This window comes from Rosa chinensis, chromosome 6 (assembly GCF_002994745.2).
Source record: "Rosa chinensis cultivar Old Blush chromosome 6, RchiOBHm-V2, whole genome shotgun sequence".
Taxonomy (NCBI): Eukaryota; Viridiplantae; Streptophyta; class Magnoliopsida; order Rosales; family Rosaceae; genus Rosa; species Rosa chinensis.
Window position 1 is genome coordinate 54,704,510 of NC_037093.1, and position 70,513 is coordinate 54,775,022.

Sequence of the window (70,513 nt, forward strand, 5' to 3'; positions counted from 1 at the left end):
AAGGGATCTCTCACTAGAAGGGCCCTATATATATATACAGATCCTATCCAGAGCGAGGTTAGGGTTTAGGGTCACTTTTCGGTCGCATATCCACATCTCAACCTTTCAGTTTTTAGTACTAATGTATAGATTATCTCTACAAAATTTCAGCCAAATTGATGGTCGTTAAGACATTGATAACTGCCTTAAAGCTAGTACGGTTCAGGTTAAACAGATTCAGTTCGTCCATTGGTTTAAGCGAGTTAGAGACCTTAAAATTTGGCTGAAATTTTGCAGAGATGATCTATACATTAGTACCTAAAAATTGAACGGTTGATGTATAAATATACGATCGAAAAGTGATTCTAAACTCTAACCTCACTGTGGATATATATATATATATATATATATATATATATATATATATATCCCACTAAGGGATCCCTTTTTTGGTCTTTTATAGGGATAGGGCATTAGACAACTTTTATGTGATCGTTTGGCATTCAACCGTTCAGTTTTTAGGTCATAATGTGTAGATCATTTCTGCAAATTTTTAACCAAATCGGTGATCGTTAAGGTATTAAACTAGATTAAATCAATAGATGAACCAAATCTGTCAAACTTGAACCGTTCATACTTATAATTATAAATCACTGTTTTGAGCTAAAATGCCGTTCCAAAATGCCAAGAAATTTTGGGCTAAAAAATCTCCTAGGTCCCAGATTCAAACCCTAACAGAATTGGGCTCATGCACCTGTTGAAAAGCCCTAAGAAGGAAGGCCCAAAAGGCTCACAAACTTCTCCCCTGGGCACCCAGACCGTCCCTGACTTCGACCCTGACCTCTGCTCCACCGCCCTTGGCAGGAGAAAGATCATCCCGGTCACACCAACACAACACCCCTGGCTGCCATCGGCAGGAATGCATAGCCCGTCCAGACCTAAAGCACTGGTTGCTCTATTATCAGATCATCCCCTCGATCTGATAGAAGGAATCCGGACAACAGTCGCTCCCACACACCGAAAAAATGGGCTGAACTCCGACTCCTCTTAAACCTCAACCTCAGCCACACCGCCACCAAACCAAAGCCGCACACCGATGACTTGAGCAGTGCCCGAATTGGCCGAAGACGCTTAACTCTGGGTGCAAACCTGATTTGGGAAAGCAACACAACCATAGCTTCTTCCCATTACACAAAACACGATCAGAATGGATCTGAACAGGAGAACTTACCACAAGCCGAGATGTGAACCACAACCCGATACAGGGCACGACGGGAGCCGTGTAGGAAAAAACCGACACTGAGGGCGGCACCGGAACAGTACTCTCAACCCTAGCAAAGCAAGCCCGTTAGGTATTTTCATGCAAAAGTTATCTCTATTATATCGTATAAGACTATGCATCCCCTATTCTCTCTTCTCATCACCTTCACAAACATGGCTCAAAATGGTGAGCTCGATCAGCAAACTCGTCCTGTAACAAACCCAGATCACCGGATGTCACATTATCGGATCAAGCTCTGGCGTTGGAAGCTCCCAATAGCCCTCCTAGGAGGCAAGAAGTCTCGGCAAGCCGCATGGTAGTTAGGACGTTAAGAAAAATCAGACTGAGTTGGCTGAAGAAGCTCAAGCAATCTTACAAGAACATAGTGAAGGACCTCATGGAAGCTGGAGCGAGCTTCGAAACGTTTCAGCAGAGGCTCTTGAAGGAGACTTCATTTGCAATTCCGATGGGAGTTTTCTCTTTCTAGCTACCCCACTATTCCCGGATTGGATTTTACATCTAGAACTATATTTCATCATGTTCATCAAGTTGATGATCAAGTTAAAATATCATGTTGTAGAAATTAAAAAAAAGTTATTACAGACTTATAGTAAAACTCCTATAAATTAATACTGTTCGGACTAAAAAATTATTATTTTAAAAAATCCATTATATGAGTAAATAAATAATTTATTGTTTTAGGGAATTAGAAATTGAGAGATAATCGCTGTGTATTCTCATTGATAATAGGGGCCTCTTTATATAGAGGATTACAATGCATAGAATCTCAATCATACAAGGAAAGTAATTCTACATTGATTAGGATTCTAGATCCTGCTAATTAAATCATATTACCACTAGGTCAAGTAACCTAGAGTTTGGGCTAAACACAAATTAGGTTTTTCTTGAACACTCCCCCTTGTGTTGCCCAAACACGGTGCTTCTCTCGTTGCCTCGTTAAAAACCTTGCCGAGTAACAAAAACCCAGTGGGACAAAAATAACCTCGGTCGAAGGGGAAAAAAAGCACAACACACCCTTCACGTTTCGAGGTGAACATGTAGACATCTCCCCCTGATGTCTACGCCTCCCCCTGATGACTACGATCATGGGAGTTCAGATAATTTCCGCAAGCCAATTTTTGCCACATGTTTCTCGAACGTGGATTTGGGCAATGACTTAGTAAACAAGTCTGCCTCACTGTCCTCAAATTGAATCTAGCTCACTTTGATCTCGAGGAGAGTCTGTTGTTGCTGATTGTGCTTGGTGTTATCGCTTTTGATGTAGCCTTGCCTCATTTGTTCAAAACAAGCAGCATTATCCTAAATGCTCGTAGGCTCATCTGTGGTAGACTTCAAACCACAATTGTTCGAACATGCGTAATTATGAATCCAATCCATATTCATTCACGAACCACTTCATGAAGAGCAATGACCTCTGCATTATTCGAAGATATAGCGACTAGGGTCTATTCTGTAGACCTCCAAGATGTCACAGTCTTTTCCCATGGTGAACACTTAACCGGATTAGGAATGACCTTTGTGTGGGTCAGAGAGATACCCAACATCAGCAAAACCTTCTAAAACACATGTCGTTTTGGGATGGGGATAATGGACGCAAGCCAGGGTTGGCAGCGTACCTGGTGTGTGATGGGTCCGAATCCATCATCTCTTCGTAAGGATAGAACAAGCCCATATCACTCATACATCTCAAGTATCGAAAGATATCTTTTACACCAATCCAATGGCGTCGCGTTGGCGCAGAGCTATATCTAGCTAACAAATTCACAACATATGAGATGTCCAGTCTTGTGCATTGGGATAAGTACAATAATGCGCCTATTGTACTAAGTAAGGCACTTCTGCCTCTAGCACATCTTCGTCATCATCCTTTCGACGAAGAGGATCCTTTTCAGGATCAAGACTACGGACGATCATGGGTGTGCTTGAAGGCTTGACCTTGTCAAAATGCCTAAGCATCTATCGACACGATGCTCAAGTTCCAAACTGAGACATAATCGTGTTTTCCCAAAATCCTTCATCTCAAACTCGGATTTCAAGTGTTCAGCGGTTTCCCTTAACTCTTTAAGGGCTTCTAATGAAGATCATGTCCAACATGAACAGCGATAGAATCCGAAACTTGTTATAGAAACGCGTGGGCATATCCCTTCCCAATCAAGTAGTCACTTTAGTGAGCATTTCAACCTCTTTGTAAACGCGCTCCATGGTCTAGAGCCACCTGACTTGGATAAATGAAGTTCGCCATGAACCTTCATGTATATTCCGTATCTAGATCCCTATAGAGATACGTAGTGACCATATTTGTAAGCTGCATGTTCAGTTATTCGGAAACTACCAAACTGACAGGGTAGTGCAATGCAATGACATCCATTACGAGAGAATATGTCTCATCGTAGTCGATTCCATGGCGTTTTGTGAGAAGCCTTACGCCATAAGGCGAGATTACCATCTCTTTTTCTCACTACGCTTTCTAACGAAGACCCATTAGTCAACAGGTTCGATGTTAGGAGGTGTTAGCATCTCTAGCTCGAAAACCATCCTCTTCGTTAGAGAATCCATCTTAACCTGGATCGCATCTTTCCATTTAGGCCAAAAACTCTCTACGTTGGCATTCATTCATCAACGGAGCGTGGTTCGATATCATCTAACTCAAAAACTCATGCGCAACAAAATATGCAACTACATCATCAATTCTGATGGAGTTTCTATCTCACGTCTCATGTACACTAGTGTAATTTTCATAGAGCTCTATATTCTCAGGAATAGGTTCTGACGTTGAGGCGTCCCCCAACGATAACCATAACCTGGAAGATACTCATGAGATGGATTTTGAGTGTCGATGATCAAAGGATTGGAATGTGCCAAAGTATCCTTCGAACCCACGGGCCTCCCACGCATCCTAGCTGGGGCCATGGCCTGTAAAGCCAGAGTGCCACTCTCTTTGGCGTTGGCGCCATGCCTACCTCCGTGTAGGGTGGCGCTACGTCCTCTCGTAGGGACGTCCTTCCTTGCAGACATGTTTACAGCATATTTTTGTGATCTCGTCACTTTAATAGGGATCGAGATGAGACATAGTGGGGACAGGCCACGACAATTTCTATCGTTCCTGTTGAACATTCGTGTTCTTATCTCCCCCGAACGACGGGAAGACTGTCTCATCAAAGTGACATCCGCAAATCTAGCAGTAAGGAGATCGCCTAGCAAGGGCATTAAGTGGCGGATGATGGTTGGAGTCTCAAATCCAACGTAGTTGCCCATTCATCTGTAAGGACCTATCATAGCGCGCTGTGGCGGCGCAATGGGCACATAAATAGCTCACTCAAATGTGCGTAAGTACAAAATACGTGTACCCAGTCACTAGCTGTAACGCATAGGTACATTGAGTGGCGGTAGGTCATAGACGAATTAGCATAGCTGCATGCGATATTGCATCACCCCAAGCAGATGTAAGAAGATTGGTGCGCATTACCAATGTTCGGACTACCATTGTAGTCGTTTCCGCGAGACCAATTGGGTGTGTACATGGGAATGTGATGTCCAACATCAAGCCCATTGCAATATCCATCGAAAGTCTTTCGATGTAAACTCTCTAGCATAGTCAAACCCAATTGACCAAATAGGATGATTCGGGGAGTGAGCCCGTTGTCATATGATATGTGCAAGGAGTGTAGCGTAAGCAGCATTTATAGGTGGACAATGGCACAACACATGACCAGCGTGTTTGCGTGTCAACCAACATCATGAAATATTTAAGCGTCCGCAAGTTGGTTGAATCAATCCACAAAATCCCTACGGATTCTTTGTAAGAACAGAATGAGTATTGTCATATCCTTTGCAGAGGACGGTCTCAGTCCTAATTTCCTTAAAGAACGGGCTTTGTAAAGATGTCCGTGTGAAGTCTTTGTAGACGAATCATCATATCATGACTAGGATGATCTATCCTGTCGTGACAAAGCCAATATGTGTCTAAATCCAAGAGATCTTCTCTCATAACTTTATTGGATTTAATAGCTCGAATAGTGACATAAAGTCCACTAGAGAGACACATAAACTTCTCTAAGATGCATCTTTGTTCGCAATCATTAGAGGTAATGCAAAGGAACTCATTTCCGTTCTCTACATGCATTTTCGCATGGAATTCGTTGGCTATTCATAGGTGTGATTTTCCCTATGAGCGTAGAGAGCTTTTGCGACAATAATCAAGGTGCCTTTTGGCAAGGGGAACTTGGGCTATTCCATGTCCTTGAATTAATATTGATGGCCTAGCCATCGTAGTCACAAAGTAATATGCTTAGAATCAAAATTGAGTCATAATGAAAAGAACTCGAAATTTTATTCATAAGCCAACGGAGTACATCATTGTTTCTATGATCAAAGAAAATCTAATCCAATAAAAAGTAATATGGCAATCGCCTACATCTCTTGGAAAATAAAAAGACTTAATCAAAATCGTCAGTTTCTGGGTCTTGATCCTTGTAGTCTTCCACCCTTAGATCTAGATCGCCATCTTGATCTTCTTGTGCCATGTAATTTTCTTCCCTTGCTTCACGATACGTCTTGTATGCGTTTGCAACATTCTGGGGTGCGGTACATGATTTGGCCCAATGTTCAGTTGATCCACATCGAAAACAAACATCATTATGGTCAGGCTCCCTTGATTGAGGCGCCATTGGGGCGCGATTTGGACGACCTATCCTCTTGGTGGCGTTACCACCATGGTCGAAGGCTCCGCCTCTCTCTCTCTTCACACGTTGACCTCCACGGTTCCGTGCACGCCTCTCTTGGCGATTTCCTTCCTCTTTAGGGCGAACATATGGACCAGAATGTCCATAATTGTCCCTATCCTTAGGGTTTCGCTCCTTGCATCCTCTATTGGGGGCGCGACTATAGTTAGACTCCGGAATAGGCTTAGTTCCCATGGGTCTAGCATTATAGTTCTTCACAAGGATATTATCGTGCTTTTCAGCTACGTTCATGGCTCCAATGAGCTCATGAAACCTTGTGATACGTCCTGCATTGACATCAATCCGATAATTCTTTGAAATCATTAGTGCAGAGACGGGGAAGGTAGAGAGAGTCTTCTCGATCAACATCGTATCAGTTATGGCTTGGCCACAAAACTCCATCAGAGACTTGATACGAAGAGCTTCCGAGTTATAATCAAGCACATACTTGAAATCACAAAAGCGGAGGCTATGCCATCGCACTTCTAAATCAGGAAGCAGGGAGTCACGAACGTTGCCAAATCGCTGCTCAAGTTCTACCCATAGCTTTCTTGGGTCTTCCTCATTGAGGTATTCATTTTGGAGCGCGTCATTCATGTGCCTTGTCATGAGAATTATGGCTTTAGCTTGTTTTGCTTCGAAAGCAGTAGCTTGCTCAATGGAGAGCACGTTCTGACCAGGCTCTTGGATGGCTCCCAGAAGTCCATCAGCCTTAAGATGTTGGCGCACATCTCGGACCCACCTATGGTATCCTGCGCCAGTTGTTTCTAGTGGAACGAAGTTCAACTTGTTCAGGTTACTCATCCTGAAAAACAACACAAGATTAGGGTTAGTTTCGGAGCGAAAAAGCTACCATGAAAAACTATTAAATTTTTGAGCGTAGTCGCTTCCAAGAAATTAGGGATTTTCTGAGCGTAGTCGCTTCCAAGAAAATCCGATTCCAAGAGGGGTTTTGGATTAGATCGAAACAACGATGTATGTGGTCGATCGTTTTCTTCTCAACAAACTTTAAGTTTGGAGGACTTTACAAGCTCCAAGCTTGGAGTGAGCACGAACCCTCACAGTTCGGCTTTTGGTCTCCCCTATAAAGAAGAAAGGGGGGTAGAAGAAGGGATGTTGGAAGTCCCCGAGAAAAGAAGAAGAAATTGAAAAACTTCAAAAACGGGAACTTTTAGAAAAATTACCTTAAAAAGATGGTCGGAAAAGTCGTCGTCGGGAAGTTACTGTAGCTGACCGGAAAAGTCGCCGGAAGTTGGCCGGAAAAGTCACCGGCGGTCGTTGACCGGCTTTGACTGTGGTTGACCGGATAGCTGACGTGGCTGCTGACTGGGCTATGACGTGGCAGTGCTGATGTGGACGGGCCGAGGGCAGCGACTGTGGGTCGAGTGCCTGCTTCTGGGCCTAGGGCTGATCTGCTGCCTCTTTTTTTTTTTTTCTTTTCTTTCTTTCTGCCGGTTCGGATGAATTTTGGCCGGTTCCGGTGGTGCAGTTTCCGGTTCCGAGTTTCTGGGCTGTGGATGCTGCAGGTGGCCGAGTATGGAAGCAAGAGGTGGTGAGGAAGGCTTTGAACCGGGCAGGGGGATTTTCGCTACTTCCGGTGGCCGGTTCGGTGGTTTTCCGGCCGGTTCTGGGGGTGGGGCCGCCGGTTCTGGACTCCTGGAGTTGGGATCTTCAAGGTGGGCGGCGGTGGTTTCTGGGATTTGTAGGCTACGAATTTAAGATTTCAGGGTTAGGGCTTCGTGCTGATAACGTGTTTTAGGGAATCAGAAATTGAGAGATAATCGCTGTGTATTCTCATTGATAATAGGGGCCTCTTTATATAGAGGATTACAATGCATAGAATCTCAATCATACAAGGAAAGTAATTCTACATTGATTAGGATTCTAGATCCTTCTAATTAAATCATATTACCACTAGGTCAAGTAACCTAGAGTTTGGGCTAAACACAAATTAGGTTTTCCTTGAACATTTATTAAATTTTCAATAAATGAATATTTATTAGTTCATAGTATTTTACTAGGGGTTCCAAACTACCGGCCTTGATTAGTCTTATCAAGTTTTGGCAATTAATGGAGTTCTATGGCTTGATATAAGCAAAAATGCGTAGATGAAAAGTTCCATATTAGAAATGAGATACAACAATATAATAAACATAAGTGGTTAGGAGAGGGCCACACGGTTTCCCTTGCCTACCAAGTAGTATCAAATTTGAAGATTCGGTTGTGACACCTCATCAGCTTTAAGAAAATTCCTATCAGGGAGCTGAGTAGTAGTCTCAAGTAGAATGATTTGGATGATAGGTGAAAATTCTTCGTAGCCTTAATGGGTTCGGGTTGGAAACTCAAGACAAATTTTGATGAAAGTGAGTTGATAGGTGTTGATGAGATGTCGAGAGCCGCTATCTACAGAGTTACGAGGGTCTGAGCACTCTATTTGATACCTACCAGCACAGAAATCAGTTAGGGGGAGGCCGGGGTTGCCGGCCTATAACCTCCCGATACCTAAGCCCGTATCTGCTTATAAGATAAAGACAGAAAAATGTATAGTGTAATAGTGAACTTACTTGACTGGGGAAGATTTCCCTTTTTTATAGGAGATGCTAGGCAGTGTGTTTGCTCACTCTTCGATGTGGGAGTGCTTTCCCTTGTATGTCAAGGACTAGGTGACTAATGTTTGGCGCATACCTTATAACCTTTGTTTACTATTTCATGTCTTTTAGTAGCTATCGAACCGTATATTTCCGGTGTTTGCACTTTTGCACACATGTGGTATAACAATAGGTGCCTAGGCGGAGTGAAGTACTCCAAGGCTAGGTAGCGCAAGCGCTCAAGTAAAATTCTAATCAATGGTGGAGTTGCAAAGGTCCATGGTAGAAAATGACGGTTTAGGGTTACAGAGACCCATTTTTATTCAAATTGTCATGTTTTCTTCTTATGGGTTCATCCAAAGCCACATTTCTATTCAAACCGTCATGCTTTTCTTGTTATGAGGGCATCCAAAACCCCTTTCTATTCAAATTGTCATGTTTTTTAATCTCACTATTGTTAAAGCATGATCTTTAAAATGTGTTACAATGACGAATACCGAAATCTCTATTTTTTTTTTCCTTCAATATTTCAAAATTGATGCATGGATGCACCTAGAGGCTACAGCACTAAAGCCGTTCTCCTAATTCATGCCCAAATACATTGCAGGAAGCATACAAAATGCATACATTCTTCATACTTTGCCTGCTCACCATTCTTTATTGAGAACTGATTCTACGGTAAGTTGCAGCAGTAATTTGTAAACATACATATGATGGTGAGCATCTCATATTCTCATAACCACAAGATGTACTTAGTAAACCAATCCAACATATCTTGATGAGCTTCATTAGCAAGTTTGACAGCAGTCTCATCCTCATCTTTATACCTCACTGCCCATCCATGCGGAACACCAGGAAATATTTTCACATAGCCACTCACCTGTGGAAAGAAAGCATCGATTATTGTCAAAAACGTTATGTGAATTTGTCATATGAGGACTTATCTTGAATTGCATTAACATTTCTGATGAGTTTCACATCCAATGAGAGGTGGAGATGTATGCTTACCTCAGGCTTCGTTGACAAAACCTCCTCAAACTGTTTCAGGAGTTCAGGTGGAGAGATCTCGTCAAACTCAGCACCCAATATGGCTATTGGAGCCTTAACCTCTGGCATAGATGAACAAGAAAATTAAGGAAAACACTGAATTAGTAACTTACACTATCAAAAATGAGGGTGCTCTACTTCATTTTGTCAGAGACTAGATTGCTTGCTGCAGGAAAAACTTCCAGGACATCAGGGTTTTGGGAGCACCTGGTTTTTCAACTGTGAATTCGTGTAAGGTAATATTCGTACCTTTAATATCATCAACAGTGACACGAGAAGGGTGCAACAACACTGCAGCCTGAATGTAATCAGACTTCGATAGCTCCACAACTACCTTACCTGATGAATGAAGGTTTTGAAGTTAGATTAGTAACCAAGAGTTGATTAATTCACCAATCATGGCACAACTAATCGAGCTCAAGACATGGACTTTAGAGCTATATCTTGTACACATGAAAGTGTGAGCAAGAGATTCTCACCTCCCCAACAGAACCCTGCAGCTCCTATTGTGGAAATCCCTTTGTTCCTTAGAGCACCAATTACAAGTTTAGCATCTTCAAATCCTTTGTCCTTAAAAGAACACGGGGGTGGGGGGTGACAGTAGCAACAGTTTTAGGATATGATAAGAATCGATAGATTGAAATATACATATGTACTCATTTCTTTTCAAAAGAATAAGATTCAGAAACTAACTGTTCCATGAGACTGTAGCCACACAAGCTTCTCAGTTTTGTCAGGATTGAATGGATCTCCATAAAAGAAGTCTGGAACCACAACATGGAATCCGGAAGCGGTAGCAGTTTTGTCTGCAAGCTCCCTTTACAGTAGATAGATCCCAAAATGAGTCAGAAAGTTGAAAAACCACAAACAAAGGAAGGAATAAAAGTTTTAACTCTTAAAGAAGATCTCTTCATAAACAAGCAACAAAAATTGCTTACATGGAGTTTCATAAGTGAGTCAAATAAAGGTCTTGGAAGTGCACATCAATTCTTTTCTTTTACAAACTTAGTGCAGAAAATTCAGTTGATCTAGTGTGTTTTAACAACTGCAAAGCCCCAAGATTTTCAAGAGGTAAGACAACCAAATGACCAGGGATGTCAGAGTATCTCGTCATTAAAGAAAGAAAAGCCTACATAGGAAATGGTAGATCTCAACCTAGTTAAGTGCTAATTGACTTAACCATATGCTTTCGAAAAAACTTACTGAATAAAACAAGCTAAAATACCATATGTAGAGGGGTTTCCATCTAAGGCTTTTCAGTTTTCATTAATCCATATGCATCCCATCCTAATGCTGTTTTTTCAAAGGCTCGAAAGGTAAACACACACTCGAGCATATGGAAATAAGACGACTACGCGCATTATGGAAAATCGTGAAGCAGATGTAATCATATGACTGTAGGATTAGTTACTTTCTTTTACAAAATTTGACAAACTAAAGAGCTGCACAAACTGCTTCTTAGAGCAACCAGCTCATCATATTACTAATATAGTTTATGAAAAACTACAAATGGGATAGTTTAACAATTACTTATCATTCCAAAAGTACCTCTTACATAGCCTAGCCTATTATCTCTCAATATGAATCCAAATAGAACAAGACATAATTGACCACTAAAACTAGCAAGCTACTAAGGATGCAGAGCAGCACAGTTGAGAGAAAATGGGCATACCTGAACTTTGGTGCTTCAAATCCTTCAAAATGAACAAATAAAACTACTGTTAGAACTTCGAATTACCAAGCAACATTGAAAAAAAAACTCCTGAAACTACAATAATTTAGATATGACATTCAATTGACCAATACTTTACTAGAAGAGAAAATAAGTTTTTGAACCGAAAGAAAATACATAGAAGATTCGAAACTAATCAATACATATATTAGAAAAGAAAAGGCTTAGCAGTAAAGCACAATTTAACTACCATCTAGATAAGAAAAGTTCAAAAGTAGATGAATTGCAAGACTATAAGACCAGTATATAGTAGTTATTACCATGGATATCAGAAACCAGGAGAAGGGCAAGCTTGGAATCAGAAGGGCCAGTAACATAGGCCTTCAAGCCTCCAATTTCAGTGACTGATCCAGCTCCGCAGGTTGAGCTAAGGCTCGGTGGGTTCTCGCAGCACTGAGGACCAGACATGGCTTATTACAGATAGAGTGACACGAGCTCAATTTTGACCAAACCAATATAAACTTATGATTATGGGAGATGAATGAGCACGGTGATTACTATAAGTTTAACAATATTATATGGACGAGAGGGGTTTGGATGGGATCATGAAACAACTGCAAGATTAATGATTGCGATGATGGGGCCTTTGTTCAATTATCTAATGCTAATGATTTTCACATGGAAAGTTGGAAACCCTTTTTCTATTCAAACGTGGTTCTTTTTTGTTTGAACTGTAATCATAATCTTAGTTGGCCACAATCATGGATCAATCCAAGCACAGTCCTTCTCATATGTCAATCTCTCCATTTATGTAAATTGTCTGATTATGTCAACCCGTTAGGACCAAAACAATAAATACTCTACCCTTTCTCCTTTCACTAATTGTGGAAGTGTGAAATAGGCTTTTTACTTCGTGAATTTAATTTGGATAATGAAAAAACATCTAAGATACCATCATTGAGCGTCAATTTCATAACCAATACTTTGATTTACCCTTCATGTTATGAAATGTTTGCCAAACACATTTCTTTTCAAAAGAAGAATCGATATCGTACGTACTTGCACTTGCACTTGACATGAATGAGCAGTGATAGTTCTCCAAAACCCTATAACGTATAACCAATATCTCCCGGTCAAGAATGATATCATACAAGCCATACAGCTACAAGCCTCCTGGTGCCTGCAAGCTAGCTCAACGCATTCAAAACTAGCCCCCATAAAGAAGTTTGTCCTAACTCCTAAAAATATGAAGACCTTATCGGTCAACACTTCATATATAAGTTGAGTTTAACAATACTAAACTGACGGTCAACGGAATACCCCAAATGCACTTGACAGTACTCCTGAATTACTTTTGCAAGTTTAAAATTTTGACGGACACATTTTTGCCAACAGAAAAATCCTGCTAGCACTTTACATGGATAAGCAGCTATATTTCAAAACCTCTATAAGCTATTACCAATCTACTTGTCAAGAATGATATAATACAAGACATACAACTACAAGTCAGTCGCCTTATGATGCTTGAAAGCTCAAGGCATTCAAAACTCGCATTCAACAACTAGTTCAGCTGCTGCACCCATGGCCCCTACTCCACCAAGTCCCAGTAGTGCCAGGGCCAACTCTTCCTCATTCCAAAGTCTAAGTCCCTTGCTCAGCGTCTTCAAGACTTCAACATCAACTTCCAGCACCCATTTCTGAGTGCAAGCCACCATCAGACTAACAAACCCCGATACATATGCTCGCCACATGGCCCAGTCACAACCAAGCGAAATTTTCCCATCTAGTGCACTTGCAAGAAATTCCAAATGCGCCCCTAGAACCTTTGGTCTCCGTTTTGATGCTGGTGATGCTGAGTCTACACCCCAGGCAAATGTCCCACAAAGCACTGCAAAGTATGCAACAGTGTAACCCCCCAGCATAGCAACCATACCTCCAGATTCTCTGCCTTCCTGATCCAAACCATGGCCCGATATAAACCATGAAGGTAGAGTTTCTTTGATCAATGACTGAACTAAACTTGACCCACCTGATATCCAAACTAAAGTAGCCCCAAGTGAAGCTGCAAGCCTGACACGAGCCATTGCTGCAGTAAGAGAAACCTGTCCATATCTCATCCCATACTTGGTCTTCTTCAATTTCTCCACTCTCTCTCTGGGTAACCCACTACTTGCAATATCTCTAACGGAAAGCATTAGAATAGAGAGAATCTCTTCAGTCATGAACATTACATCTCTGACAGACCGATGCACACGCAAGTAAAGAATTCCAGGGGCAACTGGAGTGATCCCACCAGAGAAATGGGAACCAAAGCCATGGCCAAGGAGGGCACCCACACCACCATTGCTGTAAACGTGAGAGGAGCTTAGCCCAAGAGTTGATGTAAAGCAGCTCTTAAGAAGCTGGACTACAGCATCACTATTGTGGTGGAAGACGGTTTGAGAAGCAGAAAACACAAGGTAGTCACTCCAGCGCTTTGCCTTCTGGGCCCATAATGAGGCTAGGATGGGCATGCATGGCCAAGGGCAACCAGCAGCCAGAGAATTCAAGGCTGGACCGATCAGGGTGAGGGCACGTTCAGAAGCTTTATCAAGTTTATAGGTTATTGTGAGACTGATGAGAGCAGCAAAGGGTAAAGGAAGCGTAGCTGGAGCGCTCCCACCTGCAATCAAAAAATTGAAGGCCAAGAAGTGTTAAAGATGACTATCAGAAGTTTGCTATTATATTGAAAGCTAAAATTTCACTTGTCAAATTTAATGGTCATAATAATCTCAACTGAACAGTCACTTTCCATCATCAGTAGAACAGACATATTATGTGAAGACCATTCAATTTTCAACAGTAACAGAAATAAGGAATCTGGTAAACGTTCATCCACAAAGTTCTTTTCTTTTCTTTTTTTTTTTCTTTTTTTTTTTTGCGTTTTAACAAGGCTAGAAGATAGAGGCACATACCTACTGCAAGGCTAGGCACATCAACACCGGTGGCAGCTAGAATTTTCTTTATCTGCTGCTCAACAATGGATAAATTTGCGGCAGGGCTTGGCCAATCAGTTCCATTCATAAACGCTGGCTTCCATATTCCCCGTGTTACTTCAGCTGAAAAATAGCTTACCATGGTTGCCAAAGTTGCTGGCAGATAATCAGCAAGATCTTTCAGTCCTGAAATAAAGCAAGCGAGAATATTAACAACTAATTACTCATTGTCTACATGTTCAAATGAGTAATAAGAAGGCTAAAGTCAGTTTGGTCGTGTTCAGATTTCCAAATATCAGAATAGCGACCACTATAACTCTTTCATCATTCAATATTTAATAGGGGATTTTTTCTTTTCTTTTTAACATAAGATATTCCATTGCACAATTAAAGTGCCTGAACAGTAGTATGTGCAGAAAAACAAGGCACACAAAGGCACTGGTAATTAAGTACACAATATGCTACTCACTCAACATGACCATTTCAGACATTTATACTTCCTAAACTGAATGGCAGACTAAGCCTTTACAGCATACAATGGAGAGAGTGTCTAAAATATGACCGGTATTTAGATAACAAGGCATGTGTTTAACAGAATACACACACATGTAAGGCCCTTCTAGTGAGGGATCTCTTTTGTTGGCCATTTTAAGGGATTGATTATTTGACCAACTTTTCAATTACTTATCAACATCTCCACCGTTCGGTTGTTAGGTCTATATGAGTACATCAATTCTGCAAATTTTCAGCCAAATGGATAATAGTTAAGGCATTCAAAACTGTGATTTACAACTATAAATATGAACAGTTCAAGTTTGACAGATTTGGTTCGTCCATTGATTTAATCTAGGTCGATACCTTAACGATCACCAATTTGGCTGAAAATTTGCAAAAGTGATATATTCATGGAGTCCTAAGTGATTAGTCGAGATGCCGTTATGTGATTGAAAAGTGGTCCCACAAAGAATCCCTTACAATGATCAAGAAAAGGAATCCCTTAGTGGAACTACATCACGAGGGGAAAGACAACAAAATAGCACATGGTATTTTGGCTCAATGCCCTAATCTTACTCAATGTGCATTGAGCTTAAAGTTGCTCAACTTTCATATGGAAAACTCATGATATAACTTTTTTTCATATACCTAAATCTTTTTTTCTTTCCTTTTTTCTTTTTCTTTTCTTTCTTTTCCTTTTGTGGTTGGAATACCTCAATATGTTGAAGCATGCTCAACATAACTGCTTGATTTTATATTAGTAAAGAGAATCAGCAAACCTGTAGCCAGTTCACGGGGAGAAAGTCTTCCATGGGCACACGCAGTAAGAGCAGCATCAAGCACAAATGGAGTTGCTTCAAGGATGTCCCATGCTGGCACTTTCAGTTTGATAGAGGACTCATCAGTTCCTGATGCAGAAGAATTACTGCTACCTGAAGTTGCAGGAGTCACAGGGTGACTGCTTCTGTTTATTTTTCTGAACATCATGGTAAGGAGGGCATCAACAATCTGATGAACAGGAGTCCCAGGTACAAGCCCAGAGAGGGTGGAACAAATACATTTTTGATGCTGCTGGTACCAGAGTTTCAATTTTGGAAAGGAATCCATAATAATGGGATCTGAAGAAAAGGTTATAAATTTTGAAACTCTTCTGCTTTTAATTCGATCCATTGGTGAATTACCAAAGGATGCTAATCGAGCGTTTCGAAGCACCAAGAGGTACTCTGGACCAACTTGGGAACCCACAGTTGGCAAGTCCCCCATCATGTGTTCAAGGGGTGGGTGATCGAATCTCCATAACCTCAATAGAAGTGTAAAAGCATTGGAGAAAACTGCATGACATGAGAGTTCTTCCCCTGTTGTAGGAGTCCATGAAGGACTGGGAACACTCGATCCAAACACTTCACAGATGGGCATTAGTGCAGCTGCAAGTAGTGGAACCTAGAAGTGGATAGAAAAATGCAAATAATATCAGTTCTAGGGAAATATACAGGCCATGGAAATTTCATTTTGGTATACAGAAAACCTTGTGCTATCTTCACTTTATAAATAAGGGCCCTGAACTGCTTTTTCTAGAATTCTCTTAACTGTGTTGCATGCAGAAGACAAGTGCCAAAATCACGCATGTTTATAAATGTTAGTTGATTGAAAATGCAGAACAATTTAGAAAGTTGATAAAGATGTAGTTTATTTTAATTTATATGAAATTAGACAATAGGCCTAACAAGTTTTCTAGGAGACATTAGGAAAATAATGTCCTATAATTAGTATAAATGCCTATCTAGAAACTACTAGTTGCAGATTTGGAGAATACAGTAATTGAAAAAGTTCTTCAGGTCTTTTTCTTGTCCAGAATATGGGAGATGTCATATGAAGGATAGCATCTTCCAAATTGTAGCACCCCTATGATTCATCTTGATGCAATATTTATATAGAGATACAAGGTGGTATATGTTCTTATTGAAACTTACCAATCCAAGTAAGGAGAAAATCTGAACAGTATCTATAGATGATACCCCAACCAGAAGAACATTAAAGAATGAAGCATAGCTGATCAAATGGCTATCACTCCCTGAGTAATCTGAAGGAACCGGAGGGGATAGCAGCTTTATAATGAAAAGGCAGGTGTGCTCCTGTAAAATAACTAAATAAAATGAGCATGTACTGCAGGCAAGCAGAGGAAGGGAGGAGGGAGAGAGATTTCGGACCTGTATATTCCAACCACGAACTAGAGAAGCCCCACAAAGAATGGTAGCAGCAGATATCTTCTCTTCATCCGAACCACTGACTGCAATCTCATATATTTTCTCGATCTCTGCTAAGCTTCCATCAAACCCATGAGCTTAAATTCAGTTGCCATACCACTGGGTAAATTTACAAAAAAGAGCATCTGATATACCTGGCTTCAGGAAAAAGAAGGGTGTAACTGAAGACCAGGTCATCGTGTCAAGAAAAGTTTATGGATACTAAAGTGTCATTGTTTCTACGGGGATACTTTTATCAGCTGACAGGAGTGTAAACTTAGAAATTATTCATCCTTTAATTGAATTTGGCTTAGACGTCTTCTTTATACCGTGTGAGTTTCTCACTACCAGTTTCTGTCACTCAACCTTAATCCCTTGTTAAGGCCTAGCAAAGACAGTGGAACATGGCAGAAACGGAGTTCTTGACAGTAGTATATAGGGGAGGGGACAAATAGAGAATTACTTATACCAAATAAGTATCTGCTGGGCATCCATCTAAGTCAATTTAACATACCATAGCAATGTCTTGAGCTTCCAGTTTAGTTTTTCATTCTACCATATCTTCCACTAGGATGCTAATTTCAAGATCGAGTGGCTTGGTTTTTGCATTCTACCATATCTTCAACTAGGATACGCCAAACAACAGCACTCCCCTTTTTGGAATTGAAAAAGGGGAAGAGAAGGAAGAAAGAGGAGGAGGAGCGGGGGAAAAAAAAAAAAAAAAAAAAAGCAAAGGGAAAAAAAACAAAAAAAAAGATAAACATATTGTAGTGACACGTGTAGCAGCATACCTAGAAGCTGGAGTTGTAACCAAAGCATTAACCATTGGTGGAGTTAGAGGAGACCCTTTCATTAATGAAGACCAAGCAGGCACTTGGCCAGACACATTACGCATTACTTGGTTGCTGCTGCGCACATAACCTGGCCAGAAATATGCTGATGTGTCTAGTAGGTTCCGAGCAATACAAGCCTCAACAATTAGATGACGCAGATTTCCCACTGCAAGTACAAATTATTCAAAAAGCTTGAGGATAGATTAAGCTATCTTCTAACTTCCAAATCTAAATAGCCTATATAAAACAAATTGCAAAGCTGGAAGGAAATTTAATGACTTACTACAATTTATTGGCATGTCATTCACACCAATAGATTCATAGTATCCATTACTGACTAGATGGCCTGATCTAAACATCATCGCCTTGGCCACAGCTTGATTGACCACCGAACAAACAGACTGAGGTGTCGTTAATAAGGCCTCATGATCACCCAATAGCTGTAAGCAGGTAATTAAATCCCTGCGACGCTTTCCCAGAGCCAGTTTTTCCTTCCCTTGGTTAGTAGGGTCCCGCTCAGTTTCCTTCAACAGTTCAGCTTCCTCTTCTTCAACAATATTTGTAACAGCAAGTGTTGTTATAGACAGTAGCATGCATAAGCAGGTATCAAGGCGAGGAACAGGTCCTTCCTTGGGATCCCTTTCCTATAAGACCAAATAAGAACAGAGAAATGTTAATAACTGATCAATATGTATCAATTCAACAGAACACACCATGAGAAAGACTTGAGAATAAAGCTGCTAAGATCTAAATGTATGCAATTCCTACATTTCATTACGCTGGTTGTCAAGTCAAATTATAGTCATTCCTACATATTAGACACAGGATATGTCTCATCAATGTTTCAAAATGTTGTCGTTGGCCAAAAGCAAAACTAAATGATATTCCTGGAGAGACAATAGCTCAAATTAAAAGCTTTTAAATTTCAAGGGACAAACTTGCAAGCACAGAGGACCCAAGTTCTTGGATGTCACAGCTTGCCTTGTTTAAGTAAACAAGTTTTTGATCTCAGCTTTAGTTCAAATTGAGCTTTACTTGACATGCTCAAATGTCGTACCAAATCTGACCAGCCTATTCTAACCAGAATACTATTCTTTGATACATCATATATACATATAATTCAACATCTAAATATATATATATATATATATATATATATGTATGGGACTTGGGAGTGGTGGTAGGGATGATCAAGCAATCACTGACACTTGAAGAACAGAAGAAGCACATTTAAGTTCCAGAATTTATCCAACTAGAAATGCCTCTCGGTATGTGTGTAAATTAAAGTACATACGCGCACGCGCGCATATGCTTTATGTATAAACCAGAATTAGTAATTCCATTATCAATTCTTGGGAATTCCCAGCACACAAGAAAACTTCGTTAAACTAAGAAATTTCTAGCATTAATTGGAATCAATTCTTACCCTTTGAATAAGACGCAGAGCTGCAATCCATACCCCTAAAAATGCATTGTGCCATGTAGTCCCATTAATTGCCTGTAGAGCCTTTAGTAAACCTGCAATATTAACTCAGATAAGTATCACTGCCTAGGAGAACTGGATTCTTACCAACTCCAGGTACAGATAACAAAATGATAAAAATTACAAAATTGATCCGCACCAGTAAGAGTTTCAATGGCACTAGTTCCCGCTACTTCTGATCCATCCATAGCATCTTCAAGAAAGAGGTCAATAGGAAGCCAAAAGGCAGACGAACTAGCTCCATGTGATTGACAAGCAGAAGACATCAGGGATCCAAAAGACAATACGGCATGAAATTCTTGCCTTGAAATTGTTTTGCCTTCCCGATTCAGAAGTCGACGTGAATCAGATGACAGCTGCAGAAGGGACTCTGGAGTTATATGTTTCAAAGTCCTCAAAACTGATGAGTGTGCCCCGAGCACTTGCAGCTGCTGAACGAAACCTCCCCAATGTGATGGCCTAAAAGAAGGGCAAATAATTTGGTATCTTAATTTAATTATGCTTTTGACACTCTAATATGAGCTTTAAAACTAGTCAAACTGCGTCAGACCATTGTTAAGTGAAACTGCTGTTTTCCACTTCTCCATCACAACACAACTAACATTAAGATGCACAGAATCCTTGAAAGCAAAAGGTAAATGCATAACAAAAAACTAGGTCCTTACATATTCCGACGTGCCAAGTACAAAATCCTTGAAGTTACTTTGTTTTGAAGAAACTCTACAATTATCTCAATAGCCATTGCAGTATTTGCTTTCTTCAGGCCTTCATTTTGCTCACTTCTCTTTTCATTAAAACTATCAGGACCATCTATTTCCATATCTTGTGGTCTAGTAGGCCATCTGGAGCTCTTGTCTGGAGTAAGTTCGAGCAAATGTTCATCATCTAATGATGCCTCAAGTAACTGCCATATGATTGAAAAGACAAACTCAACAAGAAGAACTCCAGGTTCACACACTGGAAGACCATATTGTTGGGAAAGTTGCAGAACATCATCAATGGATCTCATGATTCTGTAATTGCATCAATATATGTGTTAATAATTGTTGATTGAGCATAAAGCAGAAAATTATCAGAGCACATCAAATGGAAGAATCACTAAATAGACATTTCAAAATGGTATTTGAAGACTTTGATTGGTCTACTACAGATACTACATTAGGACTCTCTTTAAGATTCGGTGTTTTTCTCAATGAAGCCACCACCTGGAGGGAAAAGGAAAGGCTTTAAAGAAAAATTGTTGGTGTTAATGATTGTTGATCAACACAGAGCTTTTCTTTTATAGAGGTATGGGGAGAAACCTGAATACCCATGTGCACAGACTACTGAAAGACTTTATTTGGAAATTGCATTCTTTAAATCCAATCAACTTCCAAGAAACCAAACAAATTAAATAATGTTCATTCTCATTTTTTACTGGCAGGGGTGGAAACACCTAAAAGTAGATACAAACTTAAAGTTGTCATGAAAATATTGAACCAACAGACTACATATCATAATGAAAAGGCACTACATATCATAATGAAAAGGCACAAGGTTAAGGTAACTTTCTAGGGGAAAGTGGGCAATGATAAGTGCACTGTTGCAAGACAAGAACATAAATGAAACTTACTTCTGAAAATTTGGTCCATTCAATTGAGAAGCAAATGAAAGCGTATGCCTCTTAAGAAGTTCCATATAAAGCCTATATGCTGCAGGGTGAATGTGTCGATTTGGAACAACCCTGTATTATACATAGAAAAACTGAAGGTCAATTTATCAGTAAAAGTAAGCACTTGCAGTCTGATAACTGATGATGCAACAGCCACATTGCAGATAACAGAAAGGAAGGTGACAATTGAAAGTCTAAGATAGACTATGCTAATGCACAATGCAGATGTTAAAAGGCAAAATACTTGAGGGTTCACGTCCAACATACAATATAAGGCATCGTTTTCACGAAGCGAATAGGTTCTTCTTCTTCTTTTTTTTCACCAAGCACCACCTTAGTAACTTTGAGCCATAAGACCTTAAATGATACGGTCACTATATTCTGGGCCCATTTCTATCGTCTGCTTTTTACAGCCCTTTCCATTTCCATCTGGTAGTTATCTATATGTCCTTTACGGTACTGACAATCTCCTAGCTGTATAAACAGATCGCTATGCCAGATTTTAGGTGGCTGATGACCGAGTGAAAGTAGTCAATTTTCAATCCCTCCTTTCTGCTTGTAGCTCTCTTTCTTTATATTTTTCTCTAGTAAGGTGTATTACTAAGTGCCAAAACAATTTTTTAGTCAATACAGACCCTTAACATCGCTCAAACCCATTATCTAACACCCGATGAATCATAGTTTCTATGCCACAGTACTCTTTCCAACATTCCAAGTAACTCCCGCATTTCACACAGACCTATCCTCGAAATATACCATGAAGCTTGCCTGATTACTTAGCATCATTTCTTTCTAAATGTACTTACTCTATACCAATAACTTAAATTTCACCATTTAATCCTACAGTAGGATACCGGTAACTAGATTGTTCTATCTACTATAGTACCTCTCAAGCTCATAAGCAATCATAAACAATCAAATGCCCTAATAACAGAATCTCAATCCCTCGTGTACAAATTAACATCCAGTGAAGAAACCAGGAAACTCATACTAGTATAAAAAATTGATAACCAGACAGAAAGAAAAGGCAATGGAAGCATGGGAGTACTTGGTAGAGAGGAGAGCGAGGACGAGCATGGGAGGGACGATCTTGACGGTCAAAGCCTTCTCGAGGAACTTCCACGTGATCGGCACGTGGTTGCCCCAGCAGATGTGGGAGACGAGGAGGTGGGCGAGCTCGACGGACGGCAAGGGCACGGCGGCGGAATTGAGGCTGGAGCTGAGCTGGAGGGCCCAGAGGAGCGGGTCGCTGTTCTTGTCCTGAGCTGACTTGGTGAGTTGGAGGACCGAGTCCCATAGGTGACTCGACGGTTGATGTACGGGCACCACCGCCATCGGAATCACTTTAGAGGATGAAGAATTAGGGTTCAGTTCATTACAAGGAGGAGGGAAGGAGAGAATCTGAAGCTTTGCTTTGTTTTCGCTTTCGCTTCTGTGTGATTGCTTTGACTGAAGAGAGAAGAAAGCAGACGACGCACAAATAGGCACCTCAATTAGTTTCTTTCCGTTGACTGCACCGGTAAAAATATTTCGTGTGTCTTTGACTCTTTTCATTTCTTAAAATTGAAGAAAAAAAAAATTATCTGTATGGTCTTAAGTAGGGCTGACACGTGGTGGGGCAGTGCGGCGTTCCAATCACTACCTAATAGGGGGAGTATTTTGGATATTTTGCTTTGCAAATTGAGGACAGTTTTGGATCAAGAAATTTTTTTTTTTTGAGTTTTGATTCGTGGGCCGCACTGCCCTACCACGTGGCAGCCCCTACCTAAGACTTTCACTTCTATTTACGGTGTTCATCTAGTCATTGAGTTTTTTTTGTCTGAATCTAGTCATTGAGAATTTTATCATGTATCAAAAATTATATATATATATATATATATATATTTTAACAAAAGAGCTCAGCCAATTCATTAAGTTCAACAAGCAATACAAAAACGAAACAATCCTATAAAATCGACAGAAAGAGACGTTCTCTTCTCTCTCTAGCTTACGCGAGGGAGAGTTAGGGTCTTTGCCTCGTTGGAGTGGGGCGATTGTGTCCTTGGTGACGGCGAACTGCAGTATCCGTATGTCCTGGTTCCCTCCTTTCTTAGTCAAGGGGTGGGATCTTCTCTCTCATTTTCTATGCAAGATGGAGGAAGTGATCGGGGTCTTTGGTTAGAAATTGGCTCTCACAGAAACGGAGGTGGTCCTCCCTTAGAAGCGGCTGAAACAACAGCCAAAGAAATTCTTTCTTGTCGGTGAATTGCTCACAGACAAACAATGCCGGATGGATTCTTTAATTAGTACTCTGCGTGGCTTATGGATCCCATATGCTAATCCATCTGACCAGTCCAGATTGGTAGTCTGTCCGATCGAAGGGAGTTCTCGATTGTTATTCTCTTTTGCATATGCATCTGATCTGAAGTGGGTCGTAACGAGGGCGCCATGGTCGTTTGAGTGGGCCTGAGGGATGTCTGGTTCCCTCCAGAGGATTGCGACAAGGCGACTCCATCTCTCCATATCGGTTTTTACTATGCGCTGAAGCTTTGTCACGGTTGATTCTTAGGGCAGAAGAAAGAGGCGCTATCCACGGTATCAAAATATGCACAGGTGCTCCCTCTATTTCTCATCTTTTTTTTGCCGACAACTCTTTTATCTTTGTTAAGGCTGAAGTAGATGAATGTATAGTGTTGAAAGAGTTACTTGAGCAGTATGAGAAAGCTTCTGGGCAGCGTATTAATTATGACAAGAGCAGTGTCTCATTTAGTAAGAATGTCAAAATAGTGAAGCAGGATGATCTTGCTGCAGTTCTTGGGGTCCTTCGAGTTGATAAACATGAAAAATACTTGGGATTGCCTACGGAAATAGGATACTCTAAGACTGAAGCATTCAGTTTCCTAACCGAAAAGGTGAGGAAGCGCACCCAGGGATGGAGAGAAAAGACATTAAGTGCAGTTGGTAAGGAGATCATGATAAAAGCTATAGCCCAGTCTATACCAACTTATGTCATGAGCTGCTTTGAACTTCCGAAGCACTTATGTTCGGAGATGCATAGCCTAATGGCCAAGTTTTGGTGGGGAGACAAGTTCAATGAGAAGAAAATACACTGGATTGCGTGGGAGAGATTATGTGTTCCCAAAGTGGAGGGCGGACTTGGATTCTGGCATATAGGGCACTTCAATCAAGCGTTACTTGCAAAACAAGGGTGGCGGATCCTTCAAAATCCTCATTCTCTGATTGCACGGATGTATAAGGCAAAGTATTTCCCAAATAGCAGTTTCTTGGAAGCAAAGGCTGTGGGCGGCTCTTCTTATGCATGGAAGAGTATACTGCATGGACGTGAGTTGTTGCGGAAGGGGCTCCGATTACAGGTCGGGAATGGTAGCCAGATTGCTGTTTGGAATGACCTATGGTTGCCTTTACCACATACCTTTAGGCCTATTTCTAGGCCAATGGAGGGGTTGGAGGAACTTATGGTTGAGGATCTGATTGACCCTGATAAGCATGAATGGCAAATGACCTTGTTGGAAGAGCTCTTTGTACCAATGGAGGTGGAGATAATAGCTCGTATCCCTCTAAGTGTGAGTGAGGCAGAGGACAGATGGGTGTGGCATTATGACAAAAAAGGTCTATACTCTGTTAAAAATGGCTATCATGTAGCACAGACTTTGGATGGAGTTACAGATCGCGCATCATGCTCAAGTCGTCCAGTTGGGTCAAATGATAAATATTGGAGGTGGATTTGGCATGCACATATACCCCCTAAAGTGCGCATGTTTGCATGGAGATTATTGAAGGGCATTATCCCTACAAAACAAGCTCTGAGTAAGAGAGTTGGAATCCCAAACTTGGGATGTGTCTTTTGTCATGGTACAGAGGAGCATGGTTTGCACATCTTCAGGGATTGTAGTATTATTAATTGCTTTTGGGCTTTTAGAGCATTGGGATTAAAGGCCACTAAAGTCAGAGCCACTAGCTTGGAAGAATGGATTAAAAATGTGGTTGATGAGCTCACTGAGCATGAATGTAATTTATTTTTTATGTATCTGTGGGTGGTTTGGACATAACGTAATAACTTGGTGTGGAAGAACAGTTTTTTTAATGCACATAATGTAGCTCAGTGGGGGTTGCAATTCTTTGAAGATTATCAGAAGGTTAATCCGCCAGGCAAGACTAAGGTAAGAAGACCACAAGCAAAGTGGAAACACCCACCATCTGGGAGACTAAAAGTTAATGTCGATGGCAGCTATAGACCGGGTTTTGGTGACGGTGGTGTTGGTGCTGTGATATGTGATGAGTATGGTACTTGCCTAGCAGCTATGGCGCGTTATTTTCCCCATGTCCTCTCTGCTTTTCACATGGAGGCAGAGGCATGTAGGGCAGGCCTCCTCTTGGCGATTCACCAAGGGTGGGATGGATTCGAACTTGAAAGTGATTGCTCACTGATGGTTGCGGTGTTTTCTCAAAGTGTGGAGGACCGATCTGAGATTGGGCGCATTATCGATGATTGTAAGTCATATTTGGCACCTTTACACTCAATTCAGATTAGTCATGTCTTCCGTGAAGCAAATGGTGTAGCTCACAGGTTAGCTCACCTTGCTAAGTTAAATTATCTTAAAGATGTTTGGTTAGAGGAGGCTCCTGTTATTATTCAGGATGTACTCTATGAGGACTCATGTAACTGTCATCGAGGTCAAGGCCCTATGTCCCCCTCGATGCATGATTCTAATTTTAATATAATAAGTCAGGCGTGAGGATGAGCCTCCCAGCTTGGCTGGGTTCCAAACCCCTTCAAAAAATAAAAAATAAATAAAAAATAAAATCGATAGAAATAAACGTTTCTCAGAGCACCCTAACAACTTATTTTAACCAAGAATAAGAACTCAACATATCCCAAGACACTCACTTTTTAGAAAGTTCGCGTACCATTATTCCAAAACAACCTAGAAACTCTGAAGTTAATAAAGTAAAATGATACTCAGAGCAAATGGTCTTTGCGACTTAAAATAAAATTAAGCAATTTCTAGATGAGAAGATGATGAGTCAACTTCTAGTCCTTATTTAGTCACCAGAGCCTCCATGTGTTTAGCCACAAAGTCATCAATGTTCCCAAGCCTAGCAACCTCATCAACCTTGGTTGCAACTACAAAAGCAATATCGCCAATTTGCTCAACGTGACTCTTTGATTTTTTAGGTTTTTTTGCCTGCAGCTCCTTGTCATGAAGAGCACGAGCAACTTTAAGCTTATTCTTACTCCCATTTGGATGCCGTAGTTTCTTCTTCTTCGGCAACACAATTATCTTACCATTCTTATGTTGTAGTAACAAAGTCACATTTTCATCGACTTGCAGTTTAGACTAGGGAGAGTAAGGTACCTCTTGCCAGAATCATCAAGCTCTGTAATAGCCTTGCGTTTATGTCCAATCAAAGTAGCCTCCGAAGCAGGCATTTCCAACGCCATAACAACCTCCTCCAGTGCTACCGACAGTACCTTCAGAGCACCAGGTAATCTATAGGGTTAGAAGAAATATGGGATACCAAATTCTTAAGAAAACCTATTGTCTTAATGCAGATAAAAAGTGCTCCGAAATAACATGGCCTCCCACTATATATCTTGAAGCCAAAAGACCCATTGCCTCCCTGTGATGTATAGGCTCCCAATACCCCTCTCATGTCATCACCACTTGAGACACTGCCACTACCTGGCACTGAAACCTATCTTCCAATACCAGAAATCCTAGCTGTTCCCCTAGACATGGCCATACCAGAAACCCTAGTCGGTGTTCCTACAAAAAGAGATAGCCCGGCCAAAGTTGTAGTTAGCGGCTTGCTTTGCAGCTCCTTTTCCTTCACCAAAAACTTGTGTTCAAACAAGCCATACTCTCTGCAAAAATCTTTAACTTTCTCATAGACTAGAGTCAACTTAGGCTCGACAGAGGAGAAGAACTCAAATAGCATATAAGTCCAGATCCTGCATCAGATGTCAAATTCCATTCTGATGTGTTGCTCACCTTCTTGGTAGAGCGTCAAGTGGTTGAACCGAATCACACACACAAGAGACAATCCGACCAATGACAAGGCCGCCTTGTTCCTCAGAGCCACTTGCGGGCCTTTGACGACCCCTAGGTCTCCATAATCCTCAATGGAACTACTTCCACTAGTTTGACACTGTCGTACTCCCCCACCACCAACAATGGTATTTCGGTAGAACTATGGTCATCTGTGCAGGATCAGATTGCAATCTGCTTCGCAATAGAATTAAAACAAAAAGAGGTCTCCCACATCTTGAATGGATTGCCCCGACTTGATGTGCCAGATGGTTGGGATGGTACCCTTAAAGCTTGGAAACTTGGCTTTCGGCCCAAGTAAACGACCAAACATATGCCTATGGTTGTCTTGCAACACTTTGCCCCCGCCGGTCTAAGGGGAAACCCAAGCAAAGTAAGAGAGTTTGAAAGCCGCAGTGAGACTAGTTCGCCACTAGAGCTAGGTTAGATTTAGGAGGTTTTGTCAAATAAAATATTCACCGAGAAACCCTAGCAGAGAGAGGGGCTTAAAAATTGTAATCATATTTATCATATATCTAAGAAGGATTGACTGATTAATTCATTGCACAGGTTCTTTTATGGTTGAGCAATTGTTTAAATGGGACAATATCATCGCCATGCAAATAAATATACCTGTAACTCTATAAGGATGTTGTCTCTATCAAATGGTACCAGAGTTGATGGTACTTTAGATTGATATGTACGAGGTGTGATTGTTCATTTGAGATGGAGCAAAAAGTAGTGAATGGTAACTTAAAAGTGGAGTGACTTGTTAGAAAGAAATATCTAGCTTCTTAATCACACCAGAGTTAGGCGAAGTAGAATTAAAGGTGGAGTTGCAAACAGACCAATCGAATGCTTGATTCAAAGGTGTTATGCACTGATTTGCCAACAAGTGAATAATCGTGCTTAGAGACTATGGTCAATTCAAATTATTTGAGGTGAGAGAGAGTATATTATGGTTTGATACTTTGATTCAGAGTGGAGATTGTTAAGATGTTGAATTGTGGATGAAATACGAAACCCTATAGGACTAGAGCCCATCAGATTGGTTCACATTTGGACCGAAATCCAAACAACATCTCAAATAGCTTTGGACACCCAAAACCTTCTATGGATCCCAGATGTATTAAGCACCGAGTCTGATTTGAGCACCTCAAATGAATTGAATAATCAATTTGATGTGGACACACTAACTAAAGTAGGCACTCCACAGCCTGCATCACACGCGATCACCGGCAAAACCTGCCCGACCGCCGTACATTCCGATCGGTGCTTAGAGACTCTCGCCACCATCTCTGTAGAACAAAGCACAAATCTTCTCGCTGCCACATGTTGAGTCACAAATTACTTATGCAATTGTGCTCCATAATTGTGAAGATTCTTCCATGATATTTTACCCTTTTTAATCCATTTCCTTTTATTTGTAGGAAACCTTGCATTACAAATAAAATGACTATATGAGGTTTGAAATGCTGAGATTTGAAGCTAGGGGAAGAAGACAAGGAGATTGGAAGAAAATTGCAAATCAACTTTTCCGGCGATTTTTCCGGTAAACTTTTCCGACAAACATTCCGCCCAGCCGCCACTCATGGAAGGTCCTTTCTCCAGCAAAGGAGGACCATGGTTGTGAGAATCTCCCATCACTTGAATTCAAATATCTCCCTACACCTTGTTCTTTTGTCACCTTGCTAATTTGGGACCATTTAGAGGACAATGGTGTAAGAGCATCTCTTGCACACTTTGGGACCAAAGAGGACACACATAGCTGATCAAAGAGAGGCTAAAGACCAATTCTTCAGCATTCTTGACTCCATTCAATCATCTTCATCCTATCCAAGATCCATTTTATCTCTAGAGAAGACACCACCATTTCCACCACTACAACCTCCATTTTCCTCTACACTACAACCTCCATTTCCTCCACCACTCAACACCACAACTCACCTTAGAGATCCCAAATTTCACTATTCTTACCAATATCAAGAGCTTGGGGTAAGGAGAAGGAGAAGGAGGTGACTGCCACCACATCATGTTTTTGGAAACCCATCTCCACCACCTATTCCGGCATCATCAATAGTCACCCTTTACTCCCTATCTCTTTATGTATTTGATGTTTAATAAAATGTTGAAGCTTGTGTATCTAGCTATGTGTGAGTAGTGAACTAGTTGGGGCTAGGGTTGAAAGCCCTAGCCAAACTTGCTTGGATTGATGCTTTTGTTTATAAATTGATGCAAATTCATGTTGTCATTCTCACATACTAAGTCAATAGTTGAATGCATTACTTAGACCTAATCAATTTGAGTTATGTGTTTGCCATGACATGAAGTTTTTCCTACAAATTGATTACCTTTAGGCAAAAAGGGAGCATGAAAGCACACCATGTGTGCATGTGAGGGTAGTGAGCTAAAATCACCTAGAGATAGGATTAGTTTGCTTACTTGGTTATCTAAACCCTAAGCTTTATGTATTTAGGGGCAAATGATTGAGACCTATCCAGTAATTAAATTTGTCTCTAGGTAGTTAGCTCTAGACTTATCCGGTTAGAGTTAATAAATTGAAAGGGGTTTAAGCCTTGGTTGTCCTATCCGGATGCTAAGAGGGTAGTTGGACAATTAGCTTTGCATCATTCATATTCAATTGCTTTAATGCTTGCAAGGAAAGCAAAAGGTGAAACCCAATGCCCTAACTCCCATCCATTTGATAACAACTTGTTTAGTTTAGCTTAGTTTATATTACTTGCTTTCATTGTTTCAATTTGAATAGAAACCAATCTCAAAATCAAAATCAAATCTCTACACACCATCTTGCACATACTCACCATGAACTTTGGTTCACTTGTGAGCCTTTGTTTGTGATTGTACATTTGCATATTCTTCTAGTTTTTCCTTAAGTTTTCCCTAGCTAGGAAAAGATTTATCAATCATTGTGGGTTCGACATCCTTACTTAATCCCTTATTCTATAACTTGTACCTATTGCACTTGAGGGTGGCTTCAATGCTAACACCACATCTACCAATCGAATAGGAATCGGCCCCCAATTATGGGCACAAGAGATGAATCTAAGCCATGTGTATTCTTCCTGCTTTGCCGCCCTCAGCATCCAGCCAAAGCCAATCACCACCTTCAAACCAAGTATTGCTCTCTAGTCCCAAAGGCACCCATGCCAAGATCACACCAAACTCATACCAAAGGCGCCTTCTCGCCTACAACACACAGAGGTCGTGATCTATTTCGTTGCATCACACTCCAAAGATTGGACAAACCAAAACCGGTCTTCTGAACCCTTGAGTCTGCCCCTATGTGGTCACATCTTCCACCTCAACCTAGCAAATACACCATCCACTAGAAACTCGCCATGACAACTCCGTCTATAGCTAATTATATCTCACACACACGCACACACTATATATTTAATTGAAGAGGCTTTATTAACTAAAACAGATGTGAAAATGTAATAAAATCCTTAGACCTTATATTAATTTTAAATAATTTTTAATAATTGAGTGGCACTATCGTAAATAACAAAATAAATAATCTTGTTGGTTTCAGTCGGAATTAGGTAGAGACCGAGTTAGACGAGGCGGTTACGATACCAGTCATCTTCTTGCTTTGCAAAATTCCAGCGTTTTCTCTGTGATTTTAGTCATCTTCTTGCAATTTGAGTCATCACTATGGAGAACGATTTGATTGTCCACTGCCCTAATTGCGACCGTGAGGTGCTGAATCTCTTAAAACACACTTGATCGACGAGCACAGTTTGAAAATTGTGCAATGCATGTGAGAAGCCATTGGAGGAGAAGAGATGCTACGTGTGGACCAAAGATGGCGGAGGTCTGAAAGCCCGTTGGAGTTCCAAGCACAGAGCTGACTTCACTTTCTGCAAAATCAACAAGTGCGTGCTTCCTATGACTCCAGCTGGGGAGACTCATACGTGCGAATACAAATGATTCGGTAATTTTCTGACTGCGAATCTTGCTTTTCACTCATTCTTGGTTCTTTCTCAGTTCGAATGGAATTATGTGATGCTTAATCTTATTATGCGGCAAATAATTTGGATATGTAGGTTGTTTGAACAACAAGTTTGTGAATCAAATATAGGGAATCTCTTGTGATGAACTATGAGATGATTATCTGCTAAATCTTATTCTGTGGCAAATGATTTGTATATTTAGATTGGGCTGAAACAAGGATGAGCTTATGGAATCAGTTCGTGTTCCAAAATTGTGCTTTTCTGATATTGCTATGAAATGCCATACTAGTTTGCTCAATATGATATTTCCTAATGGTGTGAGGTTTAAAGTCGAAGAACTTTTCTAGATGTCAATATAGTTTATGCAGAAACCGCAACTGAGAGGTGTGTTGATATTGGCTAGGCACACACATGACTCTGAGCTTCAAGTATTGATTTATTGTTTTTCTCAGAGCCACACAATTTCATTTTTCGTTATTCTATGTGCTTAATGACCTGAAGTTTAATGATCGGGAATTTATTGCTTAGCTTTTTGTCTTTAGGCTTAAGTAACATTTGGTTTTCTTTGTTTGCTCGAGGGTAGGAAAATACAAGGGTGGAGGAGTAAGAGAGTGCGTTGATTATTACATTTTAATATCTCTGAGAGCCATACATTAATGCAAGGGTACGTGGATATCTAAGAGTTGTGATTTTGGGTTTAGAAGGAACTTGAGAGCCTGAAGTTGGGGAGCTTATGTGTTTATTATCTAGGTTAGAGGGTGTTGTGCTGGTACTATATATATATATATAGACTAGAAAAGAGAAAGTGGTTCTTGGAGTCATCAGGGAAGTTCTCTTGTTAGTCATTATGAGAGGCATTTGATAGACGACCCTTCCATTTCTCAATATGTTCCTTCTGAAATAGGGAAAGCTGAAGATCCTGCTAAGGTAGGGTGACGATGGAAGTAACAGAAGGATTTTCGTGGAAGTTAGGGTCAGGACGCAATCAACCATGGGATATAGGGTTCGATTTTGGGTTTCTCTTTTCTTGGGTTTAGAGATTTTTTTTCTTTCTTTCCCCAGGTGATAAAAGAAAGGGATTCTCAAAACCATGAAAGCCTTGCTGGTAAGATGGGAGGATCATTTAAAAATTTCAGTCAACCTCCCCTGAATGAAAACTTTTCTCTCAGCTTTTCTCTTTAACTTACAAATTAAGGCAGACCAAGATATTATCATGGCAAGAATCTAGTTCAGGGAGAATGTGGTCTGTGTGAGAATGCTTTACAATCCTTGTAGTATATGCACCAGATAATCCACTTCTTCAACCTGTCAATCTTTGGAACCTTCGGGAAAGTGGAAGATGAAATTCACTAAATGCTGTTACACCATCACAAACAGTCTTAGCATTGGCACTTAGCTGACTTTTCACATCAATTGACTCAACCTTCCACAAGATGTTGCTTGAAGCTATACAATCTTCCACTAGCTTCTCTTTGCAGGCCTGTGTCACAAGGTTCCAACTTTCTCCTGCTATACTTTTCGGGAAAACAAGACCAGGAGGTCTTCCAAGCCTCAATGCGGCACTGCTTGCTGCCATCACAGCATCATAAGGAACTCTGTAGAGCCAATTTGCAGGAAGACCAATACCAACACCAAGCAGAGTTAAACCCACACTGAAGCCAGCACCACAGCCAGCTCAAACATAGCCAATCACTTCAGGCCCCAAACCAGAACCCCATCCAACACCACAACCAATGCCTATTCCCAAACCCCAAAATGCTCCAGAGGTTGGGTGCACTGGGTTGCATCTTTCCCAACCAATGCCTATTAGCTCCTGAACACTCCTTTTAGAATCATTTTAGGACCTTTGATGTGAGCTCTGGTCCTGCAGAGTTCTTCCTCTTTGAAATGGTCACTACAGAAAGAAAGTGAAAAAGACCATTTCTTTTCTTTTGAGTTTAGAGATTACTCTACACTGGACATTCCTTTTGATTGGCATGCACGTGTGACTTAAGACTGTCTTAGTAATGACTCTTTATTTGTAGGTTTAGATTTTCATAACAGGAACAAATATAGTCATCCATAAGGTGTTCTGCATTTAAATGGCTTTGCTGCTAAAAAAATGTGAACCCAACATTCAATTAACTGCTCAAGCTCTTCTTCAACTGAAGTTGTAAGAAATAGGATCAGGCCCATAGAAAACATATGGATAGCTAGACATGGGTGCGTGTTATACTAGGGAAGAGTTTACCTTCCCAACCATATAAATCTATCATAACTCATTGACTCATTCATGCTATGCATTTGAATCCCATTGTATGAGACATTCTTAATTAGAATGTCAATTATAAGTGATGTCTAAAAGCCTTGGTTGACTCGGATTAAGTATCCATCTAAACAAATGTTATTTCAGGTCCTGCTTTGTTGTATTGCTTTGGAAGGGTATTTTTAGCACCTCCTCTTCTTTCAAATTCTTCAACTGCATAACACTACCCATTTCAATCACACTAATTCTGTGCATACCTAAATTCTGTGTATCTGCATGCTTTTCGCTCCCAGCATGGTGTGTCTCAACTTTCAATATAACACCTTTTTAAATCACTCTCTCCCTTCCCTGACAGAGTTTAAACTTGATTGGTTGAACTTTTTGTTGCAGGTTATTCAAAGTTTCAATATGGTGGATGTATTGATCTGGATTCTTTGTAAGCAGTTAAGATACGAGAAATTCATCCGGTGGAGGAACACATGCAGTAGGTTGTTTTTTTGAAACTTTAGACTATAATGCTTTCCCCATTTGTGCTGGGTTACATATCTTAAGGAGCAGGTAATGCTCATGACCCCAAGTAGTGATGAGTTACAAATCTTAAAGGAGCCGGTAATGCTCACCTAGTGCTGGATTACAAATCTTAAAGAGCTGGTAATGCTCACCCAATGCTGGATTATAAATGTTTACAGAGCTGGTAATGCTCACCTAGAATCTTATGGTAGTAGAGCTACAAAATGGTGGTGAATGATACAGATATGTGCTTGTTATGTGCCATTCTTGCATTCCAGCATGTAGCATGTAGGGATAGATAGATAGACTTGTATTCCAGCATATACATATATATATATATATATATATATATATAGAGAGAGAGAGAGAGAGAGGGGGGGGGAGAGTGAGGGAGAGAGAGAGAGAGAGAGAGAGAGAGAGAGAGAGAGAGGGGGGGGAGAGTGAGGGAGAGAGGGAGGAAGAGAGAGGGGAGAGGGAGGGAGAGGGAGGGGGAGAGAGAGAGGGATTGAGGGAGGGCGGGAGTGACGGGGAAGAGAGAGAGAGAACAGGAACTTTATTTCCTGGGTCTTTATTCGTTACCAGTGGCATCTATGGAATTTACTAATTTTATATAGAAGAATTAGAGTTTGTTAACTTTTTTGCGTCAATTGACAACTCAAAAGGCATGTACGTCCATACGAATTGAGGCCAATTGGAAAGGCGCGATTTCTCTATACCCTTCCTTTCTTCCCTCTTTCTTTCTACAACCTAATTTCATCGCAATCCCATCCAAACTTTCACAGAAAAGCACGTACCCATCTGCATCTCAACATTTCCCAAAGTTTGCAAATGTCAAAATTTAGATCACTGTTCTCATCCTCACCAGAATATCATCCCTAACCCATTCACTTCAACCAACCTGAGTTTTCCTCTATTCCAACGCCTTATTCTATGTTGGCTGGTCTGCATGGCAATTTGCAGGTCAGTTTTGTTGTTACAACTATATTCCATACAATTTATTTGGCAAGGTATTTCTTCTGTCTGTCCTTGTTCATCATAATTTTTGATAAGGCTATCTTTCACTATAATTCAATTTCATATATGATATTACTAGGCTGTTATCTGGAAAAGTTTGTACAACTGTGTCCAAATTTATTCCTTTAATGGGATTCCTAGGAAACTGGTAGTATTTTCTGATAATTTCTGCTGTTGTGTTTGTTGGATGTATGCATATCCTCAAATTGGTACGGTGTTAGATGATGCTTTACCTATTATATCAATAGATGACTTCATTCTTCTCCTTCATTTAAATGAAAGGTTAGGTGGCTCACACTCTTTCCACAATTCAATCTTGCTGTATCGGTCTTCTCTTTCTAGTTCAGGGTTTAATTAAGTACTTCCTAATAAGGGTAGTAATTGCACCTAGTGTAATAAAGAGAAAAGAACAATTACAAAGAGGTAGATAAGACATCCACTGAAAAAGAGCTCCTAAAACATCAACAACAAGGAAACAGAAAAAGAGAAGAATAAGAGACTAAACCAACTAACTGCAGCAACCAACCTATTAGGACCCAGCACTTTACAAGCTCTAAACACCCTATACCAGATAGCCAAAGCAATTGGACAATGCAAAAACAAACGGTTCACACTGCTTCTCCTTAGCACATAATACACCAATGAGGGGAGAGGCCAGCAAAGTGTCATCTCCTGTGAACCAAATGACAAATATTTACCTTCCCATGAGCAATAATCTAGACTGACAAGGGAACTTTAGGAGTCACTTTTGCCTTCCAAATTGCAGTCTAGAGGATGAAACCAGGGAAGAGAAGAGTTAGCCATCAGCTTCCTAGAGTAAGATTAACAGGAGAAAAACTTTTACGCCTCCAAAATCCATCCTCTCATATCTTGTTTAGATGAGACCAGTAAAATGTTCTCCAGTTCTGCGATTAAATACGAGTGCTCCACTATTTCAAAGCCATTCAAATTCCTTCTGAACCAAAAATCCCAGCCTAAAGGAAAAAGAGAAACATCAGTATAGTTATGAAACAAAGAGAACCATAAGTACTCATCCTAATTATTGTAAAATCTAAGTCCCCCATCCATCTCTCTTTCCAAAATCTCATCCTTACCCTCCACCACAAACCAGCAATAAGCTGAAAACAAATTAATTCCTAGTGATTTAGCTTTCCAAGGACTCCGGCTTGAGCCATGGATCACAATGTTGGAATCCTAATCATTTGTGTGAAGTCCATATTTACTTCTACTGACAGCGTACCAAAGGGTCTCACTTGCTTCCTGAAATCTCCGGAGCCATATACCTAAAAGGTTCATTTCTCTTCATCGAATTCCCCACCCCTAAACACCTTTCTCCTTTGTTTCAGGTACCACTTCCCAATTAACTAAATGGCCCTTTCACCTTCCTCCACCTCCTCCCACAAGAAACTTTCCTTAACCTTTCTAAATCTACCCTATTAGCAACTCCACTTGGTATTCAAAATAAAGAGAGATAATATGTAGGCAAACTTCCCAAAAAGATTGAATCAGTGCTAATCTGCTACCCCTGGATAAAAGAGGTTTTTTTTTTTTTTTTTTTGCACCCTTCTAATCTTCTTTCCGCCTTTGCCACCACTGGATCCCAGAAACTTTTACTTTTATGATACCACCAAGAGGCATTCCCAAATACTTGATTGGCCAGCTTCACATACTGCAGCCTAGAGTTGAAGCAAGATCCTCCATTCTTTTTTCCGGTAAATTAAATCCTGCTAAAGAACATTTTGCTTTATTCAGTTTTTTTTTTATGACCTTTTGCTTTATTCAGTTTCAGCCCAGAGAAAATACAAAAAGACTATATCGCCTCTAAAAGATGACTCAAACTTTCACTAGCCCTTGAAGAGAAAAGATTGTTTCATCCAAAACTGTAAATGAGAAATTTCCACTTCTTCTCTTCCTACTCAAACTTATATCAGCTGCATTTCCTTTGCTCTTTCCATCAATAATTCAATATACACCCTCTTCTACCTACATTTGGATCTGACCGTTCCATTAATATTCTCTTCCAAATCATCCTCTTCTTTCAAATCTAATCCTTTTCGATTTCAGTCCTTCTGAATGAAAGAAATTTTTTTTGTTGAAGGAATTAGTCACTAATGCTTAGAAATACAATGCTGATTTTAATCCAGTTCTTTGTTAGAAGATATATTGGATCTAACTTATGCACTTAATTTATGGAATAAAACTAAGGTTCCTAGTCTATCTCATCAGATCAAAATAACTGAATATCCTTTATCACATACTCAGCTAGCCCTTCAAAATTTTCATCTGAATCATTCTTTGTTAGTTTGTTTGCCAACTTTTCTAGTTTAATCCAGCAAGAGGAGTCCAAAAGGCTAGAAAAGTTGGTTAACTTTTGGGTGATATGATTAGAGCTACTTGGGCTACTTCCAGGTCCAAAAGGAACCTACTTCCACCCTACAGCTAATGTAAGGGGAAAATATTTTAAAAATCTGGAATCTGGTTGGAAATTCTCAGGGATATTGCTTTACAATTTGTGTATGCTTTTTTAATATAAGTTCGTAGCAGATCATATTTCCTCTACTACTCAAATTAATTCTTTCCTGACACTGGTTTAATTCTGCTGATAATGAAAGGCTGATGCCTCCATTTACAGTGTCGGGAAATTTATTAAGCTACTGCTCAAAGGTCCCTTGAAAGCTCCTAGTCCTGATGGACTAAATGCATTATCCTATCAAACCGTTGAGACATAGTCAAACAGAATATTAATAAGCATTTCAAGGGAACTTCAAATTTCCCTTCTGAGTCATACTAATATAGTATTAATTCCTAAATCTAACCTGCTGAAACTGTAAATAACTGGGGCTTATTGGTTTGTGTAATGTTCCATATAAGATACTTGCTAATTTACTTATAAATCGACTTTTGCCTTTCTATTGCATAAATGCACTTCTCAAAATTAGGCTGCTTTCGGTCCTGGAAAATTTATACTTGATAATATACTTATTTGGTCATAAATAGCTGTTTACACATGATATGATGTGGTATGATATGATATACTGGGATTATATTTCACTTTGTTACCATTTAGGTTTTGATCCTAATCAAGTTCAATTGATTCTGCACTCTATGCATTCAGTTTCTGACTGTACTTTGACATGGTGATCCACTTTCACCATGTCTATTTATTGCTTCTGTAGAGCTTTTATTAGGCATCTGAAATATAATCAAAATCAATGGCTTTCTTTTTTTTCCTAAAGGTTTAAGAATTTCTATTATGTATTTTGCAGATGATTGATTGGCATTTTCACAAGCTCCTGCTAAAGCTGCCCAAAGTTTAAGAGATCTGCTTTATAATTGTCAAATTGCATCAAGTCAGAAGGTATGTTTTCATGAATCTACTATTGAACCAAAAGACATCTTTTGCTCAATATTGTGGCAATTCCTCACAAGTGTACTCTTGCTAGATATTTAGGAATTCAGAATATAGATGGTCTGACAGGTCTGATACTCAAGGTTTACTAAACAAAATGTAGAAAAAGTTTATCAAGCCACAAATCTAAGCTATTGTCAAAAATTCAACTAATTCAACCATGTCTAATCATGTTCAGTATGCATGTCTTTCCACTAAAATTGTCTTCATCAGATTAATAAGATGACTAGAGATCTTTTTGGGGGGTAACTGTTAGTTGATTGGTCTTCTCATTGTAAAAACAAGAAAATATGGGGTTTACGTGTTAGGAATTCAGCATTATAATCAAGCTTCAATCTAAATTAGGATGGCACATGTCAACCTACCCTCATAATGTGTGGGTCAATATTCTGACAGAAAGATAGTTAAAGAACCATTCCTTTTTTGAGGTGACTGAAAAAGTGGGGAACTCAGTAGTTGGAAAACAATATTAAGAGCCAGACCTATAAAGTATTAGATATATCATAGGTAATGGCCGGCAAGTTCAGTTTTAGAATCACAATGTTAACCTGCCCTTGGAGGCTTCTTTTAGATCTGTTCATCTTTCTGAAAGGTATCTGCTTACATTTTGCATCATACTTGGAATCTGCCAAAACTGAATGCACTTCTGCCATAATTCAGTCTATTGTTGGTATTAATATTCCTTTAACAGATATGTGGGATCAATTTGTTTGGACCCTTTCCTGTAGTGGTAAGCTCAATGTTAAAGCTGCAACTAATGTGCAATTATTCAATAATTATTCATCTCATTTATCAAAAGTCTGGAAAGAAAAATTACCACCAAAAGTTCAATTGTTTGCTAGGCTCTTTTACCAAAGTAGACTTTCTGCAAGGGAAAAGCTTTCAAGATTCTCTAACTTACCAGATGCCTGTCCTATCAATGTTGAATCATAACATCATCTTATGGGATTGTTCTTATGCTAAACAAGTTTGGGAAAGTTTGGCAATTTTATTCCACTTATTCTTCCCTAATAATTGTCATATTTTGCAGTGGCTAAAGCAGTGGAAATCTAATTATGCATTTCTAATTGAGAGGTTTATTACTGTTTGTCTGTGAACTGTGGCGTTTGGAATCAGAGGAATCAATTGGTTTTTAACCTGTCAACCAAAAGAAATATTTGTTATTAATCATATAGCTCCTACTGTGTCTCAAGCCCCTTTTTATATTTTAAATTTCTTATGAGATTTCGGTTAAAAAAGTAATGTTGTTATGAATAAAATCAGGCACAGACATAAACAACCTAGTGGGTGGTCAGCTCCTGCTGAGAATTTTTATAAGCTTCATTTTGGTGGATCAGTGTTGCCAATCGTCAAGCTTCTGCTGGCTTTATTGGCAGTAATATATATGTTTGGTGAAGTTGTTGTTGTTGCAGGTTCAGCTTCTTTCGGTAATATTTCAGTAGTAGTTCAGAATTTACAACTCTTAAATTAGGTCTTATACAAGCTGTCAGACTCAATTCAGATGTTGCAAGGGAAGGTAAGTTTGAATGCTCATCAATGTGATTCACAAGAAAGCTCAAGTTCCATGGAGGATACACACTATCTACAGACATTTAGCAGCTCCCTTTCCCAATTCCCCAAATTAATTTTGCTCATATTTTGTGAGGCTAACGCACTAGCTTGCCGACACATTTGCAACTTTGGATCACACATGTGATCATTCTGGGGTTTCTACATTTTCTAATGAGGTATTGTTTGATTATCGAAGATCCATGTGGATCGTCTTTGTAATGCTGTTTTGACATAAAAAGAAAAGAAAAGATGCATACAAAATTTTGTCACCCGTTTAATGATTATTTGCAGTTGAAATCATCTTTTGGGGCTTTTCCTTCATATATTTAAATGTAGGCCATGACAGAAGTCCTAGTTTTAGATGGAGTACCAGTACGCTGTCTATATAGAAACGGGTACAGGGCTATTGAGAGCCCAAAGCCTCCAGAGCAAGTAGAAAACAGAACAGGCCCAATCGACATATATATAAGAAAACAAATATCCTAATCTGACACAAAACGTAAGACATCAGATCTCCGACGCCGTACAAGAACCAAAGCAGAAGACACTGTACTTACTTTCTGCGGCGCCTGACTTGAGTCCGAAATCGGCAGGATTCTTCTGGATGGAACCAGGTATGTTAGACCTCCGTTAGTACTATTGATTACCATAGTTTAACATCAAACAACTTTTACAAAAGTAAAATCTTTATTCCACTTTGATGCATGCAATATGTTCTGCTCTGTTTACTGACTTTTGTTAAATTTAGCTATGTGAGTTTGGTATATCTGCTTCTTTGATATAGCAAACATTTCTGGATAAAATAGAAAGATGACGTTATTGCAAATAACCTTCTGTTTTGTTTGAACTTTGAAGATCGACTTATGATTTCTGTTTCTATCAGCTCTACCATTTGGATTCGAAAATAAAAAGGGGCATTTGTTCTTACAAACTATATCTGTAGAAAATTCTTTGATGCCTATTGTTATAAATCAACAGTCAAGCTAATTTTTTTTTTTTTTTTACCTTCAGATTGGGCAAGTTTACCCAAGCACGTTTTAGATTCAGTTTTAGAGAAGTTGGTGTCACTATCAGACTACTTGCGATTCAGCATTGTTTGTAAGTCATGGTATTATGTAGCAAAAGATAATCAAATCCAACGCGCTAAGATGACAGCTCCAATGCTCTTGATCTGTGCTAACAAAAGACATTCATGGAACTTATACAGCATCGTGGATGACAAGGTCTTTGATTTGCAACTAAGTGTGCCAAATAAGCGATATTGTGGCTCTTCCTTTGGATGGTTGATAGCTGTTGAGAAGAATTTTGCAATAACCCTAATCAATCCGTTTCTTAGGGTTAAAGGTAGGAGGAAGAATGAAAACTCAATCATTCGGCTTCCTTCAATGCGGTTACCTCCAAGCAATTCTGAAAGGCGTAGATGGTCTAGACGATACCACCATTATGTTTTCAAGGCCACTATGTCAGCAGACCCCATAACAGATGCAGAGGATTGTATTGTGGTGGTCATATATAGGGAATTTTGTCAAATGGCTTTCATTAGGCTTGGTAAAGCCACAACGTGGACTTATATTGATACCGGTGTTGATAGACTGGGGACCTTAATTCTAGAAGTCACTAATGTTAAAGATAAATTTTACGCTGTTGATCAGAAGTTTCGGCTTTTATCCTTTGGTGTCACTGCTGAGTCCAACCCAAATGTAGAAGTGGTTGCATGCATGACCCGACGACCAGCTCTGAGCAAGAGATATCTCGTATATTCAATCGAGAAAGAATTATTGATGGTTATTAGGTATGTGGCATATGATGGTGGAAAACGTTCGACGGTGGGATTCTTGGTTTTCGAATTGAATTTTGACAAGCGTGAATGGGTAGCCAAAGACAACTTAGGTGATGATGTTGCGCTTTTTGTGGGTGATAGCGCTTCTGTAACTGTGCCGGCTTCAAAATCAGGATGTCTATCAAATTGCATATACTTTGTCCATGATAATGATCGTAATGGATATGATATTGGTCGACGCTATCATTTAGATTTAGGTGTTTACAATGTCGAAAGTAAAAGCATTTCACAACCTTACACCTCGCATGCCAAGAGCCTCGTGGAAATGACTGATTATGAACCAGTTTGGGTAAAACCAACTTTAAATTTGTAACAAGAAAAGAAAAAAAGGGCTTCTTGTGGTTGATATCTGTTATTCTTTTCAAGTTATTTTGTTTCTTTACGGTAAGTTTTGTTTTTGTTTTTTTTCAACATGTAATTCCGTCCTTTGAATTCTAAATTTGTTTCCCTAATAAATTGCTCTCCCTGATCAAGAACGAAATTTTCGCATAATGTTTCTGCAGATGGATTTTGCTTGCTTGCATGAAAGCTCCTATAAGAGCAAAAAGGTCCCAACGAACAATTGATTTCTGATTCAATCTTTCAAGGGTAACAGATACTGTTAAGTAGTTTATGAGCACTTATGAGTCACGACTGTCGCGCGCTATCTAAACAAGATGATGTGGCATGATTGGTGAACGAAGCCAAATGGGGGAGGGGGAAGTCGAACATGGGACCTTAAGTCAACACTTAGGTGGATTGGAATCAGGTGATTGACATAGATTAAGCTGGTTTGTTTGCTGATGTTTGATACTGTTTTAAAAAGGTATAGCTGCAGAAGCATGGCAAATTAACATGCCAGAACTGAAAATGTTGTAATGTGTACCGGAATTCTTTCACTTCAGATGATAACTACAAACAGAATATGTACAAAATATTATACGAAAGACAGACGGCAATCATACCCATAACGTTCCCCTGCATACCCATACTCTTGCTCAAAGGCTCTAATAGCTTCGTAATTATAATTGAAAGAGAAGTCTTTTCTAGACAATACTCATAATCCTAAGGTTACACTGCTTGCCTTCTATCCAGACATCAGCACTTGTAGTTTGGTTTTGACAATTCATAAAGCTCATCAGGTGTCATCTTCTCAAGTTTTTCAGTTGTCCAAGAATCAAAATTCCCATGGATGTTTGAATACTTCGTAGCAAGTGATGCAACAATGCCTTCTGTCAGATGATCTAGGGCTCGAAATCTCTTGTACAGTCTCATTACAGCCACACAATCTGCATAAGGATCATGCATACCAGACTAGATATCATACCTGTAAAGCCAAAGATTCATGATTCACTGGAGAATATACAATAAGAGATGACTCCAACAAGCAAATAACATAGACTGCAAGATGAAGATCCCTACAACTTGAGACTATTAGAACACTTCGCTCCCTTGTGGATGTGATCAAGACACACTTGGAGACTATGAAAGAAGTACTTTTGAATATATGACCATGCAACATCTACAAAAAGAGGTAAACTTGTCGCAGAGCTTATGAAAATTGAAGGTTTGAATGATTATGATGTGCTTGAGGCTGCTGCTACAATTATTGGCGATGACTCCAAAATTGAGCTCTTGTTCAGCCTTCCCGACAATTTAAAGAGCCAATGGATTTACAAGCTTCTTAACCACTAGAGAAATGGATGCTCAAGACTAATGTTGGTCTTAAAATTGCTTTTTTTTTTCTTTTGGCGTGTGGATGATCAGATTATGGCTCAACATAATGTTATATTTTGCTCAAACTTCTGCTGGAAGCTATTGTGTAATCTGAATTTTAATTATGTTGTGACATTAAAACTTATTATCTATTATGATGTTATTTCATTTCTTTATCTATTTTTATCTGATATATTGGGGTCATTTTTCTTTAATGATATTTAGTAGATGATGGGTTAAGTTGGTGACATAAAAAAATATGGATTCCTGTACTTTGTCTCTTGTTATGAAAATGTCTATTTAAGCATATGGAGAGCAGGTTATCATTCAGGAAAGGAGTGGCCAAGTAGTTTTTTTTTTTTTTTTTTAAGATGAGAAATTTTATTAATTCATAAGAATAACATCGTACACTAGGGCATCCATAATGAAATCCGGAGCATGTGTGAACCAATCCTAATGAAGGTTCGAATCAAAACTAATGCTAGCAAGTCTATGAGCTACACGATTTCTATATATCTCTTCTAACATGGTGCATAGAAATATTAGGACATTGAACTAGAAGCCCCTTGATATCAGCAACTAGAGGACTCAAAGGAGATAGATCACCAACTGAGGAGGAAATTGCCTGGACCGCAAGCAAACAATCACTTTCCAGTTCAGCTTGTAAGTAACCATGCTACTGCCTGCATGAATAGAAGACCTTGTTGTATAGCTAGTAATTCAACATGTAGAGGAGAACTGACAAAAGGCAGCAACAAAGGTGCCCATAGAATTGCTCAAGACGACCCCCCCCCCGCTCCTCCATGCTGAAGTAACATTAGATAAAAATGAGCCATCCACATTCATTTTCAGTAACTCACCACGAGGGGGAATCCATTTCTTAATCACTGTATGTTTTGGACTACTGGAATGGTCTCTAGATTGCGTAGCCCTTAGGTACTCCTCATACCAAGCCATGGCAGAAGCAATTAGCATGAAATTGTACTTCTCCTTATCATTCCACAGTTTGTCATTACGGTTCTTCCAAATGCTCCAGAGAATAATCAATAGTTTATCAAAAACATGAGAAGGAAGAGATAGTACCTGTTCCAGCAGCCATTCTTTCAAAGTAAAGGCCGGACTGACATAGATTGGAATTGAGAAAGGAGGTGACTGTAGGATAGATTTGGCAGTAGCACAATCACATAAAACATGACCAATAGACTCATAAGGACCGAACAAAGAACACAATGCAGATCACCAATGTAACCTTTAGTACTTAAAGCTGCTCGAGTCGGAAGTATGTTGTGGCAAGCCCTACAACCAAAGATAGCTACTTTACTGGGCACTTTAGCATTCCAAAGAGCCTTCCAAAGCGGCAAATAGGGATCTCCAGAAGAGGTAGAAGAATAATAGTTCCCCATAGACAGCTCCCTAGCCACTCTGTAAGCTAACTTAACTGAAAAGAAACCTTTTGGTTCTAATTTCCATGCAAAACGATCAGTGTTAAAACGTCTGCTTAGAGGAATACGCAGAACTTTAGCAGCTACATCTGCAGGGAAACATAGATGAACAGAAGCCACATTCCAATTGCATGAATTGTAATCGATCAAATCAGCAACTAACTCAAAGATAGTATCCTCAGGTTTATTCAATAAATGGTGAGGAGTATTTGGAATCCAATTATCCTCCCAAATGCTAACCTTGGTGCCAGTTCCAATTTTCCAATACAAACCAGCTTGTAAAACTGAACGAGCTTCCAAAATGCTTCTCCAAGAAAATGAGGGTCTGTCACCCATATCAGCAGTGAGAAAGGTACCATGGGGGTAGTAAACAGCTTTGAGGACTTGAGCAACTAATGAGTCCGGCTTGGATATCAACCTCCAACCCTGCTTGGCTAGCATGGAAAGATTATGGGCATGTAAATGCTTAAAGCTCATACCTCCTTCTTCCTTAGGTAGACACATTCTCTCCCTAGACCGCCAATGGATTTTTTTCTTCTGATTAGTACTCCCCCAGAAGAAATCAGTGCACAATTGTTGTAAATCATCACATAAGGATTTCGGCAACATATAGCACCTCATAGCATAGGTTGGAATTGTCTGAGCAACAGCTTTGATCAAAACTTCTTTTCCTCCAGCACTCAGTACTAATGAGTTTTTTAGTTAGAAAGTGGCTAAGTAGTTATAATGCAGCGCAATTGAGAAAATTAAGGTCATGGTATCCAGACACCCTCTGCTCAAGCATATATAATTGAGAGATTTATTACTGTTTGTCTGTGAACTGTGGCGTTTGGAATCAGAGGGATCAATTGGTTTTTAATCTGTCAACCAAAAGAAATATTTGTTATTAATCATATAGCTCCTACTGTGCCTCAAGCCCGTTTTTATATTTTAAATTTCTTATGAGATTTCGGTTAAAAAAGTAATGTTGTTATGAATAAAATCAGGCACAGACATAAACAACCTAGTGGGTGGTCAGCTTCTGCTGAGAAGTTTTATAAGCTTAATTTTGATGGATCAGTGTTGCCATTCGTCAAGCTTCTGTTGGCTTTATTGGCAGTAATATATATGTTTGGTGAAGTTGTTGTTGTTGCAGGTTCAGCTTCTTTCGGTAATATTTCAGTAGTAGTTCAAGCAGAATTTACAACTCTTAAATTAGGTCTTATACAAGCTGTCAGACTCAAATCAGATGTTGCAAGGGAAGGTGAGTTTGAATGCTCATCAATGTGATTCACAAGAAAGCTCAAGTTCCATGGAGGATACACACTGTCTACAGACATTTAGCAGCTCTCTTTCCCAATTCCCCAAATTAATTTTGCTCATATTTTGTGAGGCTAACACACTAGCTTGCCGACACATTTGCAACTTTGGATCACACATGTGATCATTCTTGGGTTTCTACATTTTCTAATGAGGTGTTGTTTGATTATCGAAGATCCATGTGGATCGTCTTTGTAATGCTGTTTTGACATAAAAAGAAAAGAAAAATGCCTACAAAATTTTGTCACCTGTTTAATGATTATTTGCAGTAGAAATCATCTTTTGGCGCTTTTCCTTCATATATTTAAATGTAGGTCATGGCAGAAGAGGCTTTTGCTTTCTCTTTGATGAAATGAAGCGTTTTGCTTTCTGTATGATAACTTGGTTGAAGTAAAGAATGAGATTTGGGTTCCTTGTCTGTAATTTGCCTATTCCCTTCAAATTGAAGCCCTTCCATTAGACATTGCCATTCTTTTTCAACCTTTTTCCTGAGTTTATTAACATCATCTTCATGCTCAGACCAAAAAATAAAATCATCTTCTGCCCATAAAAGAGATAAGGTGAAATATAATCTGAATAGAAGAAATATGAATGTTTTGGTGAGAAAATTAATTCTCACCAAAACATTCATATTTCTTCTATTCAGATTATAAACCTACAAACCGAAAACTAAACTGAAAAGGTTTCCTAGCTAATGGGAGACACGGATTTAAATCCTAGTCGTAGAAAACAGAACAGGCCCAATCCACATATATATAAGAAAACAAATATCCTAATCTGACACAAAACGTAAGACATCAGATCTCCAACGCCGTACAAGAACCAAAGCAGAAGACACTGTACTTACTTTCTGCGCCACCTGACTTGAGTCTGATTTCTGCAGGATTCTTCTGGATGGAGCCAGGTATGTTAGACCTCTGTTAGTACTATTGATTACCATAGTTTAACATCAAACAACTTTTACAAAAGATTACCCTAGTTTAATCTTTATTCCACTTTGAATCTTTGATGCATGGAATATGTTCTGCTCTGTGTACTGACTTTTGTTGAATTTAGCTATGTGAGTCTGGTATATCTGCTTCTTTGATATAGCAAAACATTTCTGGATAAAATAGAAAGATGACATTATTGCAAATAACCTTCTGTTTTGTTTGAACTTTGAAGATGGACTTATGATTTCTGTTTCTATCAGCTCTACCATTTTGATTCGAAAAAACAAAGGGGCATTTGTTCTTATAAACTATATCTGTAGAAAATTCTTTGATGCCTATTGTTATAAATTAACAGTCAAGCTAATTTTTTTTTTTTTTCCCTTCAGATTGGGCAAGTTTACCCAAGCACGTTTTAGATTCAGTTTTAGAGAAGTTAGTGTCACTATTAGACTACTTGCGATTCAGCATTGTTTGTAAGTCATGGTATTATGTAGCAAAAGATAATCAAATCCAACGTGCTAAGATGACAGCTCCAATGCTCTTGATCTGTGCTAACAAAAGACATTCATGGAACTTATACAGCATCGTGGATGACAAGGTCTTTGATTTGCAAATAAGTGTGCCAAACAAGCGATATTGTGGCTCTTCCTTTGGATGGTTGATAGCTGTTGAGAAGAATTTTGCAATAACCCTAATCAATCCGTTTCTTAGGGTTAAAGGTAGGAGGAAGAAAGAAAACTCAATCATTCGGCTTCCTTCAATGCGGTTACCTCCAAGCAATTTTGAGAGGCGTAGATGGTCTAGACAATGTAACCATTATGTTTTCAAGGCCACTATGTCAGCAGACCCCATAGCAGATGCAGAGGATTGCATTGTGGTGGTCATATATAGGGAATTTTGTCAAATGGCTTTCATTAGGCTTGGTAAAGCCGCAACATGGACTTATATTGATACCGGTGTTGATAGACTGGGGACCTTAATTCATGAAGTCACTAATGTTGAAGATAAATTTTACGCTGTTGATCAGAAGTTTCGGCTTTTATCCTTTGGTGTCACTGCTGAGTCCAACCCAAATGTAGAAGTTGTTGCATGCATGACCCGACCACCTGCTCTGAGCAAGAGATATCTCGTATATTCAATTGAGAAAGAATTATTGATGGTTATTAGGTATGTGGCATATGATGGTGGAAAACGTTCGACGGTGGGATTCTTGGTTTTCGAATTGAATTTTGACAAGCGTGAATGGGTTGCCAAAGACAACTTAGGTGATGATGTTGCGCTCTTTGTGGGTGATAGTTCTTCTGTAACTGTGCCGGCTTCAAAATCAGGATGTCTATCAAATTGCATATACTTTATCCATGATAATGATGGTCAGGGCTATGATATTGATCGACGCTATCATTTAGATTTTGGTGTTTACAATGTCAAAAGTAAAAGCATTTCACAACCTTACACCTCGCATGCCAAGAGCCTCGTGGAAATGACTGATTATGAACCAGTTTGGGTCAAACCAACTTTAAATTTGTAACAAGAAAAGAAAAAAAGGGCTTCTTGTGGTTAATATCTGTTATTCTTTTCAAGTTATTTTGTTTCTCTGTTAAGTAGTTTATGAGCACTTATGAATCACGACTGTTGCGCGCTATCTAAACAAGATGATGTGGCATGATTGGTGAACGAAACCAAATAGGGGAGGGGGAAGTCGAACATGGGACCTTAAGCCAACACTTTGGTGGATTGGAATCAGGTGATTGACATAGATTAAGCTGGTTTGTTTGCGGACGTTTGATACTGTTTGAAAAAGGTACAGCTGCAGAAGCATAGCAAATTAACATGCCAGAACTGAAAATGTTGTAATGTGTACTGGAATTCATAAACATTATCGAGGGATGGGCTTTGCAAATTTGCCCTCTTTCACGTCAGATGATGACTACAAACAGAACATGTACAACATAATATACGAAACACGACAATCATACCCATAATGACGCGCTAACAAGATCCCCTGCATCTAATACTCTTGCTCAAAGTCTCTAATAGCTGCATAATTATAATTGAAAGAGAAGTATTTTCTAGAGAATATAATTTATTCCTAAGGTTGCAGTGCTTACCTTCTATCCAGACACCAGCACTTGTAGTTTGGTTTTGACAATTCATAAAGCTCATCAGGTGTCATCTTCTCAAGTTTTTCAGTTGTCCAAGAATCAAAATTCCCATGGATGTCATTTGAATACGTTGTAGCAAGTGATGCAACAATGCCTTCTGTCTGATGATCTAGGGCTCGAAATCTCTTGTACAGTCTCATTACAGCCACACAATCTTCATAGGGATCATGCATACCAGACTGGATATCATACCTGTAAAGCCAAAGCTTCATGATTCACTGGAGAATTTACAATCAGAGATGACTCCAACAAGCAAATAACATAGACTGCAAGATGGAGATCCCTACAACTTGAGACTATTAGAAACTTTACTAGTTTCTGGATAAGTACTCAAATCATGAAGTGCGATAGAATATTTGCATGAAGTAAATGATAGATGGTAAACAACATTTGATGTTTACAATACAAATATATTGAAGGGAGAGAAGAGACAAAGAAATCATATGTCTCCAAGGGAAAGAAGGCTCGCAACAGTTTCTAAATGCACTAATCTCCAAAACAACACAAGTGAAATGCTAAGTTAGATGGAATTGAGCCAATTTTGTGACTTCTACCTGTCGTTCTATAAGTAATATGAACAAAGCTTCTAGACTAGAATTTGAATTAGAGATAATGACCCAACAAAATAGAAGGGAACATAACAATTTGTAATGTAAACCAGCTCAAACTAGAAGAACAATATATCTCTTAACTAAGCAACTTCTTACCAGAAATTGGTTTCTAGTTAAGAGAATAAACTGGAATCAGCATAAGCAAATAAAATTATTTTACCAAAAAAAAAAAAAACAAATATAAAAACAAAAGCAAAAGTCTGAGAAGAAGAATAACTTACCCCAGATATGTTCTGGTGAGATACTTAAGTGAGTGACTGACTAGATTTGTTTTCATCAGTGGATGGTACTTTGCAGTATCCCTGCATATAAAATAAGGAACCATCAAGCATCTAAATGCTGCCAAATAAACACAATACAAAAATTCAGTTCACTATTATGAAAGAATCAGTGAAATCACCATTTCACAGAAAAGTAAGGCAGCCCAAGTACTACAGCCAATATAATAAAAGGGAATTAAAGATTAGAATAGCTTTGCATATGAGAAACCAAAATAGATTGAATCCTCCGCAGAGATTACACAGTTTCATTCAAATATTCGTCCAACTGTCCATGAAAAGGTACTGAACATAGTGCTGCAGAATTAATATTGGGGTAGGGGATTTAATCTGTTAACCAAATGATGAAGCAGGTGCTCGAAGAAGACATGACTTGGGAATGGAAAAAAGGTTTATACCTCAGCAGGTGCTCAGGATAATACATTCCCATGCAATCCAAATCATGCTCCAAATCATGCCCCACAAGAAGCTTGGCCTTTTCCCCATCCAACCTTGATCTCCCAATAGACTCTCCATTGTACAAAACTTTCAAGATTTTGTCGTGCACTTCTTTGAGTGGCATGGCATTTCTAAGATGATCTTCTGTTAACCCAGTAATTTCATATCTGAAAACATTGTAAAAGGCATGTGAATCAGAGCAGGCCTGGTCCCCAAATTCTTGAGACAAATCAAAGATGAGAAGTCATATGCACATGCCTGTAATTCGTGATAGAAATTTGAGGCCGCACATAGGTGTGGAATAGGATATTCTCGTCTTCATCTGTCAGGCACACCCTTGCACACAGGTCCAGTGATCCATCACTTCTACCGCCAACCATTTCACAATCCATAGCAATTGCTTCCGCACGGTTATTGAAGTGGTTTTCACCACACAAGTTCAAATAAGATTGAGATTCTGCACAAGCAATTATCACTGTTCCCTGCAACAGGTCAAATAAAAAATGTAAGCCATGTATGTCTACATATATAGAAAGTTGAGAAATTAAGAGTATCGTTGATGGATCAATGGACAATAAGACATTGAAGGTAGTCAACTTACAATAGGAGCAGGTGCAGATAGGAGACACATTTCTCTATGCTGGCTAAGAGAAGCAGGGCTATCAAAGAGCTTCAAACATAAATCACACCCTTGTTCGGAGAAAATTTTCATGCAATTTGCTTTTGCCAATGGACCTAAATAATAGGAGCCACAAAAGAGAAATCAAATAAGAAGCAGTTTCATCAATGAAATATAAAAACTACCCCATGATCTTATCAGCTGAAATGAACTTCCAATTACATCTCACCAGTAAGATGTTCCCTCAATGACTCAAAAGATTTGCAGTGCTTTCTACACACTCCACAACTAGGATCATGAGCTGAGTGGAAAGCAACCTTCATGTGCTCAATGAGATGTTCTTTCTTCTTATATTGCTTGTAACAGGCAGGACATTTGTGCCTGTAAGCCGATGGGTCAAAAATTTCAATAGAGTCATTCAAATTCATACATTGCATTCAGTCCCAAACTCCCAATAGAAATAGACCCTTAGAACAAGTAAAAGACCTTCACTCGCATATAAGTAAATGTACAGATTCTATTTACTTGTTTTGAAGACTTTATTAATTAAAAAGGTTTAGATACATTACTCTAATTGTAAAACTCTGAAAATATGTTAACTTGTTCCTGCAGCTGTATTATATATAAGCATTACAGTACTTTCTGGGCTTAAATCTAGAACCTTTATAACTACCCTGACACATCGATTACTCTCCTGCAATAACTAAGATGACTATACGAAACAAGATTTTCAGATTACACACTTCACACATTACTTCAGATGAAGAATGTTGAGAGTTACAGCTGCACAATCAAAGAAATGTGTCATCAAAGCAATGATAAACCCTTCCACAAGAACCGAAAAATGCACAATAACCCAGATGAATAACGTTAAAGATCCAAACTTCAAACTACCCTTTGCATTTCCAGCACAATCAAAGCTACCTAAGCCAATAAACACCTTTGATTTACTTAATTTAGACGCACTTAGAAGCATAACTCTAAATGAGCAAACCAAAGCCAGATACAAAAAGCAATAGCCAATGCCACACTCCACATAACATAAAGAATCAATCTTTAAACCAGAAAAATTGTACTTTCTCGGCAACATGCAAACCCTTGTTAGAAATGTGGAAAGGAAAGTAAACCCATAAACCTCAATAATTGCAGAACATGAGAGAGAGAGAGAGAGAGAGAGAGAGAGAGAGAGAGAGGTGACACCTGGCTGTTGGGGTTTTCTGCAAGTCGGGTTCGGAGTCCATGGAGTGAATACCGGAATAGTATCCCGGTGGATCCGAATGGGGATTTTCTCACTTCCCAAATAGCCAAATATAGTGACCAGAGAGAGAGAGAGAGAGTTGATCAGGGTTTAAAGAAATTTGGCAGAGACCACACTACTGTGTGCAAGTGTGCAACGACGTACCTGCGATCGAAACCATTAACTACACGGTTGTCTTTCCGGTTTTAACCCTTAAACTTTTGTACTTCGTTTGAGTTCTAGTTTGGTGTTGGCCTCAAAAATGGTATGGTCTAGTTTGGTACTTCCGTTACTGAAAGCAAACAAGACTACATGGGACTGCATCAATTTAAAAAACTTCATTTTTATTCGTCATAATTTATTTGGATCAAATCGAACCTCTAATTTAACTTAATCTGAATCTAAATCACCATCATTCTTCACCACTTGGGCAAATTTAAGGACAGGCCGATATCATTATTCTTTGTAATAATTTTTTTTTCCCTTAAATTTAACATTTTTATAATTCATAAATCTATTAACCGCAACAAATAAAAAAATGATTTGATCAAACAATAGTCATTTTTCTACTAATTTTGAGAAGTATAATCTTCAATAGTAAGTAGAATTAGACAAACAAACTGAGTCACTTATATTTTTATCATGTTCTTCAACTTAATCTCGTTTTTGTATTTGGGTTTGGTATTGAAGTATAATATGTTCATGTTCAACACCATGGTCTTTACCGTATAACTAAGCATTACAATAATAAAACTTAAGAACGCACCTAAATGTGGTCAGAGAAGAATAGGTGAATAACTTCACAACATGCATATAGAAAATGTACGTCACCTGAAATCTAAGTTCTTCTTCTCAGCATATGAATATGAATATGCTTAGAGACAAATGAGGACGAAAACCAAATTTTGTTTATGTCATAATGATTAACCTATTTTAAAATGGGCCAAGATAACACTACTAGCTAAACAAATTTAATGAACGAATTTGATTTGCTACACAATTATGTGAAATAACTTATTCATGAACTTCATAGTCGCTAATTCTAAACCAAGCATGTCCTTCTCACCCCTAAATACTCAGACCACAATATAGGCAATAAACCCCATTGCCATCAAGAACAGCATAGAGGAGTGAATGGATTGAGCACTGCTCTTCTTGGGAGGGTTAGGAGGAGCTGCCTTAGGCGCTGGGATCAGTTCTATAGGAAGATCAGGAGGAGAGTCTGCACTTGGTGGTCCATCAGCCGTTGGGGGAGTTGTTGGGGCAGCAATGGGTGCACCTTTTGGGGCGGCAGTGGGTGCATCTTTTGGGGCGGCAGTGGGTGCACCTTTTGGGGTGGCAGTGGGTGCACCTTTTGGGGCGGCAATGGGTGCACCTTTCGGGGCGCCAGTCGGGGTGGCTGTGGGAGATGTTGGGCTGGCAATTGGACTCCGAAGTGGACCAGAACTGGGTACCGGTGGTAGGGTTGGGGCTGTTCCAGGACTGACACTTGGAACTGACTTAGAAACGCTAACATGAACCTTCTGGCCAGAGCGGCAATGTCCATTGACACTACAAATGAAGAAGAAGTTTCCAGGTCTATTCAAGCGTATATAATCGTCGCCGGTGCGCGTCTTGTAGATTTTACCCTTTGGGTTGCATGACCTAAATGCTTTATGCAACACTCTCACTACATTGTTCTCCTTTCTGTCATACTTAAAATCTGCATAGATAAAATTTCTTTAAGGTTCAATATATATATAATAGCATGTAATAATTTGTCAAATCCACAACCATGATAAACCCCATTAAAATATAAACATGCAACTATCATGCATATAGACTGAACTCTACACAAACAAGGGGTTTCACCCACATCATGAGACTAAACGTTAGCTAGTTTTTGTTAGAACATTGAGGAGAAGCTAGCAATACAAATTAATGGCATAATCCTAGTCTTCATTCGAATATTTTGCCTGATCGATCCACAACCATAAATGAGAAAAGGGATTCCCTAGTCCTCATTACAATATATTTCCAGATCCAAAAGGATGCTATCTCTCAACACCCATTTATATAATTTTCAAATGTAGGAAGGAAATTAGCTTACGAAGAATGTCTCCAACGGTAAAGTTTTTGGTAAATGCCCAGGTCTTATAGTCAACACCTTTGTCTGTCCACCCGTTAGAGTCACCCACTTGGTAAATGGTACCAAAGCAGACTCCACACAAAGCCATCAAAAGGGAAAGAAGCATTGGAATATTGGCCAAAGCCATGGCTAAACCACGAACAAATGCACAGATCGATTTGTGATTAAAACAAATGAATAGAAGAACTATGGACTACAACAGCCTGTATATATAAAGATGCCGGCCAGTTAAGGTGAAACTATGGAAAACCAAAAATATTGCATTTGTGTAAACAATTAATCGTTAATGGTGATTACCAGAGCACGCATTGATGGTAAGTTCTGTTAATGACCCTACATGGTGATTAATCCTTGATTGCTGAAATACTACGTTGATTTAGGATCAAAATTACTTTGTGATTTCATACCAAAATGAAATGACTATCCATTAATGTCTAGTTAGTAGGAAATCTTACAATTAGCGAAAATTTGTGTCAATTATGGTGTACAATTCACCTCATTGTTATAAAGGAAAAGAGTAACATTATCTCATCGTTCTCATGATTTGATGGAGTTACCAATATCCTCTCTCTCCCTCAATATGAAGGAAAAAAAAATATTTGATATCAAATATGATTTCTTTTTTAAAATCTCCACTTTACTCCTTTCATGATATCAGTAAAATTTGAATTTGTGATATGTACAATGTTAATTGTTTAACCAACAAGTCGCAGCTCACCTACCTTCATGGTAACTTCTTACTTAACGACCAACATCAGTCAAGAGAGAAACAAGATAAAGCAAATATCCTATTATTGCCTTTTTAAAAGGAATTTCCTTTTAAGCTCGTTCTCAATCTTGGATCTAAATTTGTGCCAAAATTAGGTTATAACCTAAATTACCGAATGACTATCTTATCCTTTAGATTAATTTCCCTAGAATTTTCTCACAAGCTTTCTCTCAGAGAACTCAAAGGGGCTCTTGACAAAATTTAGGGAAACCAAAAAGCAACATTTTGAATACAAATTAAAGTAGCTCCTAGTTTAACGTTTAGATATTTTTTTAACAAATTTGATGAAAAAATAGGGAGCACCATTGAAAATGCTCCCAAGTCTCTTCAATCTTCTCTCTACCTTGAACTAATGACTAATGAGGTAATTAGACCACTAATGGTGCTGTTCACCTAGTAACTTTCCATGACTCAGATTTCTTTCTTTTGGACGACTCCCACGATTCATATATATATATATATATATATATATATATATACCTGTAGGTCTACCAAGGTACGGTGGCGCGCAGGTTCGACCGCTGGAGGTGTGGGTTGTTGACGGGTCAAGATCTCTCAGACCGGACAAGACAGCGTCCTCTCTAGGGCTACCCAGATTCGGTGGTAGGAGATGGAGTTGAGGTTTTGGATTTCCAGCTTATACCCAGCTGGCATCTGCATGTATTAATCTGGTGCAAACCTATTTCGATCGTATGATGAGTTTGATCTATGGTGTTAGTAAAATTGTAGATCGATTCACTTGACAAGTGACAATCAACTAAAAATGAAACGAACACGAAGACTATAGAGGCGGCAAAATTTCTTGAAATGTTTCCCTCAATTAGGTGAACAATTCTAGGAAAAAAAAACACAAGTTAATGAAAGAAAGGATATTGAAAACAAACGTTCCAAATCAAGAAGTGCATGATTCAGCCAAAACAAAGAAACTACAGATCGAGATGAAATACTAATTGATCAGAATTTAAAAATCGAGTGCAACTTCATATATAAGAATCATTGGTAAGCACAAAAGAATCAACCTAGCTAACAAACGTTAAAAATTTTCGTTTGTGTGCTAGGCTTATAATTCAGACCAACGTACAATATCACTAGTATGGATGACGATAATTGTCCTTATAACTGGTGTAGTGTACCATAGGGTTCAATCTTGGCGGCGACCTCTGGAAAGGATATCCGTAGTCCGCGGGTAATGGCGGCCTCCCTAAATACCCATATGGCGGTGGTGGCCCAATTGGCGGCATCCATGGCATTCCCGGCCGAAATCCTGGCCTTGGCGGCCCAAGGAAAAATCCATTTGTCGGAAAACCCATGGGGGGCCGAGGCTCAGGTGATGGTGCGGGAGGAGGTGGACGCATGGCCATAGGGTTACTTTTCTTGCCAAAACATCTCATTATACCACACATCTTCGTCTTCTTCTCTTTCTTCGGTTCACTTAGACCGGCCTCGTTGTTACTATTGTTTACAGCAAAATTGTGGTCATTGCCGTCCTCGCTATCATCATGTTCATCATCAGAGCACGAAAATTTTTTTCCAACTGTATTTTCGGAGGGCTCCTTCTGATCAAAGGGGCAAAGTAACTTGGCCTTTTTGTAATTATTTCGGATCACCTCCATGAGCACCTTAGAGTCTATGCTACCTGAAACTGTTACAGTGCCACCTTGTTCTGGAACTATGTCCACATCATTCACCCCTAGCCAAAGAATGTTTTAAGTGATAAGAGAAATTAAGAACTAGGGTTTACGGAAGTAAAAATGAGGCCATATAGTAAATAATACGTACCACTCATCTTCTGCAACTTTTTCTTCAGCTTCACTTGACAATTCAAACAATTACTTTTGAGATTCACTTTAATAGGAGGACCCTGCAGATATTGTCCGTTGAAATAATCAATAAAGCAAAAATAAAAATGTAAAAACAGTCATTATGTAGCAAAAATAAGAAAGTTAAAAAATACTTACTGGAGGTCGAGGCGGGGCTGCATGATGATGTTGATGCTGTTCCTTTGGAATTATTTCAAATCCTTGTGATGCAGAAGAATAGGGCTGCAAATATAATGCTTTTGTAGAATCCATAAAGTTTGGTCTGAGATGGAATGAAATTCGAGATTGGATTTTTCTGGATGTTAGGTCACCTAGATTGTGTGCTTATATGGAGAGGATAAGGATTTCTTGGCACTAATTAATAATTACATGGTAATTAATTAGTGCATATAATGCTTTTACATTTGAGATTAAGAAAATTTCTTATTTAGTGCATATTTTGCTTTTCATTGAGATATTATGAATATTTGCTACTCGCTTAAGAAATGGAGGTAATTAATCAAGATTACTTTTTTCTTACACTTTTGATTTAAATGGAGGCGAATAAGGTGAAGTAGCTCAATTAAAACCCTAAATTTTTTAAGGCGAGATTTTGTGGTTAAAATCTTACAATTAAAAATAAAAAAGATATTTCCTTCTTCTTTTTTGTTGAAAAAGGCATAGCTAGGATTCAGGATACTCCTCCGTACGTAAATAAAAAAATGGTACAAGATGATCTTATAAGCATTAAATATATTGGAATGTATTTATGTTTATAATAAAATACTGGATTAAAGATCGGCATGCGCAGTCTTCGGCTATAAAATTGCTATGGTTTGTGAATCGATTATCTTGAAACAGACACACAAGCCCTCAAATGGAGAACCACAGTGCTGATGGTCCGGTTTGTGATAGCTACTCCCCTCTTTTATGATTTTAATACAGAATAACATGTAAATTTGTCGCACTATAATAGGAACTTCTCCAAATCCCCAGTGCATGTTGTGTTCCTTGATATGTGGTTTTATATGTAATTTGTTGCTTCGGATGATTTTGGTTTTGGTGCCCCTAGCTCCTCATGTGCTCCTCGTCTTTAATTGATTTATTATCCATAAGTGATGACTAATATCTTTCTCCTATCCCCCGATTCTCAACCTAACCGGTATATTTACATATAATGACATTTTTTTTTCTCTGAAATGTTATGCATGTTATTGCAGACTTGTGATTTGAAGGTGAATACATGTTGCAAGGAATGTGCCTTTAAAATAAAGGAAAAGTTACAAGAACTAAATGGTATGTACAAACTCCTAATTTTATTGTTTTTTTTTTTTTTTTGAAAAGACTCCTAATTTTATTGTTGTTGGTATTTAGTTGACACATTTATTCACATATATTTTTGAATATCGATCAAGTTTTTATATGCGTACGTAGGAGTGAATTCTATCAGTACAATACATGAAGTAAAGGAGTTGGTACAAGATACTAATGAGAAAGAAGCACAAGGTGGCATAGATGAAGAAAAAGAGGTGGTAACATATTCCAAGAGGAAGGACACTCGTTGTGCTAAAATATTAAGAAGGCGAATATCAAGGCTCGGGAAAATGGCCTGGTTTCTTGTTTCCTACAAGATCAAGAACCTTCTGGGTGCCCCAAAGATATCTAAGCCTTCTGCAAATCAAGCACCACCATTCAACAGCGTTCCAAATGATTACAAGAAAAAAATCGTTTCCAGGGCAAGAAACTGCCAATACTGCAGTGAGAGTGATAATTCCGATTGCGATGAAGATGAACGCACCTATAATAATGTGCCAAGAAGGGCGCCTAAGGGTACCATGTATAGGCCTCGTCCTCCACTCGCGCTTGTTCACCAGGTAAGGCCGAGGCCATATGTTTACGCGAGCAACTGGGGAAGACCACCACCACCACAGCCGCCCTTATTACCGCCGCCGCCTCCCCCATATGGGTACCAAAACCCTTATGGTTACAATTTGATGCCGCCGCCACATTTATATGGTTACCAAAATAACCCTTACAATTACAACTTCATCAACGGAATGGTGCCCCAGCCTCTGTATCCTTATTATTATGGTCAGAAACCAAGGGATCCCCCAGTTGGCAACTCATTCATCCATTTTTTAAGCGATGATAACACAGCTAGTAGTTGCAGTCTAATGTAAGGTGTTGGACTTATTTTTTGTTATATTCGAAGAATTGAACCGTTGATATGTGCTACAATTTTTATATGATAAATTATGTAAGAGTAACAGTCTCCTTAGATTTCACGCACCTCTACTGCAACGGATTGCAAGTCAGAGGTTCACGACTGGTTAAGCTTTTTCAATTATTTTATTTATTTCTTCTAAAACAAAATTATTTATTTATTTATTTCTACAAAAAAAAAAAAAAATCTTTTCTTTATTTTATTAATTTTTTTTTATATCATTTGAACAAGAACAAAACGACATTACACGTACAAAACACAATATTGTAAGTTTGTAACAATAGTTGTGGTGTATGCATGATATTGTTCTACAGCACATCATCAACAGAGGCGTACCTGCTTGTATAAGTCGGTCTCCTCAACATAGGTTTATTGTACAAATCAGCGGAGTTGCGTCTAGGACAGATTAGTCAAATAACATTCAGGATCAAACCCTAAGGGGAATCGCTTTGCGTCTGTGCAGTAGTTGTAGATCATATAGTTCTTTTGCACCCATTGCATCTGGCCTTTACCCGAGTAGTCCAACTTGTTCCAGTACCATGCTCCCTGGGAATTGGAATTGGCACTGAAGTTCCTGTAAGATGCAGTAAAGGGTGCTTGGGTCCAATCTATCTTCTGCAATATATCCACCTCTGGTAGCCCAGTTATCCGCATTCCAGAGACTGGAGTATAACCTCACAGGCTAGTATTTGGGAAATGGAATGCCAAAGGACTCCAGGTTCTTGAACTGTCTAATGGGAATGCCATCCATCAAGAAGCTATATATGCAAGAATTTGAAATCACATCAGTACAAAGGCAATGAAACTAAAACAAGATCCATAATAATGTTGCAGTTTTGTATTTTATTTTTATTTTTATTTTTTCAAATTACAGATCGATTATTTTACTAAATGATGCCTCAATGCCCAGTACCATTTAGTCTAGTGGCATAGTCTCCCCTTCGTAAGTGGGGGTTGTGAGTTCGACTCACGAAATGTTATTTACCTGATAAAAAAAAAAAAAATATATATATATATATATAGATCCTATCCAAAGCGGAGCTCCGCTTTGAAATTAACGTGTGAAGTTCAAGTTTTAGGTCACTTTTCGGTCGCATATCCACATCTCGACCGTTCAGTTTTTAGGTACTAGTGTATAGATCATCTCTGCAAATTTTCAGCCAAAATGATGATCGGTAAGGCATTGATAACTTCCTTAAAGCTAGTACGGTTCAGGTTGACAGATTCAGTCCGTCCATTGGTTTATGCAAGTTAGATACCTTAACGATCATCAATTTGGCTGAAAATTTGCAGAGATGGTCTATACACTAGTACCTAAAAACTGAACGGTCGAGATGTGGAGATGCGACCGAAAAGTGACCCAAAACTCGAACTTCACACGTTAATTTTCAAAGCGGAGCTCCGCTCTAGATAGGATCTGTATGTATATATATATATATATGGAGAAAAATTCAGTCACCGTCCCCAAACTATGCTGCCAAGGCCAATTTGATACCCGAACTCTCAAAAGTATCAATGTGATACCCAAAGACCTATTTTGATATCAACGTGATACTTCCGTCCAAAATTCCTAACGGAGTCGTCTATTTGCTGACGTGGCAAGGGTAAAATTGTCTTTCTCAACTAATTAATTATTAAAAATTAAAAAAAAAATTAAAAAAATTAAAAAAAAAAAGAAAAGAAAAAAACGAGATCGAGCTCTCTCTCTCTCTCTCTCTCTCCGCCAATCTGATCCTCTCTCCTTTCTATCACAATTGGTTATTTTTCTGGGAATGGATTTGTGGGTTTACAAAGAGCAGCCGAAATGGAGAAATTTTTTTTTGCACCACTGCAAAGGGTTTGTGGCTTATGAAGAACAATCGGAGCAGTGGGGATTGTCTCCGGTGTCGGCGACAAGGAGGAGGCTCTGATGTCCGGCGCAACCAACTAGGAGACCGGTTCGCAACTCCATCTCCACCTCCGTCATCGTCCCCACCAAGCTCAGCCACCTCTTATCCTCCTTATCCTCATCCACCACTCCCACCAGTAAGCCCCGCCATAGCTGCAGCTTCCCAACCCCAAACAGCGCCGTGACGCCGCGCCATTGACTGCCGCAGCTCGACCTGGAGCTTCTCTCCCTCAAGAGCTTCGAGTCCTACACCTCCCTCAAGGACCTCCTCCCCTCCTCCTCAATCCATTACGGGATAGTTGGTTTGTGAGTGTATCTTTTTCTCGGAGGTTGGGGTTGGAGAGGGATTTAATTTGTCTCTCTCAGTACAAGGAGGCAGCTATATCTGGGGTGGGGATCAGACCGGAGTTGGGTCCCTGCAGGGTCGTAATGGTGTCTTGCGGTGGTCGGAGGACGGGGCAGACTCGATGGATAGAGGGATCGTTTTGCTGGGTTGATGGATTGGTGGGAGAAAGCTAGCGGAGTGGAGGGAGATATTCGCCGGATCAGAGTGTGGATGCATGACTGTGGGCTGGGAACAATTTAACGATTTCGGGCTGGTGGATCTGGATATTTGCTTGGTGGAGGGTTGGAGGAAGAATTGCAAAGGTTATGGGGTGAGGCAAGAGGCTGCGGTTTGGCTAGAAGAAAATCGAAGAAGAAGAAGAAGAGAAAGAACAAAAAGAAATGAAAAGGAAAAAATGAATTAAAAAAGGGTAAATTGGTCATTTTACATTTTTTTGGGGACCCACGTACTTGCCACGTCAGCAAATAGACGGTCCCGTTAGGAATTTTGGACGGAAGTATCACGTTGATATCAAAATAGGTCTTTGGGTATCACATTGATACTTTTGAGAGTTCGGGTATCAAATTGGCCTTGGCAGCATAGTTTGGGGACGGTGACTAAATTTTTCTCATATATATATATATATATATATATATATATATATAATCACACTTGGAATGTTCTTGTTTGTAACTAGTAAAATCAATGTAGGCATTTTTAGACATCATTTATTTCATGAATAACTAGGGCAACTGTTATTTACTCACAGAAAATCACCATGTCCTCACAGTTTTGAATTTAATTATAGTACTTACACAATGTTTAGGGGATTCCAAAGTATAGAATATGTGTGGAAATCGGCAGTAGGATCAGATCAAATGTAGAATTGCTGCTCTCTGTTGCCCTGTCCTTGGCAAAAGACATTCGTATGTATGAAGAATTGGGTTTCGTGGTGATTTATTATTTTTAAATTCATACCCACGTCAACGAGAAGCAAATTAGTATTTGACTTTGATAATTAGTTCATGTCACTACTGCTGGTAAACCCTTCCACAAACACTGATATACCTGAACGTGAGGTCCACCCACGCTTTAAGGGAAGACAGCTTCCACGCTTTCACCTAGCTCAAGTGCTTAACCAGCCGGCCATCACTATTAGACAGTTGTTTCATACTTGTTTAAGAAACGCTACCACGACACATGCATGCATGCATTGAACTTTCTTTGGCTTGTTTCATGATTAGCTTGTCTTTACTCTTAACTTTTTTTTTTCCTTTCTTTTTTTGGCTTAGAGAGGAAGTCAGTTTATTCACAAGCAAACGATGTTACACATAATGAATCCGTCTTTACGGCTTATATATTGGATTTTATTATCTAAGTAATTACATCTTCAATATTGATCATAGCATAATAAGACTTACAACAAGTTTTAGAAGCAAAATTTATGGCATTGATTGTACGAGTTTGTGAAGAAGGCTGGACGTGTATTACATGAGGGAAACCGGCTCTACCAACAAAAAAGAAAAGTAGCCGAACCCGCAAAATGACTAGTTTAAAAAGGGGAACACATGACCTAAGGCCTCCTACGACCTCCCTACATTATACACACATTCATTTTCATCTTCCTTCAAAGTTTCACATTTCAAGTAAGCAATACTCTTGACAACCTCATCTTGGAACCTCAAAAATATTTCGTTTGTGTACACCTCACGCATTTGCTTTTCTATGGGATAGTAAGTCCTTGTCTTTGGAATTTCATTATTATCAACATGATCACGAATCAGTTCTTCATGCCTTTGTTGTCTAAGTCCCCTTTTAATCCTTGTAGCAAAATCCAATAAAGAATTGTTCACTGAAACAAATGATTTGAAGAATGAATGGTTACTCTCAACTCTTTGACTACTTTGCATACCTGCATGAAAGATGTGATTGCAAAATGCAGGGACCCATTTACTTCGTAGTTCATACATTGTGTTCAACCATGCATGATTTTCTTGACTACTTTGTTGAACATCATTCTTCCAACTAGCTTCAAATTCTTCTTTAGTCTTGGAGTTATATACACTAGCTTTGAAGAGTTCATAATAACTTTCAGCAATCACAGGTTCAAGCTTATCTCAAAATTTAAACATGATATGCCAAAGACAAAAACGGTGGAGTGTAAGTGGAAGAATTTGAGCAATGGCTTTTGCAATTGCTGGATCTTGATCAGTAATTATAACTTTCGGTGGACCACTAGGCATAGCTTTCAACCATTGTTCCACTAACCAAATAAAAGACTCAGTTTTCTCATCACTTAAAAGTCCACAACCAAATACAATTGTCTGGCCATGATGGTTGATGCCTGTGATTGGAGCAAAGATCATGCGATATTTGTTTGTGTTGTACGTGGTATCAAACACAACAACATCGTCAAAGAAATAATATGCTTTTTTGAGGTAGGATCAGCCCAAAAGCAACGATTCATCCTATTTTGTTCATCTCGGTCAACTTCAAAATAAAAAGACGGCTTCTTTTCCTTTTCTGACTCTAAGAACTCAAGTAGCATAGTTGCATCATGTCCCTTCACTTCTTCCCTCGAATCTTTTTCAAAGTTTCTCAAATCTCTAGGAATACATCTAACATTCTGTATACCACCTGCCACAGTCTCCATTATTTTGAATTGCTGACTTGTTCGAACATTAACACTACTTAGCTTTTCCATAAGACACTTCTTTGCCTTTGTAAGCTTGCGGTGTGATGGTAATAAATGTACTCTTTTGGGGGTTGTAAGTTCATGTGTATGAGCCTCCTCAAAGTCACTTACACACCATTTTTTGCTTGCCTTGTTAAAGACGATGTTCAACCTTGCCTTACAACCCATACGCTTTATTCCGCACCTCCTTTCTTCCATGGTCGATGAATGTTGCCATCTTGAGTTCTCATAAGTCTCATATGTTTTTCATTCCTTGGAACATAAAAATTGTTTCCAAGTAATCTCTCCAGTGATCTTTCTTCTCTTAGTTGAACCCATTCTCACACTAAAACCAACAATCTTTGCATATATCTCATTGTAAAAGTAATAGGCCTCCTCTATTGATTCGAATTCTTGACCAAGCTGAAGTTTTGGTTCATCTACAACAGCATTCTCCTTTGTCTCTTGTAACGATGGTTCACCCATCATAAAGCTGTAGCATTATATTACAAACACAACTATAATCAGAATTTCACCATAACAGAGTCAAAGACATAACACTAATAAAAAAGAAGTTAAAAACTAAACACAATTTCAATTCAAGCATTTTACTTATATTATAATTGAGCTCTTCATGTATGGAATTGCATTTTGACGACAAAATTATGTGAAGCCGTGAGCTCCTCATTAAACAAATCTATGTTGACCTTTTGAGATTTTAGTGCTCTGAATTAACATATTGCCCTACTTGAAAAAGATTATAAAAAAAAAAAAAAGCAGAAACTTTGACCGTGAGACAGAGAATGAAAGAGAGAATGAAACCAAAACTAAGACAATGAAACCAAGACAAAAAGTATTGATTTTTATGGGTCAATGAGGCTTCCTATTCAATGATTCAATCCATTCCATGGACAAAAAGTCAGGACAAAAAGTATTGGCTTTTTTTCAATTTCTTTTGACCAACTCTATATCCCAGCAAAATCAATACTTGCAAAAGAATACCAAAATTTCGACAATCAAATCAAAACACCAGTAATGAAATCATCAAACAAAATACGATGGCTCCATGCTTCACCCAAACTGAAAAGAAAAAAGTTAAAAAAAAAAAAAAAACCCTAAAATCAAGAGAGAGTAAAATCTAAGAAAAATACCTTCAAGATAGGCCAATCTTGTGATGATGAGGATGAATCAAGAATGGTATATGGGAGGCGAGGGAGGAGGAAGAACTCAAGACTGAACGTGGAGACGAGGGAGGAGGAAGAACAGAAGAACCCAAGACTGAACGTGGAGTCTTGGTTGAGACTAAACGGGATTGGATAATGGGTTAAAAAAAATTGTTTTAATGGTTTGCTATTCTATCCGTTTGATCAACTGAATTAAGATCCAACGGCTGGGAGGGTTTTGTCCCGTTTTGTCCCTTTATTTTCGTCCCGCAGGTGAGCGGGCTTGATGCTATTTATATCACATACACTTCCATTCATGGTGAGGCGTAGAGCACAGGTACTTAAAGACAACAAGGTAATTTTTGTAGAGATAATTAGCTCTAATCTTTTATACCTTTTTATTGTGGACGTGAAATCTACACCCCTTACTGATTTTTGTATTTGGTAGTGTTGCTACTCTTTCAAAATTGCCTTTTTACGAATCACATCCATGTTCTTGTTGTTCATCAACACTATTATTCTTTAAATTACCTGATTGTATGACCATCTAACCATCAACACTCACCTAACTCTTTGAAATTTAGTGTTTATATTAGGTTGTCAATAGTAGGTCAACTGTATCTTTCTATAAGGTGTTATCATATTTTCTACTTGTGGCTAGGGGCATAGCCAGAAATTTTATCTAGAAGGGTCAAAACTTGAGAAAGAAAAAAAAAATTACAAATCTATAGATTTAAAACCATATTATATAAACTTAGTATATATAAGTAATCTTTTTTTTTTTTTTTTTAAAGTGAGTAAAGTTGAATGAGTTGTCGACCGCCTTGAAAACGAGAAGAACTCAAATTAAGCAAAAGAACAAGAAACGGTTGAGAAGAGAGGAATAAGAGACAAAAAAATATATATAAGATCATAATTTTTTTCATCTTTTGAATTCTACCGTAAAGGATTTATTATATTTATATCTCCTAATTTGAGAATCGTTCATTGGAGATTCAATTATATAAAAAGAAGGTGAGACATGTCAAGACAAAAACGGTTGAGAAGAGAGGAATAAGAGACAAAAAAATATATATAAGATCATGATTTTTTCATCTTTTGAATTCTACCGTTAAGGATTTATTATATTTATATCTCCTAATTTGAGAATCGTTCATTGGAGATTCAATTATATAAAAAGAAGATGAGACATGTCAAGACAAAAACGGTTGAGAAGAGAGGAATAAGAGACAAAAAATATACATATAAGATCATGATTTTTTTCATCTTTTGAATTCTACCGTTAAGGATTTTTATATTTATATCTCATAATTTGAGAATCGTTCATTGGAGATTCAATTATATAAAAAGAAGGTGAGACATGTCAAGACAAAAGCAGAATGGTCAATATCTCGTTTCTATTTACAGAAGTCCAAATATTTCAACCAATCATATTCAGTTCTAAAAAATTATATGATTTTTTAGCAGACAATGGCCATATAGCCACAATCGACAACAATATGGCATAGCACTGAAACAGTTGATAATTGATCTTGAAAATCCATATAAAGCACTGCAACACCCCACAAAATTCATAAGTATAAGTAGCAAAGAAAAGAAAAATTAACCTAACCTATAGGCACATGCATGGGCGTAGCTACTATAAGGCGAGAATGGTCAATTTTGTGAATATGATTGGTTGAAATATTAGCTAATATGATTGTGAGTGCAAACATTAGGGACTCGTTACCAAAGGTAAAAAATCTTGCACGGAACAAGACAAAAAGACATTAATGTTCAACCATAAAGATTGCATTTTTACAGAAAGTGAAAATACCAAACTCTCCTTATGGAATGAGAGAAATGGAAAGAAAAAGGGTAATATTGTAAATTAGAGCATCCACGAGCATGGGTTGTAGACTTGTAGTACACAACTAGCTCCTCTGAAACTAAACCCAGCTCCTCCAAAACTAAACCGCCTTGTCAGAGCAGTGAGGTTTGAAATCTCTAAAACCCTACGTCGGTTTCCCCGTATCACTCTTCCGTCAAACTCTCTTCCTCTTTGTGCAAACCGACGAGCCATTTTAGATGAGGAGAGCAATGGACTTTGACAACGAGATCACTCCGTCTTCGTATGGGTCGATGTCGGAGTCGACCTCGGAGGACTCTAACAAGTCTGAGGGAATGGTGGGGATCGGGGAAATGCGGACGGAGGAGGGGAAAGAGTTGTTCCGAGCCGAGCGCTACGGTAGACATCCCCTCTATTTTTCTATTACTTTAATTCAATATTTTTTTTATTTATAAAATACCCTAACTATGCTCCTTTGTAATTATGTTTTTTTCTTCTTTTTTTTTTTTCTATTTGAGAAGTCAATCATGAATCAAACATCGTTATACAATAAATCAATTTTTTTTTGTTCAAAAAAAAAAAAAAATCAATTTTTTTCACCTATGTAAATGAAGAAAAAATAATACGTTCATTAAGTGGAATGACCTATATTATTGAACATTGTCTTTTCCAGGTAATTACGTTCATCAACTTGCAAACTTTGTCTTCATACAAGTAGGAGGGGTATGAAGCATGCTTTTGAAAATGAAGAATCTAAATGCAGAAGAAACAAACTTTGCAATGTAGATTCAGTTTTTTGTTTTTTTGTTTTTGTTTTTGTTTTTATATCTTCTGGATGACTGTTTTTTCCCCACCGCTGATGTTAGTGACATCCACGGTGGTAGTTAGACTAGCTAACCAACAGGTCATGGGTCACCAACATTTGCAATTTAGATTCAGTTGGATGAACGTAATTACCTGGAAAACATATTTCGTGTCTAATAATACAAGTCATTCCACTTAATGAACGTATTATTTTTCCTTCATTTTTCACCTATATAAAAATTGATTTATTGTATAATGATGTTTGATTCATAATTGACTTGTCAAATAGCAAAAAATAAAAAGAAACATAATTACAAGAGAGGGTAGTTATGGTAATTTATATAAAAAAATTGAATTAAAGTAATAGAAAAATAAAAAGGGTGTGTGAATAGAGAAAATGGGTGTGTGAATAGCACCATCCTTTATGTAAAAAAGAAAATAAAAACTTAACTTTTGTAATTATTTTTTTCTTTTGTTTTTCAGGTCTGCACTAAGGTGCTACTGTTGTTTCAAGTGACAGTAACTGTTATTGTTGCACTGTGTTTGGACTTGTTTATTAGATGCATGAAGACCAAGATAAAAGCCGGACATCGATGGAAGAAGAGATTTGTAGATCCCCAATTTGCACAAGAAGGTATTATGCGTTGCCCCCTAACCCCTTAAGTTGGGTTCCGCCTGTGGCCTAGTGTAGGATTGTGTGCAAGTATATCTATGTTGTAGTCAGCCCAACTTAATCACTTCATAGACCTTTTATTCAGCAAGCTCAATAGTATTTCATCACTAATATTCTCTTGCAGTTTACTTTTCCTTACTGTTTTAATACATCGCACCATTGAATTGATGTCAAACAATGAATGGAGATAGTTTGACAAATTTTAAATGTTACACCCCATATCTAGATTTACCCGTTTACTGGTTATTTGGATGGTAAACAATTAAAATCCTTACTTTTTACTTCATTTCGAACTTTTAGGGGCTCCAAACGTTGACTTTTTCTCAAGGTTCTAAAAAACGTTAAGCGCTAGTCGAGCGGAAGGCCGGGGACTAGCCTACCCGCCTAGGCCGTTTTTATTTTATTTTATATTTTATTTTTATGTTTATAACATATAATTATATAAATAAAAATATAAAAGATATTATAATGTTTGAAAATAGTAAAAATACTCAAAATATAGATAAAATGTCCAACAACAATGAGATAATGAGTTCTTAGAAATAAAATAAAAATTACAAATTTGATTCATCCAAGCCTAATCCTCAAATTCTTCTTCTCCATATCCCTTTAGCACTCCCTCCTCATCAGACTCAAACTCAAAATCCATCTCATATTCTTCCTCTTCATCCGATACAAAATCCTCCTCATGAAGTTCTCTAATTTCTTGAAGTCTACAACTTCTCCCAGGCTCTAAGCTACTCTCCACTCCCAATCCCAATCCCTCTCCAACTACTTCACTAGTAAGATCAGACTCAACATCTTCATCACCACCATCCACAATCCATCCTTGGGCCATAGTAGCTTCACCAGCAAGTAATACATCCACATTCTTCTCTTTCATTCTTCTCTTCTTGTTGATGATCTTGGCATTGAATTGGACATAGACTAAATTGTTTAACCTCGTTGTATCTAGTCTATTCCTTTTCTTTGTAAGGATCTACATAAAGACAAAAAAATTAGTATATTATGAGTTTGTAAATAATTAGTAAACTACATTACTACTTGCTTATAAACTTACAAAAATGCATAACTAAATAAGTACTTACCCCCTCAAAAGCACTCCAATTTCTCTCACATCCGGATGAGCTTGTGGTCAATGAAAGTATCCTTTTAGCCATACTTTGCAATTTTGTTACAAGGTTTCCATAAATATTCCACCACAAAACTAAAAAAAACATAAACAAAACAACAACAATTATGAATTAGCCAAACTCCAAAAGCAAAACAAACAAAATAAGTTGCTACATAAAAAAATAAGTTGGTATTTCTTATCCGGATTATAATTGTCATCATTTTGTGAGCATCCCGCCTTAGCCAAAACTCTTCCAAATCCACCTTCTTTCTTCAAATACTTGTGCAATTCTACATTTATCACCAAACTTTGAGTTTGAATGTTATCGGGAAAGAATACCTCAACAAAAGTGAAGAACCCATCCATGACCACATTATCATTCTCAATGCTTGGATTGGCATATGTGTAGTAAGGGTTCAAGAGGTAGTCCGCTAAATGCAATGGACTATCAAGTCGATCACGGGCTTTTTCATCAACAATGTCAAGGATTGGACGATAGTGAGCTTCTTGATCTTTGAATGCCATTTTAATCTCCTCTTTGGCTCTAAGTAGTTCTTCATACACAAAGCCCATTTATGGCTTTCTATCCCCATCAACAAGGTGAAGCACCTTGACTAAAGGGCAAACACCTTCAAGCAAAGACTTACCCCATTCCAAAAAGAAGCACTCAAAGCATCGGTCATAATAGAGCAACCATTCAAAGCCCACTCTTCTTCTTGCTTCTTCAATGAACTTTTAGTTCTCTCTACCTCTTCCTTCAATAATGGTTCCCTTAATTGGTATTGGCTTGGAGGTCGGCAACCCAGGTCAAATTGACCAACCGCTTCGACAAACCTCTTGAAGCTATCACTATCAATGGCATGAAAAGGA

General features: G+C 38.7%; 7 protein-coding genes and 1 pseudogene across 14 annotated transcripts; 3 read left to right on the top strand and 5 right to left on the bottom strand.

Moving 5' to 3' along the window:
• Nucleotides 1-9,064: 9,064 nt before the first annotated feature.
• LOC112173810 (endo-1,3;1,4-beta-D-glucanase) lies at nt 9,065-12,045 on the bottom strand. Its single transcript, XM_024311492.2, has 7 exons — nt 11,610-12,045; nt 11,290-11,311; nt 10,311-10,434; nt 10,097-10,187; nt 9,867-9,956; nt 9,579-9,679; nt 9,065-9,450 (listed from the first exon to the last, which is right to left on the bottom strand). Exons 1-7 carry the CDS (start codon nt 11,755-11,757, stop codon nt 9,304-9,306), a joined length of 723 nt encoding a protein of 240 aa, XP_024167260.1. The 5' UTR covers nt 11,758-12,045; the 3' UTR covers nt 9,065-9,303.
• Nucleotides 12,046-12,521: 476 nt separating this feature from the next.
• Nucleotides 12,522-22,452, bottom strand: LOC112173809 (mediator of RNA polymerase II transcription subunit 33B). The gene is made up of 12 exons (XM_024311491.2): nt 22,018-22,452; nt 20,931-21,041; nt 19,984-20,331; nt 19,458-19,777; nt 19,262-19,353; nt 18,119-18,479; nt 17,794-18,001; nt 16,967-17,081; nt 16,730-16,891; nt 15,539-16,199; nt 14,244-14,450; nt 12,522-13,951 (listed from the first exon to the last, which is right to left on the bottom strand). Exons 1-12 carry the CDS (start codon nt 22,302-22,304, stop codon nt 12,831-12,833), a joined length of 3,993 nt encoding a protein of 1,330 aa, XP_024167259.1. The 5' UTR covers nt 22,305-22,452; the 3' UTR covers nt 12,522-12,830.
• An 8,076-nt stretch (nt 22,453-30,528) lies between these two features.
• LOC112173473 (F-box protein SKIP23) lies at nt 30,529-43,183 on the top strand. Of its 8 annotated transcripts, none has more exons than XM_040508777.1 (5): nt 30,529-30,953; nt 33,608-33,705; nt 38,008-38,099; nt 39,181-40,315; nt 40,713-43,183. In XM_040508777.1, exons 4-5 carry the CDS (start codon nt 40,306-40,308, stop codon nt 41,852-41,854), a joined length of 1,152 nt encoding a protein of 383 aa, XP_040364711.1. In that variant the 5' UTR covers nt 30,529-30,953; nt 33,608-33,705; nt 38,008-38,099; nt 39,181-40,305; the 3' UTR covers nt 41,855-43,183. The 8 variants fall into 8 exon arrangements, 6 of the variants coding, with proteins under 6 accessions (XP_040364711.1, XP_040364712.1, XP_040364710.1 ...); XR_005801710.1 differs by having other exon boundaries at nt 30,532-30,953; nt 38,008-40,315; nt 40,713-41,925; nt 42,045-43,182; XM_040508776.1 differs by having other exon boundaries at nt 30,532-30,953; nt 38,008-39,877; nt 39,993-40,315.
• Nucleotides 43,184-46,767: 3,584 nt separating this feature from the next.
• Nucleotides 46,768-48,454, top strand: LOC112171584. Its single transcript, XM_040509770.1, has 3 exons — nt 46,768-46,881; nt 47,296-47,392; nt 47,492-48,454. Exons 1-3 carry the CDS (start codon nt 46,872-46,874, stop codon nt 48,435-48,437), a joined length of 1,053 nt encoding a protein of 350 aa, XP_040365704.1. The 5' UTR covers nt 46,768-46,871; the 3' UTR covers nt 48,438-48,454.
• A 278-nt stretch (nt 48,455-48,732) lies between these two features.
• LOC112169715 (apoptosis-enhancing nuclease) lies at nt 48,733-52,473 on the bottom strand. Its single transcript, XM_024306760.2, has 7 exons — nt 52,218-52,473; nt 51,247-51,398; nt 51,000-51,133; nt 50,657-50,880; nt 50,359-50,565; nt 49,904-49,984; nt 48,733-49,263 (listed from the first exon to the last, which is right to left on the bottom strand). The coding sequence occupies exons 1-7, from the start codon at nt 52,256-52,258 to the stop codon at nt 49,014-49,016; spliced, it is 1,089 nt and encodes a 362-aa protein (XP_024162528.1). The 5' UTR covers nt 52,259-52,473; the 3' UTR covers nt 48,733-49,013.
• Nucleotides 52,474-58,554: 6,081 nt separating this feature from the next.
• On the top strand, nt 58,555-59,130 carry LOC112171585 (leucine-rich repeat extensin-like protein 2). The gene has a single exon (XM_024308747.1). The coding sequence runs from the start codon at nt 58,555-58,557 to the stop codon at nt 59,128-59,130; it is 576 nt and encodes a 191-aa protein (XP_024164515.1).
• Nucleotides 59,131-59,570: 440 nt separating this feature from the next.
• On the bottom strand, nt 59,571-62,363 carry LOC112171586 (annotated as a pseudogene).
• Nucleotides 62,364-69,106: 6,743 nt separating this feature from the next.
• On the bottom strand, nt 69,107-70,216 carry LOC112171587. Its single transcript, XM_024308748.1, has 3 exons — nt 69,907-70,216; nt 69,618-69,736; nt 69,107-69,508 (listed from the first exon to the last, which is right to left on the bottom strand). The coding sequence occupies exons 1-3, from the start codon at nt 70,214-70,216 to the stop codon at nt 69,107-69,109; spliced, it is 831 nt and encodes a 276-aa protein (XP_024164516.1).
• Between the last annotated feature and the right edge of the window lie 297 nt (nt 70,217-70,513).

What these genes read in the sequence shown, in the direction of transcription:
- LOC112173809 (XM_024311491.2), bottom strand. Translation starts at nt 22,304, where the DNA reads ATGGCGGTGGTGCCCGTACATCAACCGTCGAGTCACCTATGGGACTCG. An exon ending in TGCCATTGAAACTCTTACTG is followed by an intron (nt 19,354 to 19,457) that starts GTGCGGATCAAT and finishes TTAATATTGCAG; the next exon opens with GTTTACTAAAGGCTCTACAG. An exon ending in TCCCCGTGAACTGGCTACAG is followed by an intron (nt 14,451 to 15,538) that starts GTTTGCTGATTC and finishes GCTTTATTTCAG; the next exon opens with GACTGAAAGATCTTGCTGAT.
- LOC112171587 (XM_024308748.1), bottom strand. Translation starts at nt 70,216, where the DNA reads ATGGGCTTTGTGTATGAAGAACTACTTAGAGCCAAAGAGGAGATTAAA. An exon ending in CAAGTATTTGAAGAAAGAAG is followed by an intron (nt 69,737 to 69,906) that starts GTGGATTTGGAA and finishes TGTTTTTTTTAG; the next exon opens with TTTTGTGGTGGAATATTTAT. An exon ending in ATTGGAGTGCTTTTGAGGGG is followed by an intron (nt 69,509 to 69,617) that starts GTAAGTACTTAT and finishes GTCTTTATGTAG; the next exon opens with ATCCTTACAAAGAAAAGGAA.
- LOC112171585 (XM_024308747.1), top strand. Translation starts at nt 58,555, where the DNA reads ATGGCCTGGTTTCTTGTTTCCTACAAGATCAAGAACCTTCTGGGTGCC.
- LOC112169715 (XM_024306760.2), bottom strand. Translation starts at nt 52,258, where the DNA reads ATGGACTCCGAACCCGACTTGCAGAAAACCCCAACAGCCAG. An exon ending in ATTGAGGGAACATCTTACTG is followed by an intron (nt 51,134 to 51,246) that starts GTGAGATGTAAT and finishes CCTATTATTTAG; the next exon opens with GTCCATTGGCAAAAGCAAAT. An exon ending in TATCTGCACCTGCTCCTATT is followed by an intron (nt 50,881 to 50,999) that starts GTAAGTTGACTA and finishes GACCTGTTGCAG; the next exon opens with GGAACAGTGATAATTGCTTG.
- LOC112171584 (XM_040509770.1), top strand. An exon ending in AGCATTGTTTGTAAGTCATG is followed by an intron (nt 47,393 to 47,491) that starts GTATTATGTAGC and finishes GAACTTATACAG; the next exon opens with CATCGTGGATGACAAGGTCT.
- LOC112173810 (XM_024311492.2), bottom strand. Translation starts at nt 11,757, where the DNA reads ATGTCTGGTCCTCAGTGCTGCGAGAACCCACCGAGCCTTAGCTCAACC. An exon ending in TTTGAAGCACCAAAGTTCAG is followed by an intron (nt 10,435 to 11,289) that starts GTATGCCCATTT and finishes TCTACTGTAAAG; the next exon opens with GGAGCTTGCAGACAAAACTG. An exon ending in CACTGTTGATGATATTAAAG is followed by an intron (nt 9,680 to 9,866) that starts GTACGAATATTA and finishes CATCTATGCCAG; the next exon opens with AGGTTAAGGCTCCAATAGCC.